The sequence below is a fragment of the Podarcis vaucheri genome, assembly GCF_965113315.1.
Source record: "Podarcis vaucheri genome assembly, chromosome: 3".
Classification (NCBI taxonomy): domain Eukaryota; kingdom Metazoa; phylum Chordata; class Lepidosauria; order Squamata; family Lacertidae; genus Podarcis; species Podarcis vaucheri.
Genome location: NC_138761.1, coordinates 108,614,694 through 108,686,782, shown reverse-complemented (window position 1 = coordinate 108,686,782; position 72,089 = coordinate 108,614,694).

Below are 72,089 nucleotides of genomic sequence, written 5' to 3'. Positions count from 1 at the left end.
ATTCTCCAATTGACTCAAAAAGGGTGCTAAACTGTTGTAAATTCTCCCCTGAAAGGTTTGGCGGTGGAAACAGAAGGCTTTTTATCATAGGCCAAGAAATCAACCCTCGACAATTTAACCTGTGGGGAAAAAAAATTCTAAGCCCCGGGGTCACAACTTCAGCAAAAATCTAAAATTCTCCAATTCACTCAAAGATTTGGCGGTGGAAACAGAGGGCTTTTTATCATAGGCCAAGAAATCAACCCTCGACAACTTAACCAGTGAAAAAAAAAATTTCTAAGCCCCGGGGTCACAATTTCAGCAAAAATCTGAAATTCTCCAATTCACTCAAAGATGGTGCCAACGTGTTGCAAATACTCCCCTGAAAGGTTTGGCGGTGGAAACAGAAGGCTTTTTATCATAGGACATGAAATCAGCCCTCGACAACTTAACCTGTGAAAAAAAAAATTTCTAAACCCCGGGGTCACAATTTCAGCAAAAATCTGAAATTCTCCAATTCACTCAAAAATGGTGCTAAACTATTGCAAATTCTCCCCTGAAAGGTTTGGCGGTGGAAACAGAAGGCTTTTTATCATAGGCCAAGAAATCAACCCTCGACAACTTAACCTGTGGAAAAAAAAAATTCTAAGCCCCGGGGTCACAACTTCAGCAAAAATCTGAAATTTTCCAATTCACTCAAAGATGGTGCCAAAGTTTTGCAAATTCTCCCCTGAAAGGTTTGGCGGTGGAAGCAGAAGGCTTTTTATCATAGACCAAGAAATCAACCCTCGACAACTTAACCTGTGAAAAAAAATATTTCTAAGCCCGGGGGTCACAACTTCAGCAAAAATCTGAAATTCTCCAATTCACTCAAAGATGGTGCCAAAGTTTTGCACATACTCCCCTGAAAGGTTTGGCGGTGGAAACAGAAGGCTTTTTATCATAGAACATGAAATCAGCCCTCAACAACTTAACCTGTGAAAAAAAAAATTTCTAAGCCCCGGGGTCACAATTTCAGCAAAAATCTGAAATTCTCCAATTCACTCAAAAATGGTGCTAAACTATTGCAAATTCTCCCCTGAAAGGTTTGGCGGTGGAAACAGAAGGCTTTTTATCATAGGCCAAGAAATCAACCCTCGACAACTTAACCTGTGGAAAAAAAAAATTCTAAGCCCCGGGGTCACAACTTCAGCAAAAATCTGAAATTTTCCAATTCACTCAAAGATGGTGCCAAAGTTTTGCAAATTCTCCCCTGAAAGGTTTGGCGGTGGAAGCAGAAGGCTTTTTATCATAGACCAAGAAATCAACCCTCGACAACTTAACCTGTGAAAAAAAATATTTCTAAGCCCGGGGGTCACAACTTCAGCAAAAATCTGAAATTCTCCAATTCACTCAAAGATGGTGCCAAAGTTTTGCACATACTCCCCTGAAAGGTTTGGCGGTGGAAACAGAAGGCTTTTTATCATAGAACATGAAATCAGCCCTCAACAACTTAACCTGTGAAAAAAAAAATTTCTAAGCCCCGGGGTCACAACTTCAGCAAAAATCTGAAATTCTCCATTTCACTCAAAGATGCTGCCAAATTTTGCACATACTCCCCTGAAAGGTTTGGCGGTGGAAACAGAAGGCTTTTTATCATAGAACATGAAATCAGCCCTTGACAACTTAACTTGTGAACAAAAAAATTTCTAAGCCCCGGGGTCACAACTTCAGCAAAAATCTGAAATGCTCCAATTCAGTCAAAGATGGTGCCAACGTGTTACAAATTCTTCCCGGAAAGGTTTGGCGGTGGAAACAGACGGCTTTTTATCACAGAACATGAAATCAGCCTTCGAAGACGTAACGTGTAAAAAAAAAAATTCTAAGCCTCGGGGTCACAAATTCAGCAAAAATCTGAAATTCTCCAATTCACTCAAAGATGGTGCCAAAGTTTTGCAAATACTCCCCTGAAAGGTTTGGCGGTGGAAACAGAAGGCTTTTTATCATAGGACATGAAATCAGCCCTCGACAACTTAACCTGTGAAAAAAAAAATTCTAAGACCCGGGTTCACAATTTCAGCAAAAATCTGAAATTCTCCAATTCACTCAAAAATGGTGCTAAACTGTTGTAAATTCTCCCCTGAAAGGTTTGGCGGTGGAAACAGAAGGCTTTTTATCACAGGCCGAGAAATCAACCCTCGAAAACTTAACCTGTGAAAAAAAAAATTCTAAGCCCTGGGGTCACAACTTCAGCAAAAATCTGAAATTCTCCAATTCACTCAAAGATGGTGCCAAAGTTTTGCAAATACTCCCCTGAAAGGTTTGACGGTGGAAATAGAAGGCTTTTTATCATAGGACATGAAATCAGCCCTCGACAACTTAACCTGTGAAAAAAAAAATTTCTAAGCCCCGGGGTCACAATTTCAGCAAAAATCTGAAATTCTCCAATTGACTCAAAAAGGGTGCTAAACTGTTGTAAATTCTCCCCTGAAAGGTTTGGTGGTGGAAACAGAAGGCTTTTTATCATAGGCCGAGAAATCAACCCTCGACAACTTCAGCAAAAATCTGAAATTCTCCAATTCACTCAAAGTTGGTGCCAAAGTTTTGCAAATACTCCCCTGAAAGGTTTGACGGTGGAAACAGAAGGCTTTTTATCATAGGACATGAAATCAGCCCTCGACAACTTAACCTGTGAAAAAAAAAAATTTCTAAGACCCGGGGTCACAATTTCAGCAAAAATCTGAAATTCTCCAATTCACTCAAAAATGGTGCTAAACTGTTGTAAATTCGCCCCTGAAAGGTTTGGCGGTGGAAACAGAAGGCTTTTTATCATAGGCCGAGAAATCAGCCCTCGACAACTTAACCTGTGAAAAAAAAAAAATTCTAAACCCCGGGGTCACAATTTCAGCAAAAATCTGAAATTCTCCAATTCACTCAAAAATGGTGCTAAACTGTTGCAAATTCTCCCCTGAAAGGTTAGGCGGTGGAAACAGAAGGCTTTTTATCATAGGACATGAAATCAGCCCTCGACAACTTAACCTGTGAAAAAAAAAATTCTAAGCCCCGGGGTCACAACTTCAGCAAAAATCTGAAATTCTCCAATTTTATCAAAGATGGTGCCAATGTTTTGCAAATACTCCCCTGAAAGGTTTGGCGGTGGAAACAGAAGGCTTTTTATCATAGGCCATGAAATCAGCCCTCGACAACTTAACCTGTGAAAAAAAAAAATTCTAAGCCCCGGGGTCACAACTTTAGCAAAAATCTGAAATTCTCCAATTCACTCAAAGATGGTGCCAAAGTTTTCCACATACTCCCCTGAAAGGTTTGGCGGTGGAAACAGAAGGCTTTTTATCATAGGACATGAAATCAGCCCTCGACAACTTAACCTGTGAAAAAAAAAAAATTTCTAAACCCCGGGGTCACAATTTCAGCAAAAATCTGAAATTCTCCAATTGACTCAAAAAGGGTGCTAAACTGTTGTAAATTCTCCCCTGAAAGGTTTGGCGGTGGAAACAGAAGGCTTTTTATCATAGGCCAAGAAATCAACCCTCGACAATTTAACCTGTGGGGAAAAAAAATTCTAAGCCCCGGGGTCACAACTTCAGCAAAAATCTAAAATTCTCCAATTCACTCAAAGATTTGGCGGTGGAAACAGAGGGCTTTTTATCATAGGCCAAGAAATCAACCCTCGACAACTTAACCAGTGAAAAAAAAAATTTCTAAGCCCCGGGGTCACAATTTCAGCAAAAATCTGAAATTCTCCAATTCACTCAAAGATGGTGCCAACGTGTTGCAAATTCTCCCCTGAAAGGTTTGGCGGTGGAAACAGAAGGCTTTTTATCATAGGACATGAAATCAGCCCTCGACAACTTAACCTGTGAAAAAAAAAAATTCTAAGCCCCGGGGTCACAACTTTAGCAAAAATCTGAAATTCTCCAATTCACTCAAAGATGGTGCCAAAGTTTTCCACATACTCCCCTGAAAGGTTTGGCGGTGGAAACAGAAGGCTTTTTATCATAGGACATGAAATCAGCCCTCGACAACTTAACCTGTGAAAAAAAAAAAATTTCTAAACCCCGGGGTCACAATTTCAGCAAAAATCTGAAATTCTCCAATTGACTCAAAAAGGGTGCTAAACTGTTGTAAATTCTCCCCTGAAAGGTTTGGCGGTGGAAACAGAAGGCTTTTTATCATAGGCCAAGAAATCAACCCTCGACAATTTAACCTGTGGGGAAAAAAAATTCTAAGCCCCGGGGTCACAACTTCAGCAAAAATCTAAAATTCTCCAATTCACTCAAAGATTTGGCGGTGGAAACAGAGGGCTTTTTATCATAGGCCAAGAAATCAACCCTCGACAACTTAACCAGTGAAAAAAAAAATTTCTAAGCCCCGGGGTCACAATTTCAGCAAAAATCTGAAATTCTCCAATTCACTCAAAGATGGTGCCAACGTGTTGCAAATTCTCCCCTGAAAGGTTTGGCGGTGGAAACAGAAGGCTTTTTATCATAGGACATGAAATCAGCCCTCGACAACTTAACCTGTGGAAAAAAAAATTTCTAAGCCCCGGGGTCACAATTTCAGCAAAAATCTGAAATTCTCCAATTCACTCAAAAATGGTGCTAAACTGTTGCAAATTCTCCCCTGAAAGGTTTGGCGGTGGAAACAGAAGGCTTTTTATCATAGGCCAAGAAATCAACCCTCGACAACTGAACCTGTGAAAAAAAAAATTCTAAGCCCCGGGGTCACAACTTCAGCAAAAATCTGAAATTCTCCAATTCACTCAAAGATGGTGCCAAAGTTTTCCACATAGATCAAGGGAAGTAATAGTGCCACTGTATTCTGCTCTGGTCAGACCACACCTGGAGTACTGTGTCCAGTTCTGGGCACCACAATTCAAGAAGGACACTGACAAACTGGAACGTGTCCAGAGGAGGGCAACCAAAATGGTCAAAGGCCTGGAAACGATGCCTTATGAGGAACGGCTAAGGGAGCTGGGCATGTTTAGCCTGGAGAAGAGGAGGTTAAGGGGTGATATGATAGCCATGTTGAAATATATAAAAGGATGTCACATAGAGGAGGGAGAAAGGTTGTTTTCTGCTGCTCCGGAGAAGCGGACACGGAGCAATGGATCCAAACTACAAGAAAGAAGATTCCACCTAAACATTAGGAAGAACTTCCTGACAGTAAGAGCTGTTCGACAGTGGAATTTGCTGCCAAGGAGTGTGGTGGAGTCTCCTACTTTGGAGGTCTTTAAGCAGAGGCTTGACAACCATATGTCAGGAGTGCTCTGATGGTGTTTCCTGCTTGGCAGGGGGTTGGACTCGATGGCCCTTGTGGTCTCTTCCAACTCTATGATTCTATGATTCTATGATTCTATGATTCTATGATTCTATGATTCTCCCCTGAAAGGTTTGGCGGTGGAAACAGGAGGCTTTTTATCATAGGACATGAAATCAGCCCTCGACAACTTAACCTGTGAAAAAAAAAAATTCTAAGCCCCGGGGTCACAACTTCAGCAAAAATCTGAAATTCTCCAATTCACTCAAAGATGGTGCCAACGTGTTGCAAATACTCCCCTGAAAGGTTTGGCGGTGGAAACAGAAGGCTTTTTATCATAGGACATGAAATCAGCCCTCGACAACTTAACCTGTGAAAAAAAAAAAATTCTAAGCCCCGGGGTCACAACTTCAGCAAAAATCTGAAATTCTTCAATTTACTCAAAAATAGTGCTAAACTGTTGTAAATTCTCCCCTGAAAGGTTTGGCTGTGGAAACAAAAGGCTTTTTATCATAGGCCAAGAAATCAACCCTCGACAACTTAACCTGTGGAAAAAAAAAAATTCTAAGCCCCGGGGTCACAACTTCAGCAAAAATCTGAAATTTTCCAATTCACTCAAAGATGGTGCCAAAGTTTTGCAAATTCTCCCCTGAAAGGTTTGGCGGTGGAAGCAGAAGGCTTTTTATCATAGACCAAGAAATCAACCCTCGACAACTTAACCTGTGAAAAAAAATATTTCTAAGCCCGGGGGTCACAACTTCAGCAAAAATCTGAAATTCTCCAATTCACTCAAAGATGGTGCCAAAGTTTTGCACATACTTCCCTGAAAGGTTTGGCGGTGGAAACAGAAGGCTTTTTATCATAGAACATGAAATCAGCCCTCGACAACTTAACCTGTGAAAAAAAAAATTTCTAAGCCCCGGGGTCACAACTTCAGCAAAAATCTGAAATTCTCCAATTCACTCAAAGATGCTGCCAAAGTTTTGCACATACTCCCCTGAAAGGTTTGGCGGTCGAAACAGAAGGCTTTTTATCATAGAACATGAAATCAGCCCTTGACAACTTAACCTGTGAACAAAAAAATTTCTAAGCCCCGGGGTCACAACTTCAGCAAAAATCTGAAATTCTCCAATTCAGTCAACGATGGTGCCAACGTGTTACAAATTCTTCCCGGAAAGGTTTGGCGGTGGAAACAGACGGCTTTTTATCAAAGAACATGAAATCAGCCTTCGAAGACGTAACGTGTGAAAAAAAAATTTTCTAAGCCTCGGGGTCACAACTTCAGCAAAAATCTGAAATTCTCCAATTCACTCAAAGATGGTGCCAAAGTTTTGCAAATACTCCCCTGAAAGGTTTGGCGGTGGAAACAGAAGGCTTTTTATCATAGGACATGAAATCAGCCCTCGACAACTTAACCTGTGAAAAAAAAAATTTCTAAGACCCGGGTTCACAATTTCAGCAAAAATCTGAAATTCTCCAATTCACTCAAAAATGGTGCTAAACTGTTGTAAATTCTCCCCTGAAAGGTTTGGCGGTGGAAACAGAAGGCTTTTTATCACAGGCCGAGAAATCAACCCTCGAAAACTTAACCTGTGAAAAAAAAAATTCTAAGCCCCGGGGTCACAACTTCAGCAAAAATCTGAAATTCTCCAATTCACTCAAAGATGGTGCCAAAGTTTTGCAAATTCTCCCCTGAAAGGTTTGGCGGTGGAAACAGAAGGCTTTTTATCACAGGCCGAGAAATCAACCCTCGAAAACTTAACCTGTGAAAAAAAAAATTCTAAGCCCCGGGGTCACAATTTCAGCAAAAATCTGAAATTCTCCAATTGACTCAAACAGGGTGCTAAACTGTTGTAAATTCTCCCCTGAAAGGTTTGGCGGTGGAAGCAGAAGGCTTTTTATCATAGACCAAGAAATCAACCCTCGACAACTTAACCTGTGAAAAAAAATATTTCTAAGCCCGGGGGTCACAACTTCAGCAAAAATCTGAAATTCTCCAATTCACTCAAAGATGGTGCCAAAGTTTTGCACATACTTCCCTGAAAGGTTTGGCGGTGGAAACAGAAGGCTTTTTATCATAGAACATGAAATCAGCCCTCGACAACTTAACCTGTGAAAAAAAAAATTTCTAAGCCCCGGGGTCACAACTTCAGCAAAAATCTGAAATTCTCCAATTCACTCAAAGATGCTGCCAAAGTTTTGCACATACTCCCCTGAAAGGTTTGGCGGTCGAAACAGAAGGCTTTTTATCATAGAACATGAAATCAGCCCTTGACAACTTAACCTGTGAACAAAAAAATTTCTAAGCCCCGGGGTCACAACTTCAGCAAAAATCTGAAATTCTCCAATTCAGTCAACGATGGTGCCAACGTGTTACAAATTCTTCCCGGAAAGGTTTGGCGGTGGAAACAGACGGCTTTTTATCAAAGAACATGAAATCAGCCTTCGAAGACGTAACGTGTGAAAAAAAAATTTTCTAAGCCTCGGGGTCACAACTTCAGCAAAAATCTGAAATTTTCCAATTCACTCAAAGATGGTGCCAAAGTTTTGCAAATACTCCCCTGAAAGGTTTGGCGGTGGAAACAGAAGGCTTTTTATCATAGGACATGAAATCAGCCCTCGACAACTTAACCTGTGAAAAAAAAAATTTCTAAGACCCGGGTTCACAATTTCAGCAAAAATCTGAAATTCTCCAATTCACTCAAAAATGGTGCTAAACTGTTGTAAATTCTCCCCTGAAAGGTTTGGCGGTGGAAACAGAAGGCTTTTTATCACAGGCCGAGAAATCAACCCTCGAAAACTTAACCTGTGAAAAAAAAAATTCTAAGCCCCGGGGTCACAACTTCAGCAAAAATCTGAAATTCTCCAATTCACTCAAAGATGGTGCCAAAGTTTTGCAAATTCTCCCCTGAAAGGTTTGGCGGTGGAAACAGAAGGCTTTTTATCACAGGCCGAGAAATCAACCCTCGAAAACTTAACCTGTGAAAAAAAAAATTCTAAGCCCCGGGGTCACAATTTCAGCAAAAATCTGAAATTCTCCAATTGACTCAAACAGGGTGCTAAACTGTTGTAAATTCTCCCCTGAAAGGTTTGGTGGTGGAAACAGAAGGCTTTTTATCATAGGCCGAGAAATCAACCCTCAACAACTTAACCTGTGAAAAAAAAAATTTCTAAGCCCCGGGGTCACAACTTCAGCAAAAATCTGAAATTCTCCAATTCACTCAAAGATGGTGCCAAAGTTTTGCAAATACTCCCCTGAAAGGTTTGACGGTGGAAACAGAAGGCTTTTTATCATAGGACATGAAATCAGCCCTCGACAACTTAACCTGTGAAAAAAAAAAATTCTAAGACCCGGGGTCACAATTTCAGCAAAAATCTGAAATTCTCCAATTCACTCAAAAATGGTGCTAAACTGTTGTAAATTCTCCCCTGAAAGGTTTGGCAGTGGAAACAGAAGGCTTTTTATCATAGGCCGAGAAATCAGCCCTCGACAACTTAACCTTTGAAAAAAAAAAATTCTAAGCCCCGGGGTCACAACTTCAGCAAAAATCTGAAATTCTCCAATTCACTCAAAGATGGTGCTAAACTGTTGCAAATTCTTCCCGGAAAGGTTTGGCGGTGGAAACAGAAGGCTTTTTATCATAGGACATGAAATCAGCCTTCGAAGACGTAACGTGTGAAAAAAAAAATTTCTAAGCCCCGGGGTCACAACTTCAGCAAAAATCTGAAATTCTCCAATTCACTCAAAGATGGTGCCAAAGTTTTCCACATACTCCCCTGAAAGGTTTGGCGGTGGAAACAGAAGGCTTTTTATCATAGGACATGAAATCAGCCCTCGACAACTTAACCTGTGGAAAAAAAAATTTCTAAACCCCGGGGTCACAATTTCAGCAAAAATCTGAAATTCTCCAATTCACTCAAAAATGGTGCTAAACTGTTGCAAATTCTCCCCTGAAAGGTTTGGCGGTGGAAACAGAAGGCTTTTTATCATAGGACATGAAATCAGCCCTCGACAACTTAACCTCTGAAAAAAAAAATTTCTAAGCCCCGGGGTCACAATTTCAGCAAAAATCTGAAATTCTCCAATTGACTCAAAAAGGGTGCTAAACTGTTGTAAATTCTCCCCTGAAAGGTTTGGCGGTGGAAACAGAAGGCTTTTTATCATAGGCCAAGAAATCAACCCTCGACAATTTAACCTGTGGGGAAAAAAAATTCTAAGCCCCGGGGTCACAACTTCAGCAAAAATCTAAAATTCTCCAATTCACTCAAAGATTTGGCGGTGGAAACAGAGGGCTTTTTATCATAGGCCAAGAAATCAACCCTCGACAACTTAACCAGTGAAAAAAAAAAATTTCTAAGCCCCGGGGTCACAATTTCAGCAAAAATCTGAAATTCTCCAATTCACTCAAAGATGGTGCCAACGTGTTGCAAATACGCCCATGAAAGGTTTGGCGGTGGAAACAGAAGGCTTTTTATCATAGGACATGAAATCAGGCCTCGACAACTTAACCTGTGAAAAAAAAAAATTCTAAGCCCCGGGGTCACAACTTCAGCAAAAATCTGAAATTCTCCAATTCACTCAAAGATGGTGCCAAAGTTTTGCAAATACTCCCCTGAAAGGTTTGGCAGTGGAAACAGAAGGCTTTTTATCATAGGACATGAAATCAGCCATCGACAACTTAACCTGTGAAAAAAAAAATTTCTAAGACCTGGGGTCAAAATTTCAGCAAAAATCTGAAATTCTCCAATTCACTCAAAGATGGTGCCAAAGTTTTGCAAATGCTCCCCTGAAAGGTTTGGCGGTGTAAACAGACGGCTTTTTATCATAGGACATGAAATCAGACTTCGAAGACATAACCTGTGGGGAAAAAAAATTCTAAGCCCCGGGGTCACAACTTCAGCAAAAATCTGAAATTCTTCAATTCACTCAAAGATGGTGCCAAAGTTTTGCAAATTCTCCCCTGAAAGGTTTGGCGGTGGAAGCAGAAGGCTTTTTATCATAGACCAATTAATCAACCCTCGACAACTTAACCTGTGAAAAAAAAAATTCTAAGCCCCGGGGTCACAACTTCAGCAAAAATCTGAAATTCTCCAATTCACTCAAAGATGGTGCCAAAGTTTTGCAAATACTCCCCTGAAAGGTTTGGCGGTGGAAACAGAAGGCTTTTTATCATAGGACATGAAATCAGCCCTCGACAACTTAACCTGTGGAAAAAAAAATTCTAAGCCCCGGGGTCACAATTTCAGCAAAAATCTGAAATTCTCCAATTCACTCAAAAATGGTGCTAAACTGTTGCAAATTCTCCCCGGAAAGGTTTGGCGGTGGAAACAGAAGGCTTTTTATCATAGGCCAAGAAATCAACCCTCGACAAACTTAACCTGTGGAAAAAAAGCTTTCTAAGCCCCGGGGTCACAACTTCAGCAAAAATCTGAAATTCTCCAATTCACTCAAAAATGGTGCTAAACTGTTGTAAATTCTCCCCTGAAAGGTTTGGCGATGGAAACAGAAGGCTTTTTATCATAGGCCAAGAAATCAACCCTCGACAATTTAACCTGTGGGGAAAAAAAATTCTAAGCCCCGGGGTCACAACTTCAGCAAAAATCTGAAATTCTCCAATTCACTCAAAGATTTGGCGGTGGAAACAGGGGGCTTTTTTTCATAGGCCAAGAAATCAACACTCGACAACTTAACCAGTGAAAAAAAAAATTTCTAAGCCCCGGGGTCACAACTTCAGCAAAAATCTGAAATTCTCCAATTCACTCAAAGATGGTGCCAAAGTTTTGCAAATACTCCCCTGATAGGTTTGGCGGTGGAAACAGAAGGCTTTTTATCATAGGACATGAAATCAGCCCTCGCCAACTTAACCTGTGATAAAAAAAATTTCTAAGCCCCGGGGTCACAATTTCAGCAATAATCTGAAACTCTCCAATTCACTCAAAAATGGTGCCAACGTATTGCAAATTCTCCCCTGAAAGGTTTGGCGGTGGAAGCAGAAGGCTTTTTATCATAGGCCAAGAAATCAACCCTCGACAACTTAACCTGTGAAAAAAAAAATTTCTAAGCCCCGGGGTCACAACTTCAGCAAAAATCTGAAATTCTCCAATTCACTCAAAGATGGTGCCAAAGTTTTGCAAATACTCCCCTGATAGGTTTGGCGGTGGAAACAGAAGGCTTTTTATCATAGGACATGAAATCAGCCCTCGCCAACTTAACCTGTGATAAAAAAAATTTCTAAGCCCCGGGGTCACAATTTCAGCAATAATCTGAAACTCTCCAATTCACTCAAAAATGGTGCCAACGTATTGCAAATTCTCCCCTGAAAGGTTTGGCGGTGGAAGCAGAAGGCTTTTTATCATAGGCCAAGAAATCAACCCTCGACAACTTAACCTGTGAAAAAAAAAATTTCTAAGCCCCGGGGTCACAACTTCAGCAAAAATCTGAAATTCTCCAATTCACTCAAAGATGGTGCCAAAGTTTTGCAAATACTCCCCTGAAAGGTTTGGCGGTGGAAACAGAAGGCTTTTTATCATAGGACATGAAATCAGCCCTCAACAACTTAACCTGTGAAAAAAAAAAATTTCTAAGCCCCGGGGTCACAATTTCAGCAAAATCTGAAATTCTCCAATTCATTCAAAAATGGTGCTAAACTGTTGTAAATTCTCCCCTGAAAGGTTTGGCGGTGGAAACAGAAGGCTTTTTATCATAGGCCAAGAAATCAACCCTCGACAACTTAACCTGTGGGGAAAAAAAATTCTAAGCCCCGGGGTCACAACTTCAGCAAAAATCTGAAATTCACCAATTCACTCAAAGATGGTGCCAAAGTTTTGCAAATACTCCCCTGAAAGGTTTGGCGGTGGAAACAGAAGGCTTTTTATCATAGGACATGAAATCAGCCATCGACAAATTAACCTGTGGAAAAAAAAATTTCTAATCCCCGGGGTCACAACTTTAGCAAAAATCTGAAATTCTCCAATTCACTCAAAGATGGTGCCAAAGTTTTGCAAATACTCCCCTGAATGGTTTGGCGGTATAAACAGAAGGCTTTTTATCATAGGACATGAAATCAGCCCTCGACAACTTAACCTGTGAAAAAAAAAAATTCTAAGCCCCGGGGTCACAATTTCAGCAAAAATCTGAAATTCTCCAATTCACTCAAAGTTGGTGCCAGCGTGTTGCAAATACTCCCCTGAAAGGTTTGGCGGTGGAAACAGAAGGCTTTTTATCATAGGACATGAAATCAGCCCTCGACAACTTAACCTGTGAAAAAAAAAAATTCTAAGCCCCGGGGTCACAATTTCAGCAAAATCTGAAATTCTCCAATTCATTCAAAAATGGTGCTAAACTGTTGTAAATTCTCCCCTGAAAGGTTTGGCGGTGGAAACAGAAGGCTTTTTATCATAGGCCAAGAAATCAACCCTCGACAACTTAACCTGTGGGAAAAAAAATTCTAAGCCCCGGGGTCACAACTTCAGCAAAAATCTGAAATTCTCCAATTCACTCAAAGATGGTGCCAAAGTTTTGCAAATACTCCCCTGAAAGGTTTGGCGGTGGAAACAGAAGGCTTTTTATCATAGGACATGAAATCAGCCCTCGACAAATTAACCTGTGAAAAAAAAAATTTCTAATCCCCGGGGTCACAATTTCAGCAAAAATGTGAAATTCTCCAATTCACTCAAAGATGGTGCCAACGTGTTGGAAATACTCCCCTGAAAGGTTTGGCGGTGGAAACAGAAGGCTTTTTATCATAGGCCAAGAAATCAACCCTCGACAACTTAACCTGTGGAAAACCAAATTTCTAAGCCCCGGGGTCACAACTTCAGCAAAAATATGAAATTCTCCAATTCACTCAAAAATGGTGCTAAACTGTTGCAAATTCTCCCCTGAAAGGTTTGGCGGTGGAAATAGAAGGCTTTTTATTATAGGACATGAAATCAGTCCTCGACAACTTAACCTGTGAAAAAAAAATTTCTAATCCCCGGGGTCACAACTTCAGCAAAAATCTGAAATTCTCTAATTCACTCAAAGATGGTGCCAAAGTTTTGCAAATACTCCCCCTGAAAGGTTTGGCGGTGGAAACAGAAGGCTTTTTATCATAGGACATGAAATCAGCCCTCGACAACTTAACCTGTGAAAAAAAAAATTTCTAAGCCCCGGGGTCACAATTTCAGCAAAAATATGAAATTCTCCAATTCACTCAAAAATGGTGCTAAACTGTTGCAAATTCTCCCCTGAAAGGTTTGGCGGTGGAAACAGAAGGCTTTTTATTATAGGACATGAAATCAGCCCTCGACAACTTAACCTGTGAAAAAAAAAAATTCTAATCCCCGGGGTCACAATTTCAGCAAAAATCTGAAACTCTCCAATTCACTCAAAGATGTTGCCAACGTGTTGCAAATACTCCCCTGAAAGGTTTGGCGGTGGAAATAGAAGGCTTTTTATCATAGGCCAAGAAATCAACCCTCGACAACTTAACCTGTGAAAAAAAATATTTCTAAGCCCCGGGGTCACAACTTCAGCAAAAATATGAAATTCTCCAATTCACTCAAAAATGGTGCTAAACTGTTGCAAATTCTCCCCTGAAAGGTTTGGCGGTGGAAACAGAAGGCTTTTTATCATAGGCCAAGTAATCAACCCTCGACAACTTAACCTGTGAAAAAAAAACTTCTAAGCCCCGGGGTCGCAACTTCAGCAAAAATGTGAAATTCTCCAATTCACTCAAAGATGGTGCCAAAGTTTTGCAAATACTCCCCTGAAAGGTTTGGCGGTGGAAACAGAAGGCATTTTATCATAGGACATGAAATCAGCCCTCAACAACTTAACCTGTGAAAAAAAAAAATTCTAAGCCCCGGGGTCACAATTTCAGCAAAAATCTGAAATTCTCCAATTCACTCAAAGATAGTGCCAACGTGTTGCAAATACTCCCCTGAAAGGTTTGGCGGTGGAAACAGAAGGCTTTTTATCATAGGCCAAGAAATCAACCCTCGACAACTTAACCTGTGGGGAAAAAAAATTCTAAGCCCCGGGGTCACAACTTCAGCAAAAATCTGAAATTCTCCAATTCACTCAAAGATGGTGCCAAAGTTTTGCAAATACTCCCCTGCAAGGTTTGGCGGTATAAACAGAAGGCTTTTTATCATAGGACATGAAATCAGCCCTCGACAACTTAACCTGTGAAAAAAAAACTTCTAAGCCCCGGGGTCACAATTTCAGCAAAAATCTGAAATTCTCCAATTCACTCAAAGATGGTGCCAGCGTGTTGCAAATACTCCCCTGAAAGGTTTGGCGGTGGAAACAGAAGGCTTTTTATCATAGGACATGAAATCAGCCCTCGACAACTTAACCTGTGAAAAAAAAAAATTCTAAGCCCCGGGGTCACAACTTCAGCAAAAATCTGAAATTCTCCAATTCACTCAAAAATGGTGCTAAACTGTTGCAAATTCTCTCCTGAAAGGTTTGGCGGTGGAAACAGAAGGCTTTTTATCATAGGCCAAGAAATCAACCCTCGACAACTTAACCTGTGAAAAAAAAATTTCTAAGCCCCGGGGTCACAACTTCAGCAAAAATCTGAAATTCTCCAATTCACTCAAAGATGGTGCCAAAGTTTTGCAAATACTCCCCTGAAAGGTTTGGCGGTGGAAACAGAAGGCTTTTTATCATAGGACATGAAATCAGCCCTCAACAACTTAACCTGTGAAAAAAAAATATTTCTAAGCCCCGGGGTCACAATTTCAGCAAAAATCTGAAATTCTCCAATTCACTCAAAAATGGTGCTAAACTGTTGTAAATTCTCCCCTGAAAGGTTTGGCGGTGGAAACAGAAGGCTTTTTATCATAGGCCAAGGAATCAACCCTCGACAACTTAACCGGCGGACAAGGATTTTATTGAAAAAATCCCTATGTCACTATTTCATGAAAAATCTGACTTTTGCTAATTCACTCAAAAATGTTACAAATGTTACAATTATTGAAAAAAACTGACTTTCAGCAATTCACTCAAAAATGGTGCCAAACGGTTGCAAATGCTCCCCTGAAAGGTTTGGCGGTTGAAACAGAAGGCTTTTTATCACAGGACAAGAAATCAACCCTCCACAACTTAAACAGCGGACAAAGATTTTTTTGAAACTGTCACCAATCCCTGGTGTCACTATTTCATAAAAAAATCCCTAAGCGGGTGTGTGTGTGTGTGTCACAATTTCATGAAAAATCTGACTTTTGGTAATTCGCTCAAAAACGGTTGCAAATGCTCCCCTGAAAGGTTTGGCGGTCAAAACAGAAGGCTTTTGATCACAGGACAGGAAATCAGCCCTCGACAACTGAACCGGCAAAGAAAGATTTTTTTTAAAAAAAATCCCTAAGCCCCGGTGTCACAATTTCATGAAAAATCTGACTTTTGGTAATTCATTCGAAAATGGTGCCAAATGGTTGCAAATGCTCCCCTGAAAGGTTTGGCAATCAAAAAGGAAGGCTTTTTATCACAGGACAAGAAATAGACAACTTAAACAGCGGACAAAGTTTTTTTTGAAAAAATCCCTAAGCTCCGGGGTCACAATTTGAGAAAAAATCTGACTTTCGGCAATTCACTCAAAAATGGTGCCAAACGGTTGCAAATGCTCCCCTGAAAGGTTTGGCGGTTGAAACAGAAGGCTTTTTATCACAGGACAAGAAATCAACCCTCCACAACTTAAACAGCGGACAAAGATTTTTTTGAAACTGTCACCAATCCCTGGTGTCACAATTTCATAAAAAAATCCCTAAGCGGGGGTGTGTGTGTGTGGGTGTGTGTCACAATTCCATGAAAAATCTGACTTTCGGTAATTCGCTCAAAAATGGTGCCAAACGGTTGCAAATGCTCCCCTGAAAGGTTTGGCGGTCAAAACAGAAGGCTTTTGATCACAGGACAGGAAATCAGCCCTCGACAACTGAACCGGCGAAGATTTTTTTAAAAAAAAAAAATCCCTAAGCCCCGGTGTCACAATTTCATGAAAAATCTGACTTTTGGTAATTCATTCGAAAATGGTGCCAAACGGTTGCAAATGCTCCCCTGAAAGGTTTGGCGGTCAAAAAGGAAGGCTTTTTATCACAGGACAAGAAATAGACAACTTAAACAGCGGACAAAGATTTTTTTGAAAAAATCCCTAAGCTCCGGGGTCACAATTTGAGAAAAAATCTGACTTTCGGCAATTCACTCAAAAATGGTGCCAAACGGTTGCAAATGCTGCCCTGAATGGTTTGGCGGTCGAAACAGTAGTCTTTTTACCGCAGGACAAGAAATCAGGCCACGACAACTTAACCGGGAGAAAAAGATTTTTTTAAAAATCCCGAAGCCCCGGGGTCACAATTTCGTCCAAAATCTTACGTTCTCCAATTCACTTAGAAATGGTGCCAAACGGATGCAAGTGCTCCACTTAAAGGTTTGGCGGTCGAAACAGAAGGCTTTTTATCACAGGACATGAAATCAGCCCTCGACAGTTTATCCGGCGGATAAATATTTTTTTGAAAAAGTCCCTATACCCCGGGGTCAGGATTTTAGCAAAAATCTAACGTTCTCCAATTCACTCAAAAATGTTGCCAAACGGTTGCAAATGCTCCCTGAAAGTTTTGGCAGTCGAAACAGTAGCCTTTTTATCACAGGACAAGAAATCAGCCCTCGACAACTATACCGGCAGAAAAAGATTTTTTTGAAAATATCCCTAAGCCCCTGGGTCACAATTTCATCAAAAATCTGACTTTCGGCAATTCACTCAAAAATGGTGCCAAATGCTCCCCTGAAAGGTTTGGCGGTCGAAACATTAATAGGAGGTTGAATGCTCGTGAGCTGTGCAGAAGCATGCTGGTAAGCATGCTCCAAGCAAGTTGCCTGCTAGCTCTCCTGAGGCTCCTTTTATTAGCAGAAGTCAACAATTGGAAACAGTAGTGAAACCACCTTGAACTTAACGTATTTCCATCTACGCACATTTCCAGCATTAGCAAATACACATGTCAGCAGGTGCTTCTCTCAAATGTTCCCCCCGATACTTGATTATGTCTGCGTCCTCTGTCATGCTCCAGCCAAGCGATATGTCTAACAAACAAATTGTGAAAGGACAAAAGGTCAGGGGGGAAACCCTGTTTTCTAGCCAAGAAGGCAAAAGGTCAGGGAAAGCAGGCATAAAGCTCCCTGACACACGGTTGCATGTCTGGTGCGAGGTTTACCTTCGCAAAGCGGAGCGTTACCTCCACAATCCGATTCACTCCACAGCTGTGCCAAACACTGCCAAAAGGCTCTTTGCAACGTTTGGTTGTGAAAACCCTGCGTTTCACGGCAGCCTAGAAAATTAGTATTCGGTGCCCTAACTCCAGGGTCATGGTTTTGCCCAAAACATGACGTCATCCGATCCACTCCAGAGCTGTGCCAAACTCTGGAAAAAGACCCCCTGCAACGTTCTAGAATTTGGCCAGAAAACTTTATGTTATGCAGTGGCATATAAATATCTAATCATAATTCCTATTAACAATAAAGCACCTGCACCAGCATCAACAGCAAGGTGTGGCTTGGTTTGCGGTTCTCCCACACTGCAAAACAAATGAAACCAGGGCAGAGGTATTGTAAAACACATATTAAGGATGTCAGAAAGAAAGTGAGCCATACTACAGATTACAGCTGAAGTCATTTTATGGAATATATAGTCAAAGAATTAAGGATTAAAAAAACAACCATATAAATATATATTACAAATAAGTAATAGAAGCAGACTGTGTGTGTAAAAACCAAGCAAACAATCCATATCAATTCCAGCTAGGGTTGAAGCAACCTAAATATGGCCCAAAGGACAGTATGTCCCAAGGAACCAAAGCAATATTCTGACAATAAGGAGGCATCTAGGCATATATTTCTTGTGTATGAAATGAAATTTAAAGCCTGTAGAGGGGACAAATTCTACCTTGAGTTACAATCGTGGAAATATTAGAATTCAAGGTGGAATCTACACACATAAAAAACGCTGTGAAAATGCTTTTAAAATGTTTTGAAAAATACATCAGATTTGGCATAGCGCACTGCTGCACTCTAGTGTCACACGTGCGCTTTACAACACATTTAAATTGTTTTATTTGCAGCTGTATAGCTGATTCCAGGGAGGTTTCCCCCCACTCTGGACAGAGGCAATAGAAACTAAAATATTGCTGTGCCTTCATTTCCCAGGCTGCCTTGAGGTCTGGAAAGGGTAAAGGCACTAACTTTTCTTAAAGCAGAAGCATTATTCCTTCTACCTAATACTAATACAGATTTCCTATCCCTAAATAACTGAGCCCTGTGGGGCAGAACAGATTTGGTGAGGGTTCTTTTTGGTATTACGGGGGGAAATATTCAGAGTCCTATAAAGTGATGGATTTGCAAGGGCGGGGAGAGGCTACCCCTGATGCCACAAGAAACCAAATTAACAGAAAAAGTAATTTCGTTGATATGCCTACATTAGAATGACAAATTTGAATGTTTCTTTGTTTTGCCACATGGAGGTGAGTGAGGGTTTGGGAAGAGGAGACATATAGAACGCAACAGTGACATTTCCAAAAGCAGAAACCTAAAATTAGAAAGGAACATAAAACACAGGCAGAAGATAGACAATGCCAGCTCTTAAAAGCTTCCATTCATCCTTTGTAATAGCCTATAAAGGAAAAAATACAAACCCATTTGGAAATGGAAGCAGTGGCACAGAACACCCAAATTACTGGAACATTCTCAGGCCGTGAAATTTCGCAGCACAGTCAAATATTTGAACTTCATTCCTCGCTGAAGTTTTGTTTTTGTTTTTTGCCCCTTAGTCTCCCGACGTTGTCTGGGAGGTTGCATCAGGGATCTGATGTGGAACTTGATGTCGTGTCAAAGCTTGCTGTTGTGGGTGCTAGTAAAGGTAAAGGGACCCCTGACCATTAGGTCCAGTCATGACTGACTCTGCGGTTGCGGCGCTCATCTCGCTTTATTGGCCGAGGGAGCCGGCGTAAGCTTCTGGGTCATGTGGCCAGCATGACTAAGCCACTTCTGGCGAACCAGAGCAGCGCATGGAAACACCATTTACCTTCCCACCGGAGTGGTACCTATTTATCTACTTGCACTTTTGACGTGCTTTCAAAAAGCTAGGTTGGCAGGAACAGGGACCGAGTCTCTTTGAAGGAACGCGGGTGGCGCTGTGGGTTAAACCACTGAGCCTAGGGCTTGCCGATCAGAAGGTCGGTGGTTCAAATCTCCATGGTGGGGTGAGCTCCTGTTGCTCGGTCCCTGCTCCTGCCAACCTAGCAGTTCGAAAGCACGTCAAAGTGCAAGTAGATAAATAGGTACCGCTGCGGCAGGAAGGTAAACGGCATTTCCGTGTGCTGCTCTGGTTCGCCAGAAGTGGCTTAGTCATGCTGGCCACATGACCCGGAAGCTGTAGGCTGGCTCCCTCGGCCAATAAAGCGAGATGAGCGCCGCAATCCCAGAGTCGGCCACGACTGGACCTAATGGTCAGGGGTCCCTTTACCTTTACCTTTACCTTTACCTAAGCCTCTTTGAGCATTATTTTGTAGTGGGCGGAGGAGCAACATAACGAATGAAAAATGAAATGAACTTATCAGTAACAAAATCCTTCAAGGATTTGGGATTGCAGTATAAGCTACAACAGCGGCAAGAGTCTTGATAGCACAAGGATGGAAGAATGAGGAAATCCCAATGAAAGAACAGTGGCAAGAAAAATGGATGAGCTACGCAGAGCTGGCTAAATTGACATACAAATTGCGGAACAAGGACAACTGTGACTTTAAGGAAGAATGGGAGCTTTTTTATAATTTATCTAAAAAGACAACAAAATGAATTGGACTCCTCGGCAGGTTTTGAAGAAACCTGGTTTCTTAACTGACCTGACACAATCCTATGAGTGTGTATCTAGAAATAAGTCCTACCTATGGAACTTAATCCTAAGTAAACGTGGAAACCTGTGTAGTCGCAGCTTGTTAGACTTTGGAGTAACAAAGTCTATTCCGCTATATTTTTCTCTGTGAAAGATGTCTTCCTTGTAGGTTTCTATTTACCTAGCACCGGAGAGCGACATTTAATTTCATTAATAAGATTTTTGCACTCCAGCAGGATACACGGCTATTTAAATCTAGATTAAGTTTAGCCAGGGAAAGAGAAACACAATCTCTGGGGTCGCCCATACTTATGTGCACTTTCAGAGGCGTTGCAGCGCAGGCACAAATATTGATTTTTCAGAGTTTCATTTTGAACAAATTACATACGGGTTGCCATGACTTTATCTCGCAAGAAAAGGTTAGCTCTGCGGGTGCAGAAAATCTGCAAGAGAAAGAAGTTCACCCCAAATATCTTTGTCTTTAATATGGAGGAATATTTCGACAGCAGGTGGCACTAGAGCCAAGATAGAAACTGGCACTGCCATGGCTTCACAATTGGGTTTTATTTTCTTGCCCGAGAGGACATTTTTCACATACGTAACATAGTCTAGTTTTGTTTTCAATCAGACTCCTAAACCGAATATAAGACTCATACCACCTCAGAGGTACTTTCAGATTATCTCTCGCCTTGGAATTTATTCATAAGGTCAACAAAAATTTCCAAAACCAACACTGCCGACATGGGTTGCCATATGTCAGGATTTTCCCAGACATTTTTTGGGATTTCTGCCTGGACACCACTTCCGACTGCAGTATTCCTGATAAGTCCATCATCATCATTTATTTATAACCTGCTCATCTAGCTGGGTTTCCCCAGCCACTCTGGACAGCTCCCAACAGAATATTAAAAGCACAAACATTAAAAACTTCCCTAAACAGGGCCACCTTCAGATGTCTTCTAAAAGTCAGATAGTTGCTTATTTCCTTGACATCGGATGGAAGGGTGTTCCACAGGGCGGGCGCCACTACCGAGAAGGCCCTCTGCCTGGTTCCCTGTAATATCAATTCTCACAGTGGGAGAACCACCAGTAGGCCCTCGGAGCTGGACTTCAGTGTCTGGGCTGAACGATGGGGGTGGAGACGCTCCCTCAGGAATACTGGGCTAAAGCTGTTCAGGGCTTTAAAGGTCAGCACCAACACATTGAATTGTGCTTGGAAACGTACTGGGAGCCAATGTAGCTCTTTCAGGACTGGTGTTACATAGTCTCGGCAGCCACTCCCAGTCACCAGTCTAGCCGCCTGGATTAGTTGTAGTTTCCGGGTCACCTTCAAAGGTAGCCCCACGTAGAGCACATTGCAGTAGTCCAAGCAGGAGATAACCAGAGCATGCACCACTCTGGTGAGACAGTCTGTGGGCAGGTAGTACCAGCCTGCGTACCAGGTGGAGCTGGTAGAGAGCTGCCCTGGGCACAGAATTGACCTGCGCCTCCATGGACAGCTATGGGTCCAAACTTATCTCAGATGTATGGCAACCTTACATGGAAACATTTAGAATGGAGGGTGGCACTAAACAGAGCAAAATGGATCTCTCGAGGCATTTCCGCACACCCTGGAGAGAAGAGATGACCCACAGCGAGGGCCATGATGGCTTCCAGTTCAGTTTCACAGGCTGGCAGTTATAACCTGAAGCGTATGTAACCTGAGGTACCACTGTACTTGCAATGTCTACATGCCCTCCAACATTTCTCCAATGAAAATAGGGATGTCCGAGCCGACATCAGAAAGCTTCTCCTGCGTTTGAGATCGCCACACACATAGACATCATAAGCACATCAACATGGGCCACCTCAAACCTCTCCACCTCACAGGAGCCAGTGTTCAGAAGAGCGGCGGTGTCCCATCTAAGATGCCGCAGAGAGCGCTACTGATAGGAAGAAAAAGAAAAAGAAAAGCCTAACACCTAGAAGCATGTATTTCTAGCAATAGCTTCTTGTTAGAATTCCTGCTCCATGATTGCAGTCATGGGATTTTTGTCTTTCACATGATGGTACATGTTTTGACTCCACAGAGTGGGAAGTGATGAAGACAGGATGTTTGTGTTACTGTGTTCCATTAAGTGGGACTATTGTCCTTTTTCTCTTTGCTTTCTGATGCTAGAGAGATAGGGAGCCATGTTGCAGTGCTCTGTGTATGTTTATATGTAAATAAAGTAGATTAGCCAAAATGCTGAGTTGCTGCGGTCTGTTACGCATGAAGCACAAACTCTGCAGATCCCTAAGTGTGCCAGTGTCGGTCGACATCGGTCGCTGTGATGTTTGGGCTGAAGAAAGCTTTTGACGCTCCTGAATGATCAACCAGGAGGGAGGGAACATGCCAGTTGGGCATGTATCTCTACCAGGGTTCTACTCGAGTGTAGGCTGAACTCCTGACACTTCTATCACTCTTTTGTTCTTTTAGAGCAGTGGTTCTCAACCTGTGGGTCCCCAGATGTTGTTGGATTACAACTCCCATCATCCATGAGCTCTGGCCTAGCTAGCTAGGGGTAATGGGAGTTGTAGTTCAACAACATCTGGGGACCCACAGGTTGTTTTAGAGGCTTGGGAGGCAATGCTAGCAATTGCATCTATTCCACTATCATTGGACTTTGTGGGGTTTTTGTCATGGGATTATCCAGGAACCTGCATTGAAAGACACACACACACACCCCGTATGCACGCATCACCCCACCGGTTCCCAATTCATATGACATCTGCACGATGTGCAGAAAAGCCTTGAGTTAAAGGGATATTAGAACTGACAGAGCTTACAAGTGATAAATTGAAATGGACACCAGTAATGAAGTCAGTGGAGGAAACTTATTAACTTCTCAAGCCCTGCAACAGGAAAGGGTCTAATTGGTTTGGAAATATTTAGGAACCCATGAATTGGGGTCAAAATTTGGACATTCATGGTTGACATCCTCTTGAGTAGTGGGATCTAGGCCGCCCCCTCTCCAAATACAACTCTTTGTGTAATTACAGCCAAAAAATTGACATCTTCGCCGATGAGTCAATTCAGAAATCACTCACAAAAGACCAGAAACAAGCCACCCAGTCTAGTTATGGTCAATGGCAGTAGATCAAAGTATGCTTTCTTATTTCAACCATTCCAGATTAACTTTTCTTTTCTTTTATGATAAGTTAGGGGCCACAAACCCTTGGGCTCCAACCTAAAGCTGATTCGCTTCATAGCAACCTTGCTTTACAGCTGTGGACTCCAGCCTTCCGTTTCAAATAAAATCCTTCCCCATTTTGAGTCAGCCCAGTGAAGCAGTTCTTATCACTTAGAGAAATTTGGCAAGGGCTATTTTATTTTTATAGCTCCAGTTGCTTTGCGGAAGCATTCACTGTTTTATGGTGTTCTTTCCTTTTTAAGATGTCACTGAGTTCGGAGCACCACAGGAATCTGAAAGCTGCTATGTTGCCTCAGGTTACACGCAGGGCAAACAGCCGAGAATCCAAATTTTGCCCTTTCTGTTAATGCTAATCCGAACCTTGAGCTGAAAGGACTCACTAGCTTTGATAGCGATGGTATATCCAGCACTACTTTTATGGAAACATAGTTATATTGATGTGAAGAGACTCATTTAATTGCTGAAAGCAGAGCACTATATAGTAGCATAAGAAACTTTTTCTTCCCTCAAGGATTCCTTATTTTCAAATGTTGTAAGATAGTTCAATGGAACAGATAAAATAGGGAAATGTAATCCCAACAGAAGTCCTGTGCTTTTGAAATGCAGGGGCAACTTGGCCCGTTTCAGCGCCCAAGGTGCCACCCTCGCTGCTCCTCCACAACGCCTCACTTGCCAGGATCATGTGGCTTCAGCTTTTGGGTTCCCGCAAAATCTCGTGAGGGATCTGCAAAATCTCACCGGAACCCAGAAACCACAGACATTTCTCCCTGCCTTTCTGGCAGGGGCGTTCCCCATTCCAGCCTGTGATTTTAGCATCCCAGTTCCGGCAACATTTCCTTCTGATGCTGCAGTCTTCAACAGCCTGGTGCCCGCAAGACATTTTGCACCACAATGCCAGTTTGCATTTCTTAGTGCAGAAAGTATTGATCTGATGTGTAGAGATCTTTCCTATTCTACTTAATTTGAGGGGGTTCTGGAAGCCTCTCTGTGTGAAAGAAACAAGCAGAAGGTTCATGATGTTTGGGTTATTCCTTCAGAGAAGCTGAGTACAGCTGGTTTAAACTGGTTCTCTTATCACTTTCTGTCAAGGTCGTGCTGACTATAAAAGTAGGGCCAGAAGGAGACTGGGTTTCACTTTTTCTTTCCATCTCTTTTCCTTCTAGTGTGGTGTTCTGTACATAAGTATGCTTCCTGTTAAGGTTTAGACTTATTGTAAGTTTAAGTTAAGTCTGTTGCAACCGGATTTCTTATAGACAGTGCCAATCCTGAATGTACAGTGGTACCTCTGGTTACAAACTTAATTCTTTCCGGAGGCCTGTTCTTAACCTGAAACCATTCTTAACCTGAGGTACCACTTTAGCTAATGGGGCCTCCTGCTGCTGCCACGCTGCCGGTGCACAATTTCTGTTCTCAACCTGAGGTAAAGTTCTTAACCCGAGGTACTACTTCCGGGTTAGCGGAGTCTGTAACCCAAAGTGCTTGTAACCTGAGGTACTACTGTATTGGTTTTGTGACCATTATGCTCATTTGCCTTCAGCAGCAGTAAAGCTCTGCTGGATGAGATACCATTGCCTCTGGTCTATTTTTGGGGTATCCTGCAATGTGTTTAAGTTTTCACTCTGCTAACTCTACATTGGAATCTACTCTGGGTCGATATTGAGTAGAATTCAATGACACACAACCCCGCCTCCCCAATCAGGAATCCAAAGGGCACCAGGTTGGCAAAGGCTGTCATAGCTCACCAACACATAGAGCACCAGAAGTAGGACATTGTGCAGGATTTGCACATGGCAGCGAAATTTGTAGGAGGAATGGCAGTCTGGAGGACAGGATAGGGAGAAGCAGAGGAGTCAGCTGAAGAAGCACAGGATGAGAATCAACATCCTATAGGACCATTTTTTGCTTTTATCATGTATTTTGTATTTTTGTGTTGTATTTTTATGTTGCGAAGTGCCCAGAAATCTGCAGATGAGTTTAATAAATAATAAGAATGTGAATAATGTGAATAATAAAAATAATCTTCTGTCTGGTTTATTTAGTCCATGCATGTATGCGCAAGACAATCTGCCTTGGGGCTCTCAGCATTTCCTTGTTTGCTGCTGTTTTGCAATCTTGTCCTTGCCTCATGTACATGACTTCTGAAGCTGGAGATACAGTTCAAGGCGACACGTTGTTTCTCAGCGCCTGAGAGCTCTTGCACTTCTCCATGCAAGGCTTTTGCTGCAGTGTTCGCATCGCTGCTCCTTCATCTGTATGCACTGCAGCCCGTTCCCTGTCTGCCTTCTCTGCAGAATAGCTCTGCCGCAGCGTTAGAGCAATTATTTAACTCCGAATGTGCCTGCAGCCTTCCTCCTGCACGGCCACCTTCCTCCCTGGTACTGGCCCAATGAGAAGGTTTGGGATTACATGCCTCCCATAGAAGCAACTGTCAATCAGATGCCTTAGGCAAACGCGCGGTCATTTGCTTTTTTGTTTTTTGAAAAGGCCTTGTCCGATCTGTTTAGCCAAGATAATTATACGTAGGGCTGCCTATGAAGAAGGTTCAGAAACGTCAGCTAGTGCAGAATTCAGCAGCAAGGTTGCTCATCGGAGCAAGACAGTTTGAGTATATTACACAGATCCTGCTCCAACTAAACTGGCTACCAATTAGTTTCCGGGTCCAATTCAAAGTGCTGGTTTTGACCTATAAAGCCTTAAATGGCTCAGGACCACAATACATCAAGGACTGCCTCTTTCCATATGAACCTACCCGGACCCTGAGATCACCTTCTGAGGCCCTCCTTCGTGTGCCTCCTTCTCAAGAAGTCCAGAGGGTGGCAACACGAGAACGGGCCTTTTCCGCAGGGATTTCCCATCTGTGGAATGCTCTCCCTAGGGAAGTTCGCCTGGCGCCTTCATTATACACCTTTATGCACCAGGCAAAAACGTTCTTTTTTAACCAGGCCTTTGGTTGATCCCTGTGCGTTAAACCACAGAGCCTAGGACTTGCCGATCAGCAGGTCGGCAGTTCGAATCCCCACGACTTGGTGAGCTCCCGTTGTTCGGTCCCTGCTCCTGCCAACCTAGCAGTTCGAAAGCACGTCAAAGTCGCAAGTAGATAAATAGGTACCGCTCCGGCAGGAAGATAAACGGCATTTCCGTGCGCTGCTCTGGTTCTCCAGAAGCGGCTTAGTCATGCTGGCCACATGACCTGGAAGCTGTACGCCAGCTCCCTTGGCCTATAGAGAGATATGAGTGCTGCAAACCCAGAATCAGTCACAACTAGGCCTAATGGTCAGGGATACCTTTACCTTGGTTGATGTGATTGACATCCTATACCCTTTTAAAATGCGGCCCTTTTCGCGGGGATGTTATTGGGTTATTGTTTTTATTCTGATTTTATATATTGTGATCTTTTCTGTGAACTACTCTGAGACCTCCGGGTATAGGGCGGTATATAAATTCAATAAATAAAATTATAAAATCTTCATCTGAGATCCCCAAAATGTTAATTAAAACAGCATCTATTATCGCAATCCATTGGAATCAATGCATGTTCCATCGTACATATTTAAAAGCACATTTGTACAGCCATTTTGCATCTGAATCACTTTAGGGAAATTGATTTTTAAAATCTAGCCGGTTTGTGCATGTCCCCCTTCAACATCTATGTAGAGTGGAATTCAACATCATGCTAAGATGATAAATCCATCAGCACAAGCATTTCGGCTTGCCTGATGGCTCTCGCCCCCAACTGCTGTTTTGGACACCCCACCAAGCCACTTTGGAGAGGCAAGGGGCAAAGAGGAAGGGAAAACACCATTTTTAAAAAAGAGACTCATTGTGCAGACTCCCGCTAGAGAAACGCTTTGTTGAATCTGAACCAAAGTTATTTTATTTCTCCTTTGGCCATTGCACGCCCTGTTGGAACATGGACTGTCATCACGCAAAGATGTTAAATTGGTTCAAGAGGCAGTCAGTGGGTCATTTGGCTTCCTTCCACCCCACTCAAACAATCCTTGGGCATAGCTCAAAGGATTTGGCACAGCTGAATGTCGCCAACTAGTGTCACATTTGTATATGGCACTTTACAACACATCTAAAACATTTTATTTGCAGCTGTATAGCTGAGTCCTAAATGGTGCCCTGTATTAGATAATGCACTGTTTACCCCCAAAAGGTCCATTATTTTATTTTCAAAAATGAAAATAACAAATAAATAATCTTAAAGATCATTGTAAACAGTTAAAATCGTTAGTAGGATTGGAATATCACTTGTAGTTTAAGGTTGAATTCTGGACACAGTGGAGATGTAAAAGATTTAGATTATCATAAAAGATGCAGGAGGAAATGATTAATAACAGGACTCACAAAGGGGAGGAGGAAAGTCCAGGAGATTCCTTGGAATTTTGTTTTTATTATTTATGTTTGATATATGTCTGTAAAATTTTAATTTGAAAAACCAAATAGAGAAATTATTTTTTTAAAAAAAAGAAAAGAAAAAATAAATAAATGCACAATGATCAATGAAATGAAAACCAGAGAGAAAGAAAGAACACTAAAGAGTTTAGTGGGGTTCTTTAGGCAGAGGGACAGGATATAAACTGAATAAAAAACAAATACACAAGCTGTTTCTGCAGATAAAAGTTGCCCGTAGACTTGCCATATCAGAATTCTGGTGATGAAAGGACAATTCGCAGCCATTCTATTTGAAATTAAGAAAATTCAGTACGACCCATAGGACTGACAGGGTGCTGGAATAAAGCACATTCTTTGACATAAGGAGCACCAAGTGCCTTTATTCAGATGACAGCATTCATAGCGCTCAGAACTGTTAACTTTTTACCACATTGCAGACATTTGTTCTGAATATTATGCAGTGAGACCATACTTCACCCATGACATTTTAGCAAAGGCAGCTAAATTTTTAGCACCAGTTTGTGGCCAGATAATAAATAAGAAAGAAGCTTTATTTTTTCATCTGTCATTCACAAGACTTGTGAGTACCCTGCTCCATTTATTTTCTTGGTTCCAAGCACACCACAAAGATCTGCTACCTGTTTCATTAGATCAATTGCATCTTAGGCAGTTTACAAGGAACAGTCCCATGGATGTAGCCAGGATTTTTGTTAGGGGGAGCAGAACCTCAGTTTGCTATGTATTTTTACTGAATTTTATTGAGGGGGACAGCTGCCCCTCCCTGCCCTCCCCCGGGACACTCCTCTATCTGAAAGTGTTCTCCATTGAAAGGGCTGTGTAGTCCAAATCTGTTTTGAAGCACCGGGGCAGCAGATTCATCAGGTTTCCATCATGCATAAGAAGGTTCCATGAGATCCCTGGATTCATTACACCAATGAATCCTGTCAACAAAAAACAAGAGCACAGAAACTCGGGTGCTGAGATTTGAATTAAAAGGTTAAGGTAAAGGGCCCCTGGACAGTTAAGTCCATTCAAAGGTGACTATGGGGTTGTGGCACTCATCTCGCTTTTCAGACCAAGAGAGTTGGCATTTTGTCCACAGACAGCTTTCCAGGTCATGTGGCCAGCATGACTAAACCACTTCTGGTGCAATGGGGACACTGTGACGGAAGCCAGAGCGCACGGAAACGCCATTTACCTTCCCACTGCAGTGGTACCTATTTATCTACTTGTGCTGCTGTGCTTTTGAACTGCTAGGTTGGCAGAAGCTGGACCAGAGCACAGAAATTCGGGTGTCAAGATAGTTTTAATATGCTGTAATGTGAAATCAGCTAAAGACTGCCCAAACCTTTCCCTATGCTATTTTAACTCCAACAAGAAATGCATACCTGCAATTTGGAATGTGGGGTTTAATTGTTACGCATTTTGTGGTCTAGGAGGTTTTCTTGATGCTTAATAGAAATCTTGCCATTCAATCAAATTCTAGTCTTTATGCCTCTAATAGCTATTCTACCAACACAATGTTCTGCTGATTGCAGGAACCTATATTTATTCCCCCCCCCCTTTGCTACATCTCAAATGATACCTTAAATGTCAGTAGCAAACCTATTTACTCAATCTGTCATTATTTCAGACCAATTTGGCTTTCCATTTAATTAGTCTTAGTTACAGTGCTCCAGAGACGCATCGAAAAGACTTGGATAAAGTATTGGACGGAGCCCTACAGAAATCACACAATGGAATTGAATGGGCAACATATGGCTACAAATGCACCCTCCATTTTGGATATATTACTGAGATAATTGACAACGCACTGAGTAAATGTATGTCTTTCTCAGAAGCTGACATTTAAAAATATAAAATACAATTTTACATGGCGGGAGATAAAAAGTTACAGACTTCGTAGATTACTTTCTCCTTAGCAGCAGCGCACTGACACTACTGTATAAAATGAGACAGGAATGATGAAAGTACGAGCCGCAGAACTGTGTCAGACCAGGAATCCCTGGGCTGGTTTATGCAAGCCAGCCTGGTTAGCTTAGCAAAGAGCAAATCTGTTAACATTACAAAAGGGGTTGTGGGCCATCTGAGAAGAATCTTTTGACCTGGGGAGACAGATGTTGCCAAGGTGATGAGGTGTATGCTTGAAGTGACAGGGAAAGAGATTTTTTTAGCAAGGTGTTCGCCGAAGAAGAAGGGGAAAGAAAAGACTGGGATCCATCTTGGGCAGGCTGGCTGAAGGCTGGCTGGGAGAGATGCCTTGGACTCTAGGGCTGCACTGCTATGGGGAAGAAGCCCCTCTTGAAATGACCATGGTGGACTCCCTCCATTCAGACGGAAGGTGTAAATAGGTGAATAAACTCTGTTTCTTAAAGCTTTTTCAGTCTCTGCCATGTCTCAGTTCTTGAAGGGAACACAGAAACAGGGTGAGTGCCTAGACCCCCCCCCCCAGATCTTAGTATTGCTTGGCAGAGAGAGGGGGAGCCATCCAACTTTTGTAACTGTCTTATTTGCAAGGTGCCAGATTTAGAGCTAGGCGTTGTTCTTTGTACAACTTGCTTGCCTGTGTTCAGTGTTTGACAATTAATGCTTCTAGACCAGCCTTTCTCAACCTGTAGGTCTCCAGGTGTTGCTGAACTACAACTCCCATCACCCCTAGCTAGCAAGGCCAGAGCTCAGGGATGATGGGAGTTGTAGTCCAACAACAAGGGGACCCACAAGTTGAGAACTGCTGATCTAGATCAAGCTGAGGATCTTTCTGTCATTTAATTCTACTCAATATTGATCCAGAGCAGATTCCAACATCTAGTTAGCAGAGTAAAAACTTAAGCACATTGCAGGATTCCCCAAAAAATAGACCAGAGGCAATGGTATTCCATCCAGCAGAACTTTACTGCTACTGAAGGCAAATGAGCATAATGGTCACAAATCCAATACATTCGGGATTGGCACTGTCCATAAGAAATCCAGTTCTAGCAGACTTAATTTAAACTTACAATAAAGTATAATAAGTCTAAACCCTTAACACTAAGTATACTATGTACAGAACACCACACCAGAAGGAAAAGAGATAGAAAGAGAATCCCAGGCTCCTTCTGGCCTTATTATTGTGGTTATCATGACCTTGAGAGAAAGAGATAAGAGAACCAGTTTAAGCCAGCTGTACTCAGCTTCTCTAAAGGAATAACCCAAACACCATGAACCTTCTGGTTGTTTCTTTCACACAGAGAAGCTTCCAGAAGCTTCTTGAATTAAGTAGAATAGGAAAGACTCTACAGATCAGCTCAATACTTTCTGCACCAAGAATTGCAAACTGACACTTTCCTCCATGGGCATTCAAGAATCTGGGTTTCACTAGCTATTTGAAAATTGGGCACACACTTGCAGACTCAGGCAGGACTAAAGAGACAAGTTGGAGACAGAAGTCTGGGGTTTGTTTGCCTCTGTCTCATAAGCAGGAAACCTGCAAGAGCGCACTGTTTGCTGTGAGGAACCGGTAGTGCTTTAAAGAATTAGCACTATATTTCTGGCTGCATGCCTGCTCCTCTGCACTCGGTTTTGTTGCCCAGGCAGATTTTATGGCTAATTTAAAATAGGCACGACAAGCACGTTATAACTCTTGCTGTAGTCAAAATGGAGGGCAGGTTGTTGCTGTTTGGGAGACAAGATTAAAGAGACGGGGGGTGGAAAGCAATCTTATTATGTTAGTGCTATTCAGATGTGGTTATGAACAGATGAAAACTTGACATCATCTTCCAACCTTCAAGTTGTCAATCATCTTGATGATCCAGAAGGGAGCTGTGGGTTGTTCCTAAGACAGGAGGCTGAATTTAGTTTTCTTGTTTTTTTAATATGAAAAAATATATATATGTTGACCTACTTTTAGCATTCTATATCAATAATGGGAACCCTATGCCCCCTCCCTGATTTTGTTGTATCACAATTCCCATCATCCCTTAGCTGTGCTGGCTGAGACTGATGGTTGCTGGAATGCAATAACATCCCTAGCGCCACAATTTACCCAGCCCTGATACATGATCCAATAACTGGGGCAAATGGGATGCCTTCAGTTGTTAGGGACTTGGAGCAGGGTGGCCATTTTCCAGGAGCAAAAACAGAACAGTATTCTGAAATAAATAGCTTTGGCCAGGCCAGCCGGAATTGTTCTTGATCTCTTAATCAGTTTGGAAATCTCTTAATCGGGCTGGTTAACGGTTAATTGCTATTTGCTAACTGCTTTACCTGCCAACTTTCCTGAATCGGCTGGGATTGTCATGGATTTCGTGCCGTAATCCTGGGCAATTAACTGTCCAAGGAGAATTGCAGTTAGGAGCCTGCCTGCCTGTACAACAGAATCCGCTTAATTTTTGAAATGTGCCGTGCCTTCCATCACCACTTGCAATTGAGGAAATTGGCAGCCTTGCATTGTCTCAGGACTGTCGGGATTGGGGCAGTGGTTTTCAACCAGTGTGCTGTGGCACCCTGGGGTGCCTTAAGGATGGTTAGGGGTGCTGCGGGCAACCTTGGCCCCTGTCCCTCTTTCCTTCCCTCCCTCCTCTGATATTATTATTATTATTATTATTATTATTATTATTATTATATTTATACCCCGCCCATCTGGCTGGGTTTCCCCAGCAACTCTGGGTGGCTCCCAATCCAGTGTTAAAAACAATACAGCATTAAATATTAAAAACTTTCCTAAGCAGGGCTGCCTTCAGATGTCTTTTAAAGATAAGATAGCTGCTTATTTCCTTAACATCCTTAACATCTGAAGGGAGGGCGTTCCACAGGGCGAGAGCCAGTGTGGTGTAGTGGTTAAGAGCAGTAGTCTCGTAATCTGGGAAACCGGGTTCGTGTCTCCGCTCCTCCACATGCAGCTGCTGGGTGACCTAGGGCTAGTCACACTTCTCTGAAGTCTCTCAGCCCCACTCACCTCACAGAGTGTTTGTTGTGGGGGAGGAAGAGAAAGGAGAATGTTAGTCACTTTGAGACTCCTGAAGGGGAGTGAAAGTCAGGATATCAAATCCAAACTCTTCTTCTTCTTCTACCAAGAACGCCCTCTGTCTGGTTCCTTGTAACCTCACTTCTCGCAATGAGGGAACCGCCAGAAGGCCCTTGGTGCTGGATCTCAGTGTCCGGGCTGAACGATGGGGGTGGAGACGCTCCTTCAGGTATACAGGACCGAGGCCATGATGTCCTCTCGTGTCTCTGCCTCCCAAAAGCTTGCACAGCTGTTTGTTGCAGCAGCCCTCACTACAAACTCCGCAGGAGAATGGTGCCTCTGGGGCTGGTCAGGGGGTATTGGTTGCCAGAAGCTGAGGTGGCCTCAGAGTAAGCAAGAAAGCAAGCAAGTAGGCAAGGTAGCCCAGCCACCAATCCGCCACCCCTTGCTGTTGGGAATGGACAGACAAGTCCCAGGCCTCTGTGGGGCAGTGTGAGGAGGCACCTCTCTTTGGGGCAGGGGGGCAGCTCAGAGACTAGGGGCGGCCACACCGGCTGCCCAGAGGACTCTGAAGGAGAGGACAGAGGTGAGGAGTCTGAGGGGACATTTCACAAGGGAGGGTGTTCAAAAGAGGGTGACAGGCTGCCAGCTCTGCAGGCAAGGGGTGACATAACTGGGCTCCTGAAAAAATGGAGTTGGTCAAGGGTGCCATGGACTTTAAAAAGTTGAAATCCTCTGGATTAGGGTATGTTCAAAGGTTTGGGAGGGGTTTTATAGAATTCCTGATCTATGATTGCAGTCATGGGATTTTTGTCTATCACATGATGGTATATGTTTTGACTCCACAGAGTGGAAAGTGACGGAGACAGGATGTTTGTGTTACTGTGTTCCGTGAAGTGGGACTATTGTCCTTTGTTTTTTCTCTTTGCTGTCTGATGCTAGAGAGAGAGGGAGCCATATTGCAGTGCTCCGTGTGTGTTTATATGTAAGAAAGTAGATTAGCCAAAATGCTGACTTGCTGAGGTCTGTTACGCAACTGCGCAAACTCTGCAGATCTCTAAGTGTGCCGGTGTCGGTTGGCATCAGTCGCTGTGACGTTCGGGCTGAAGAAAGCTTATGAAGCTCCTGAACGATCGACCAGGAGAGAGGGAACATGCCAGTCGTGCATGTGTCTCTGCCAGAGTCCTACTCAAGTGTAGGCTGAACTCCTGAGAGGGGTTGGGGGCATGAGAAAGAGAATGAAGAGGGGTTTTAAATTAAGAGAGGAAAAGAATAAATAATTCCTAACAATTGATCCTATCCAATCAGGGATCATGTAGCAAACATCTTGACAGTGCAATGTAGCTGATTGAATTTGACTACACGCTGACTCTCAGTTGGTAGCACATGAGAATCTTAATCTCAGGATCGGGGATTCGAGCCTCATATTGGGCAAAAAGATTCCTGCGCTGGAGGGAGTTGGATAAGATGATACTCCAACTCTATGATTCTATTATTACTGAGGGAAAAGGTCCGTCCAGAAGTGAAGCAATTGTCCCCTTTCAGATCAGTGAAAAATTGCCCAAATGGATGGGCACCTCTCAATATAGATGAAAATGTTTTGCAAAAAATCTCATTAGCTTTCAGACTTGGTCCTCATCAAGACTGATCGGCACCTCTGTCATAAATATGTGTTTTTAAAATAATAATAATAATAATAATAATAATAATAATAATAATAATAATAATAATAATAGATTTTATAAGTATAGAATTACAACAATACAAAATACATACCCATATTTAGAGATATCTCCAGCTCTCTGGTCTTCCCACCTTCCCCTCCATGGGTCCTATTGTCAACATTTTCACCTGCATATTATTTCATAATCCATATTTTATGTTTTTCCATTTTGTCCATAATATTTGCCACGTTACAAGTGTTATTGTAATGCTGTATTGTAATACAGTGGTCTCCAAAGTAAATTATAAATTTTCCGCATTCTCTATTAAAGTTTTGGTTTTCTTGGTTCCTGAGCTTTCTGGTCAATTTTGCCATTTCGGCATAATCCAACAGCTTAATCTGCCATTCTTCTCTGGCAAGGACTTTGTCTTATTTCCATCTCTGGGCTAGTAACATTGTGCGGCTGTCGCTGCGTACATGAAAAGTCTTTTCTGCTCCTTTGGTATCTCGGTGCCTACAAAGCTTCTGTTTTTTTTAAACAAAAGTTATTTTAAACATTTTTTTCAATTCATTAGATATCATTTCCCAGAATGCTTTTATTACCTTGCACGTCCACCACATATGGTAAAAGGTGCCTTCTTTTTCTTTACATTTCCAGCAGATATTTGTACTTGTCTTATACTTTTTGCTAACTCACTAGGAGTCAAATACCACTGATATATCATTTTCATATCATTTTCTTTCAATGTACATGCCGAGAATTTCAAGTCAGTTTTCCATAACCTTTCCCAATCTGAAAATTGAATATTATTCCCCAAATCCCCTGCCCAGTGTATCATTACAGATTTAACCTGCTCATCCTTTGTATGCCATTCCAAAAGCAATCTGTACATTTTCGACAGTAATTTTATACTATTTTCTAACAAGTCTTTTTCAGATCTTGAGGTCTCATAGCTGAAACCTTTCTTTTTATCTATTTTGTAAATATGGAAAGCCCCGGAGGAGAGGCTGAAACCTGAAGAATAACACCTAGTAACCCACATTAAAAACAGCACACCCAAAATCTCCCCAAAGGCCAAAATATGGACAAAGATATACTAGGTACAATAGACATGAGGAAAATGTGATCTCTGGTAATAAATAGGGATAACTAATTGGGATGTTAACAGCATCTTAAAAAGCAGAGCCATCACCTTGCCAACAAAGGTCCGTATAGTTAAAGCCATGGTTTTCCCAGTAGTGATGTATGGAAGTGAGAGCTGGACCATAAAGAAGGCTGATCGCCGAAGAATTGATGCTTTTGAATTGTGGTGCTGGAGGAGACTTGAGAAGATCAAACCTCTCCATTCTTAAGGAAATCAGCCCTGAGTGCTCACTGGAAGGACAGATCCTGAAGCTGAGGCTCCAATACTTTGGCCACCTCATGAGAAGAGATGACTCCCTGGAAAAGACCCTGATGCTGGGAAAGATGGAGGGCACAAGGAGAGGACAAGATGGTTGGACAGTGTTCTCTAAGCTACCAATATGAGTTTGACCAAACTGTGGGAGGCAGTGGAAAACAGGAGTGCCTGGCATTCTCTGGTCCATGGGGTCACGAAGAGTTGGACACGACTAAACGACTAAACAACAACAATTGAGATGTAGAGGATTCCTTGTGTCTCTCATGGGAACAAACCATCAATGGCACATGGGTGTTCAATGGCATGGGGATGTTAGGTGCACTGAATAAAAGGTAAGGGTACCCCTGCCCGTATGGGCCAGTCTTGACAGACTCTAGGGTTGTGCGCTCATCTCACTCTATAGGCCGGGAGCCAGCGCTGTCCACAGACACTTCCGGGTCACATGGCCAGCATGACGAAGCTGCTCTGGCGAGCCAGCGCAGCACACAGAAACGCCGTTTACCTTCCCGCTAATAAGCAGTCCCTATTTATCTGCTTGCACCCAGGGGTCCTTTCGAACTGCTAGGTTGGCAGGCGCTGGGACCGAGCAACGGGAGCGCACCCCGCCGCGGGGATTCGAACCGCCGACCATGCGATCGGCAAGTCCTAGGCACTGAGTTTTACCCACAGCGCCACCCGTGTCCCTCGGTGCACTGAATAGATGTGCTCAAAAAATCCAGATGTAACCACAGGGTGATGTGAAAGAAAGGAAGGTTTCCTAATGTTGAACACATGAGTAAATTAATGGGCTGATTCTTAAACATGAATGTTTCTCCTCAGAAGGCACATGTCGATCTGCATGGGGTATCAAGATAAAGAACAGAAAAGGTTCATCTAGCAAGCTACATACACACTGATAAAAGCCCATGCTCCAATTCTTTTTTTCTGTTAGAAGAAGATTAACAGCAATTATCTGAAATTGGTAGAGTCTTGTACTGATTAAAGCACTGCTTTGCAACAGCATTAGTGGAGAGCATGTTTCAGCAAATTGATTTAAGCTCTCTCCAGGTTTCTCTTGCTCTCATATAAAAAGTTACAAACAAATAGGGATCTCTCTCACTGGGGCCTTTCCCATTTGAAAGTTGTTTACCTGCGCAATACCTAACAGGCAAAAATGTGCGACATAGCCCCTGCTAAGTTTATTTCTGGATCTCCAAGTCAAATGCTGGGAAGAAGCTATAAAATCAAAGCCACATTCTAAAAACTGGTTCTATTTCCCCTACATTTCCCCCCAGATAAAGGTGGAAGATGTATGGAAGATGTATGGAAGTGAGAGCTGGACCATAAAGAAGGCTGATCACCAAAGAATTGATGCTTTTGAATTATGTTCTGGAGGAAACTCTTGAGAGTCCCATGGACTGCAAGAAGATCAAACCTCTCCATTCTTAAGGAAATGAGCCCTGAGTGCTCACTGGAAGGACAGATCCTGAAGCTGAGGCTCTAATACTTTGGCCACCTCATGAGAAGAGAAAAGACCCTGATGTTGGGAAAGATTGAGGGCACAAGGAGAAGGGGACGACAGAGGACGAGATGGTTGGACAGTGTTCTCAAAGCTATTAACATGAGTTTGACCAAACTGCGGGAGGCAGTGGAAGACAGGAGTGCCTGGTGTGCTCTAGTCCATGAGGTCACGAAGAGTCGGACACGATAAAACAACTAAACAACAACAAAGGTAGAAGATATACCTGAAGGAGCATCTCCACCACCCATCTTTCAGCCCGGACAGTGAGGTCCAGCTCTGAGGGCCTTCTGGCGGTTCCCCCACTGTGAGAAGTGAGGTTACAGGGAACCAGGCAGTGGACCTTCTTGGTAGTGGTGGGTGCCCTGTGGAACGTCCTCCCATCAAGGAAATAAAAAACTATCTGACTTTTAGAAGACATCTGAAGGCAACCCTGTTTAGGAAAGGTTTTATGTTTGATGTTTTATCATGTTTTTAATATTCTGTTGGGAGCTGCCCAGAATGGCTGGGGAAATCCAGCCACATGGGTGGGGTATAAATAAATTACTACTACTACTACTATATAAGATGTCTCTCAAGAGACTCATGCATTCATTTCATCTGGACAAGACTATTGCCATGTTCTCCATGTTTGGGGCTGCCCTTCAGGATGCTCTGGGAACTGCAACTGATATATCACTGGGCTACCAGGATGCTGACAGAACATGCTAGTCTGCACGTATTATACTGATCCCACACATTGGTCACCAGATATTGTGGACCGGTTGGAAGCAGAGAAATGGTGGGAGGAACCAGCGGGGGAACCCTGAAGAGGTAACAGGGTTTATCGAGACTGAGGCAACTCAGTGAGCTGTTTTTCTTTCTGCTTTTCCAGTTAGTAGCCCATCATTCAAATGCAATGTGGTGTGACAGGATCAGATATCTCCACTTGTTTCAACTAATTCAACTAATGTTAGCCGAACCTGTCAATGCACTTGGAGATGAATGAAAGCACTTAAAAGTGCAGGTTGGCTAATCCTCATAGCCTTTAGTCGCTTTGGGGCTCGCATTTTCTTGCACGTATGAAAACGTTCTCCAGGAAAACCACCTGCCCAAATGGCTATTCAATGTCAAATAATTATTTGTCACATAGTGGTAGATCACATGAATACTGCAGTTGTTTTACCAGCCTATAAACCATTAGTTGCTTTACCAACCTGTGAATGACTGAAGAAGAAAGAGGTTTCTACTAAGATGTTACACAAACTGTGAAATTGTTAAAGGACCCCTGGGTCAGACTAGATATAGATATAGATATTGCAGGTTCTTTTTATTTGGAAGCACGGCTATTTGGAAAAGATAAAAAGAACCCACAGTTATGCAAGAATTTAAACTGCTATGTAATCACATTATGAATGGTAGTGTGCTCCACTGACATAACATTTTCAGATGAAATATACTGAGAAATCATTCCTTATAGGGGCAAGAATTGCATATTTAGGGGAAATTGCTTGCAAAAAATATGCACAATAGTCAAAACTGTGGACACCAATGTATTAGGAGGCTTTCACATTAAAATGTTGATGAGCTTACATGAAGATTTTATAAAAAATAGATGAGAGAGAGAGATTCATAAATTGCTGCAGAGGTGTGGAGAACTGAATTTAAGACTGGAAATGCAGAGTACAGAAAATGGTAGAGTACAGAAAACCCTTTCCTTACTCACAAGTTTTTTCTTTTTATAAATGAGTGTCATTTCCCCCACCAAAATTATTTCTTAAAAGAAACTCCTCAGTCTGCCCACATGAAATTAATGGCAGAAAGGTTAATTAACACTGACCCGTTTATATCTTGCTTGGGAGGAGTTTCTAGAAATTTGGCTGTTTACTTCAGATCTATTGCTTTGTAAAAAGGGTACAGTCTGAATCCCTTGGAAAGTTTGGAACTGCAGTTTCTGGTCTGTCTCATCCATCTCTTTTAAGTGTTATATCAGCACTTCTGGAAGGAAACAAAATGAGCAGGGAAGGTGATAAAGAGGCTGGGACATTTGAATACAAAGTAACTTTTGCCGTGAATCATTTTGAAAGCATTCTACAAAGAACGCCAGACAGAGCCTCTATAACTTGTGAGATAAGGATGCACCGAAGAAAATAAGAATCACACCCTTTTTTGCATTTGTTTTATGTCAAAATTAATAATCTTGCTCTATGTCGAATGTTAACTAAAACAGAAAATTTAATAAAAAATATATATATATAAAGTACAGTGGTACCTCAGGTTACATATGCTTCAGGTTACATACGCTTCAGGTTACAGACACCGCTAACCCAGAAATAGTACCTCGGGTTAAGAACTTTGCTTCAGGATGAGAACAGAAATCGTGCTCCGGCGGCGCAGCAGCAGCAGGAGGCCCCATTAGCTAAAGTGGTGCTTCAGGTTAAGAACAGTTTCAGGTTAAGAATGGACCTCCGGAACGAATTAAGTACTTAACCCGAGGTACCACTGTATGGAGGTCCACAGCTGCCCTGTTGAAGTAATAGTAAGAAAAACACAGCATAGGATTACACCTGTTGTATATCTATCGTGGGGACGCGGGTGGCGCTGTGGGTTAAACCACAGAGCCTAGGACTTGCCGATCAGAAGGTCGGCGGTTCGAATCCCCACAACGGGGTGAGCTCTCATTGCTCGGTCCCTGCTCCTGCCAACCTAGCAGTTCGAAAGCATGTCAAAGTACAAGTAGATAAATAGGTTCCGCTCGGGGGGGGAGGTAAACGGTGTTTCCGTGCGCTGCTCTGGTTCACCATAAGCGGCTTAGTCATGCTGGCCACATGACCCGGAAGCTGTCTGTGGACAAACGCCGGCTCCCTCGGCCAGTAAAGCGAGATGAGCACCGCAACCCCAGAGTCGGTCACGACTGGACCTAATGGTCAGGGGTCCTTTTACCTTTACCTATATCTATCGTTACTATATATGTTATGTACTGAAGTTCTCACCCTGGGCCAGCAGGGGGATACTGTAGATAGTTCAGGTCCACATATGCAAATAAGGGATCGAAAGTGACGTTCAGTGATTGGATAGTTACAGAAAGTTGTTACAGTTACGTGGTACTGGAGCTCTATATAAGCAGGCTGGCTGAACCCTTCAGTTCAGTTCTGTTCTGGCCTCTGATTAACAAGAGCTGTTTGAAGAATCGCTGTGTCGTCTGATATGTTCACCCACAACTTAACAATATATATCAGTGCAATCTAGGAGAGTTGAAAAGATGGTTTGACTTACCTTCTGCTCCAGCTTCTGCAGGCTGGTTGCCTGGGTTAAAGGCTGATTTAGGGCACCATGACTGGTTCCACCACACTGGGCACCAAGCCTAGGGGGCTCCATAAGGTGTCACAAAATAGTTAGGGCTGCCATATTTCCAAAAGTGAAAATCTGGACAAAGTTGTTGAGCCTTCTTTGGGGGGGGCAGGGCGAAGTTGTTGAGCTTTCTCTGGCAAAAATCTGCCCGGACGCCCTTTAGCCTGGATGTGTGCGGGAAAACCTGGACATATGGCAGCCCTAGAAATAGTGAATTGAGCAGAATAGAGGGTGAGAGGTGCAAGGTCCCCCCAAATTATTATTATTATTATTATTATTATTATTATTATTATTATTATTATTATTATACCACCTTATACCCAGAGGTCTCAGGGTGGTTAACAGAAAAGATCACTATATATATATATATATACACACACACACACACACACACACACATACACACACACACACACACACACACATACAGTGGTACCTCTGGTTAAGTACTTAATTTGTTCCGGAGGTCTGTTCTTAACCTGAAACTGTTCTTAACCTGAAGCACCATTTTAGCTAATGGGGCCTCCTGCTGCCGCTGCACCGCCGGAGCACGATTTCTGTTCTTATCCTGAAGCAAAGTTCTTAACCTGAAGCACTATTTCTGGGTTAGCGGAGTGTGTAACATGAAGCGTATGTAACCTGAAGCGTATGTAACCCGAGGTACCACTGTACATTACACACAATAACCCAATAACACCCCATTCCCCCCGCAGAAGAGCCACATTTTTAAAGGGTACATAAGATGTCCCCAAATCTTGACTTTGCACAGGGCATAGCTGACATTCGAAAGACAAAATTCCGCCCCTACCAGAGTCATTCAGGATCCAAGATACCCTCCGGAGCCGTTATCATTTAATATTACAGATCCATCCTGCCAAACAATCAGAAGGACTTCCTACTTTGATATGTTGTGTAAACTTCTTCATTGCAAAGAAAGGCAGCATATTTTATACCTCTGAGATGTAGTAGGCATTAAGGATCATTTCTATTTTAAAACGAAAGACACTTTTGGAGCGATGAGTAATATCGAGATCAATTATGTATGCAACAAAAGCTATGGGTAATGATTTAGTCTTGCTCCAAAAGACCAGCGTTCAGTCACTCAGAGTAATCGTGCTAATAATAGCCTCAATTAATTGAAATCTATCAATTTTCAGAAGTCAGATTTTGACCCCGGGATTACAGAAGAATGAAATGCGAATATGTTACTTTAGAGTGCAGAATGTGTCCAGAGAAAGAGGCATGAATCGGCTCACTACTTCAGGTTAGACTGTTTTGGATTTAAACCTACACAAAAACCTGTTTCCCAGGCAACCAATTCTGGCATTCCATTTTAAATCTTGAATTAGAAATATGGAATATTGACTCTCAAACAGTTGTTTGGTGTCAGGGAAAGAAACGTCGCCTCCAGAGTCACTTGGAGACATTTGCACAGAAAGTGACTGGCTAATCTAACAAACAACATTAACAGCAACAACAATACGAAATAAAGACCTGTTTCCGGTGTCAGAGGAGAGAATTTATACAAGTGAAATAAAGTGATCCAAAGCCATCTAGCATATTTCTCTCATGTTCTAGGGACAACAGCAGGAAAAGACTGATTTTCCTTGAGATGGAGATTTAGATACAGTGGTACCTCGGGTTAAGTACTTAATTTGTTCCAGAGGTCTGTACTTAACCTGAAACTGTTCTTAACCTGAAGCACCACTTTAGCTAATGGGGCCTCCTGCTGCCGCCATGCCACTGGAGCACGATTTCTGTTCTCATCCTGAAGCAAAGTTCTTAACTTTGCACTATTAGCGGAGTCTGTAACCTGAAGCATATGTAACCCGAGGTACCACTGTATAGAGATTATAGAGCAGAGGTGGGGAATCTGGCCCATCAGATGGTTGCTCGACTACAACTCCCATCATTCTTGGCCATTGGCCATGCTGGCTAGAGCTGATGGTAGCTGAAGTCCAACAGCATCTTAGAGTGCCATAAGATACTCACCAATGGCATAAACTTTTGTCAATCAGAGTTCACTTCATCAGATGTCTAGGGTGTTTTCCCAAGTGTGCCGCGAGATTTTTATTTTTCTGCATACAGTGGTACCTTGGATCTCAAAAGCCTTGGTACTCAAATGACGAAAACTCGGAAGTAAATGTTCCGGTTTTCAAACGATTTCAGAAGCCAAACATCCAATGCGGCTGTCGGCTATTTTTTCCGGGGCGCCTGAACCAATCAGAAGCTGCACCTTGGTTTTCGAACATTTCAGAAGTCAAAAGGACTTCCAGAATGGTTTAAGTTTGGCGCCCTTTCTTTGCTATTTATTTTGCGTTTTTGTTTTTGAGGCTTTTTCGGTTAATTTGTTTTTGTGACTGTGTGGAACCCAGTTCAGCTACTGATTGATTGATTGATTGATTGATTGTGTAACTGCAGAAATGGAAAAAAGCCCCCCATCCAAACAATGACTATCATCAGTGCAGGTAAGAAAAAATAATAATTTTAATTTTTATCATCTACAATGATGTCTTATTTCTTTTATAGAACAGTACATTGATTATTGTTTTCATTTTATGGATCAATGGTCTCGTTAGATAACAAAATTCATGTTAAATTGCTATTTTAGGGGTTGTTTTTAAAAGTCTGGAATGGATTAATCCATTTTGTATTACATTTTTTAAAAAAATAATTTTTATTAACCGACCAATCAAATCAAATCAAATCACATCACATAAATTCCGAATTACAAAGCCGAATTTTAAATTTTTTGTTGGGGTGCCCATATTTCAAGTTTCGAAGGGGATTCCAATCATCTTCTTGCTGCTGCGTTAATATCCACAAATCTCTCCAAATAATGTTCATAAGTCTATCCAGTCCTATCTTGCTGTTCTCATATCTCATCTTGTTCGTATATTTTTCCTTTTTTCTTTATGATCTCTTCTGATAATCTCCTTAAGCAGGTAAACACCAGTTATAATCCTGTGTGAATTTTCCATTCATCCAATCATCATGTCAAGATGGTTTCCATATATCATCACTTTCATAAATAAAAGCACTCTTTCCATCATCAGTCTCGCAGATCTGTCGCCTTCTTTAGTCCCTCTGAGGAGGCTCGCCCATAATATGAAAACAGCTCTGTTCCTCCTCCCAGACATAAGTCTTTCGACAGAACTTGCCAAAATGGCGACACTATTTTTTGCTGCGTCATTACAAAGCTCTTATACTTTCCACAGTCTCCTTAAAACATGCTTTGGTTAGAAAATTATCTCCACACAGTCTTAAATCCTCAGCTTAAGTCATTTAAACGGCATTTCTGACTTGTGACTTGTGGGGGGGGGATTCTTGGTTAATCACATAGAGAAAAGAAAGGAAAGTCCCCCCCCCCATCCAGCCCCGTTGCTGAACATACCGAGCCTTGGTGTGTCTTCTCATGATTTATTCTTGTTCCTCCGACCCGTCTTGTTTATCAGAGATCTCTTCGGTTAGCAGTCTTTACTCCCCATTCTTCCTTGAAATGTGTGCATTAGCTTCCTCCTAATTGTTTCTTTTGAAGTTGCTGCAGCTAGAGGTGCGAATCAGAGACAGCGTCCAGGAGTGCCGAAGTCCGCACAAGGGCTTTCTGCCTAGGGCCCCCACCCCCTCAAATTCAGGGGTGGTTTAGGGCACAGCAGGCAAGGGCAGTCCCCCCCCCACCCACTTGGGGGGGCCGGGAGGCTGTTTACTCCCATCACAGCCTCTTAGTTACCTCGTGTGGGTCTGAGAGATGTTATTGTCAGCCATCTTCCAATGCGCCCCTAGTGGCCCCCCATTTTGTATTACTTGCTATGGGAAAGTGCTGACAGCATTAAGTTAAATTCAACAGTGTAAACAAGTTTTGTTGGATGTACGTAATAATGGAATACTGAATGGCTTAGTTTATGTAAAATATGCAGGAATTTATGATATGCAAAATGAACCATGGAAAGAGAAGGAGGGAAGTCACTGATATTTTAGGGATGTTTAAGTGAGCATTCTAAATTGTAAAACAGTATATATATATATATATATATATATATATATATATATATATATATATAAAATATCCCACTCTTTTGGCTGGGTTGCCCGACACAACACTTGTGGAGCTTAGGCAGGAATCCTTCCCAGCTCTCCAACCTGCAGTTGACTCTGTCTGCATAGAAAACATGGGCTGCACCACCAAGATATTTTCCTTTCCCAAGCTGGTTGTTTGGGTGACAGTTGTTAGACTGGAATCATAGAAACATAGAATTGTAGAGTTGGAAGGGGTCATGAGAACCATCTAGTCCAATCCCCTGTGATGCAGACATCTTTCTCCCAATGTGGGATTGAACCCCCTACTCTGGGGTTAAGAGTCTTATTCTCTACCAACTCAGTTGGTCTGAGCATCCTTCTTTGTGGTGCCTTTCTCCCACTGCAAAAGGAAGATTGACCTCTCCAAATACAGCACAGCTCAATGCTTCACAAACGGGAAATGAGAGGAGACTTGGCATTGTTCCGTTCAAAATTACGGTATATTTCCCTTTCCATAGCTCACTCTTCTGCATCTTTGAATGTTATCAAAAACATGGGGACAATCTGAGGGTACATGTTTTGCATTCTAGGGTTCTTATTTCTTTTCCCAAACCATGATGTGGAAGCATTCTTGCCTCCTTATGTTTATTATGTTCCATCTGTGACATTTAAAGTTCATTAAATGTAGAACTCTGGGCCATTCCCCCCTCCCTTTGATCATTAGAGCAGAAAATGCTTGGTAATTACAATGTTCAGTTAATCCTGTTAATATGCTATTTATTATCATGCAAGGCTAGGGCACGCTCCATGTCTTGATGCATCTTAAGAGTAATTTTAATTAATGCTAACCTCATTTTTGTGTTGTTCAAACCTCTCTCTTTTGCACAAACCCATTATCTTACTTACTGGTGTGCTGAGGCCTTCAAAAACCTTGAAGAGCCTGATTTAATGCTGCTATGTATAATATTGTTTTGCCTCCGTCGCTGGATTTTCAGCCTGGAAACAAGCTTTCCCAGCCAAGCAGTTAAAGGCAAAAGCAACTCTTCTTCTAACTAGTTTCATTTCCAGAATGTTAGACAAAGAAATCCTGAGTTCTAATGCATACTGTCATGAAGCTCAGGGAGTAGATCTTCGGTCAGTCAATATATATCAGCCTAAACACCCTCTTAGGATTGTTGTAAGGATACAACATAAAATGCTACCTTATATTGAGGATGGATCTACACACTGCGGGGGGGGGGGACGACAACACCAGTGGCGTAGCGTGGGGGGTGCAGGGGGGCCGGCCGCACCGGGCGCAACATCTGGGGGTTAGGGTTAGGGTGCGCAAATCCACAAGTTAGGGGGCGCAAATCCACAGGTTAGGGGGCGCAAATTACTTGCCTTGCCCCGGGTGCTGACAACCCACGCTACGCCACTGGACGACGCTGTAAATACATCAGAAATATTTTCATCAGAGAAATGTTGGAGGGTATGGATTTACAGAAGCCATTGCGCTTTCTAATTACTACTGGTAGAAGTAGTAGTAGTTATGGAATGAGACATCCCTATTTTTGTCTGAGAAATGTTGGAGGGCGTGCAGAGTCAGTAATGGCTTCCCCCAAAGAATTGTCGGAAGTATAGGTTGTTGGAGGTGCTGAGAGTTGTTAGGAGACCCCCATTCCCCTCACAGAACTACAATTCCCAGAGTTCCCTGGGAAGAGGGATTGGTTGTTGAACCACACTGTTAAGCCACAATACATAACCACAATCCTTTTGTGCTGCACAGCCGACTGCAACACTCAAGAATGCCTTCCTGATGCCTTGGTTTGTGAACCTGCGCCAGTAACCACATATTTGCTGGTATAACAAGTCAACAAACTGGCCATTAAATCCAATCATTCTGTAAAACGTCTAATTATATCTATTTGCTATGAGATTCTCCCCACAATATGATTCTTAGCAGTGATACACCCTCTAGTAACCTCTCCCATATCCATACTGAGAGTAACATCTGGATCTGACCCAGATACTTGTTACTGAAGTTTTTGCACTTGGTTGAAGCTCTCCTTGAATTCCTTTCTCTTGGGCAGTGGCGTAGCGTGGGTTGTCAGCACCCGGGGCAAGGCAAGTAATTTGCGCCCCCTAACCCGTGGATTTTGCGCCCCCTAACCCGTGGAGCGCAGCCCCCCAGATGTTGCGCCCGGTGTGGCCGGCCCAGCCTGCACCCCCCACGCTATGCCACTGTAGCACAGAACACCATACCTAATCCTGCAACTGCAAAAAGTTCTGCAACACAGCACAACAAACCGTGCAAAAGGATTGTTGTTGATGCTTTTATTAAAAAAATGTAAACAACAGCCATCATTATTTACACTATGAGCTAACTGTCTGAGATGGGTAAAACCAATCCCAAAGGGCCCTTACAAACAGTAGATTATGCTACATTTTCCTTGTTTAAATCCACAATGTTTTGGTTTTTTTAAATGCACTCTACCTCCCCACCCTTATACCCTTTCCACCCAAGACGTACACCTGATGCCTTTGTCACACATTACATGCACCCAACCCCTTCCCTGCAGTCAGCTAGATTTCCCTCGCAATAAACGTGGGTGGGTAGGTACCGGAGAAGGGAAACCTGAAAAGAGGAAGCGCTGCTTTCCTGCATTCTGCCTCAGGGTCTTACTGCCCACCCTGTTCTGTTTCGTTGCTGTGTTTGCTCAAACGGAACAAAGAGCAGGGAAAGCCCCTCCCCTCCAGGCAGAGAGAGAGAGAGAGAGAGAGAGAGAGGCGCCCTCCACGAGTTGTCGAGCTTGGGCAACGGCTGCGCGGCCGACGGCGAGGCGCTAAGGCGCCGGCTCCCCAAGCTGCAGCGCTTGGCCAGGCAGAGACGACGACCCCCCACCCCAACCAAGCCTCGATTGCTTGTCCCTTCCCTCTGGACTCGCCCCCCCCCCAGTGTTGCGCCTGGTGTGGCTGGCACCCCTGGCACCCCCCACGCTACGCCACTGCTCTTGGGGTAGTGCCTAAAGTATCCAGTTTAGTTAAAGGCAAGGTGGTTGCTAATTTAACTAAAATTGTGGTGGTAGCTAAAATTTTAGATTAGACACTCTCTGAATATCAGCAGCAGCAAAAGCAACAACGATGCAACATTGATATTTAAACTGGAAAACAATGGGTTATCAAATAGGCATGACAAGACTGGAAAGGAATTGGATAAATTTTAAAAGGACACTTTATCCCTAGAATTCAAGGTGGCATATATCAGATAGCCTTCTGTTGAGAAAGAAAGGACTTCATTTTCTCAATCCCCAAAAGGCATTTTTGTTCAGCCTTGGCCAAAGCACAGTTTTGTTTTGTTTTTTTGTGCACAGAAAGAGAGAAGATGCTTTGTCAATGAAGTAAGAATGTTCTCCTGAGGGCAGATCCTGTTATTACACTGTTAAAGATAAGCAGGGATTACCAGAAGCTCTGTGTAAGCTGCTCTGGGTTTTCCAGAGGAAAGCTGAGGTACAGTTTTAAGACACAAATATACAGGGTTCTCCTCTCTTGTACACTAATCAAGAGAGGGGTTTTTAACTCAATCGCCACGCAACCGCTGTGCCTTTTTTTCTTTCTTTCTTTCTCTCAAATTACAGAGTGAAATGCTTTCCATGGTACGGATAGATTTCATTGTCGCAGCGCCTGGAAAGATTAGAGCAGTATCTGATGAGGCATGAAAGCTCTGACATTCTGTGTCATTTAGTGCAAATGACAGGCGTCTCTGAACCATCTACTGAGGAATGATGCATCGCAAGGGAAACAGGGCCAATGTGAAATGCACATTTTCTTCGCAAATGGCACATGCAAAACTGAAGGAGAATTCTGTGATCCAAAGGAATGGGCAAGCCAAAGACCAAAACCTGCATCCAGAAAGTACAGTGGTACCTCGGGTTATAAACACCTCAGGTTACAGACTCTGCTAACCTGGAAGTAGTACCTCGGGTTAAGAACTTTACCTCAGGATGAGAACAGAAATCGCGTGCCAGCGGCAGCGGGAGGCCCCATTAGCTAAAGTGGTACTGCAGGTTAAGAACAGTTTCAGGTTAAGAACGGACCTCCAGAACGATTTAAGTTTGTAACGTGAGGTAAAAGTGTATTGGTATTTTTATTTTTATTTTTTTTTGCTACAAGAGTATCGAAACACTCTCTTTTGTAGGAGATCACAGATTATGCTGTGGGACAAAAGGGAATTCAAATGATTATCTATGTTCTTTTCCAAACACATGCCCCAAGGGAGATGAGAAGACTTATGCAGTGGTACCTTGGGTTAAGTACTTAATTCGTTCCGGAGGTCCGTACTTAACCTGAAACTGTTCTTAACCTGAAGCACCACTTTAGCTAATGGGGCCTCCCACTGCTGACGCGCCGCCGGAGCGCAATTTCTGTTCTCATCCTGAAGCAAAGTTCTTAACCTGAAGCACTATTTCTGGGTTAGCGGAGTCTGTAACCTGAAGCGTATGTAGCCTGAAGCGTATGTAACCTGAGGTACCACTGTATTCCCTTTGTGGGCTCTGACTCAACTCCAGTCCTCCTGAGACCTCGGAACAAAGAGGGGAAGGGTTTAGCAGCACCTTGCATGATCAGCGATCCAACAATCAAGCTGAGGAGAAGGAGGTGTTAGTGGAAGTAAATAGAAGAGGAAATGAGACCAGGAAACAGCTTCGCCTGCCGAACAACTGCCTGAAGGGGGAGAAGGTGGAGCAACTCCACCAGCAGCTGAGCAGCCTTCAAGGAAATAGAGGAGAAGGAATTGGTGAGAACCAGCTGGCTTCAGCCTTCTTAAGCAGAGCTTCCAACAGCAGTCAGATGCTGGAATCAACGCTTGTAATTCCTGGCTCTACCTTGCTGCTTCCTGCTCATCTTGGCCCTTGAACCCATGACCATCTGATTCCCTGAACCCTGGACTGTCTGACCATGTGGACTGCTGTTTGCCCAACCCTGGGGTTGGAAGCTGAGTCAGCCTGGACCCAAGTTGTTCAGGCCTTTGTCTATTAATATGAGAACCTTAAACCTGGTCTCCTAGCCAGTGGGCAGCCAGTGAAGATGTTTCAGCCCAGAGTTTACATGCTAAAAGCTGTCTGCCACCACCACCCCACCCATCAGCAGTTTAGCTGCTGCCTTCTGCACTAGCTGGGGCTTCCAGACCAGCCACAAGGACAAGCCCACATCAAACACATTGCCGTAATCTGGTCTCAAGGTTACCAGTGTATGGGCCACAGTTCTGATACAGTAGTAACTGGCATCCCAGACGCAAGCTGGCAAAAGGATTCCTAACCACAGAGCTCACATGACGAAGATGTGTCCCGGAGTGCCCTGAAGCTTTAAGATTGATTTAAAAATAAATACAGATGTCCAAGTGTGCGGACAAAGCACCATTTCTTGGATTCTTCATTCCAGCTGATAGCTGCAGGGGCACCCAGTATTAAACAAGCACATTTGTTTTCCTGACCGTTTTCCTTCTCGTTGCACTCGGGCTTCAAAGCCTTAAGAGCACACCCAATGACATCACATGGCTCAGAAACATGGCTTTTAAGAAAACAACATTCTTTTTCAGTCGGTACGTTCAATTTCAAAACGTAGAAGCACAGAATCACAGAGTTAGACGGGACCCTAAGGAACATTTTGCACATGCTCCTGCGATGCGAGAATTGGCAGCTGTTCCTTACAGGAATTGAACCTGCAACCTTGGCATCATCAGCACCATTCTCTAACGGAGCTATGCAGACGGTTTTCTTCAAAAACTGAAAAATCAATGCATCTAGGATAATTTATGTCTATATCTATATTAAACGGGCATGATACGAAAAGCAATTTATTTATTGGAACACTCTGCTAAAGGAGAGGAGCCGTTCAAAAAGGGAACAACTGTTCTGCTTGATCTGATGTCAACAAAGAAAAGGAATGGCTCGTAAAGCGTGTTCTTCATAATAGAGAGCACGTGTTGCGGTGGGGGCCAAAAAGGCCACCCCACTGTTGTTGGGCGAATTGGCCACATGCTGTGATTGGGCAAGGAGTGTTGCTGGGGAGAATGTTATGTTGCTAAAGTGTGGGAGGGGTCAGAGGTCTTAAATACAGGATGCCCGGCACTGGGCGTCCTCTTGGCCGTTTTGCACCGGATCACCCGCCCACCCTCCCTGAAAAGGGGTGGGTTCATTGTCCTCTGACCTTGCTATGCCTGTCATAGGGTCGTCTGCCTTGGGGCAGGGGCCTGGTAGGAATTTTGTCCATTTGGCTGATTGGCTGTTGCCATTTGGTTTTTGCCTACTGCGTAGGAAATAGTCACAACTTGTAAGGTTGGCGGTTAGGCATTGGTTAAAATTGGTTGGTGGAGGGGTAAGTGTCTACCCCTCCAATGGTGTGCGAAAAAGGGAATTCCGTTAAAGGAATCCAGGGGCTTGCCATTCTTTTCGTCCTTGTCCCCGGAGTCGGACTTGGGCCGTGCAAGCCCCACAGGAACATGAGGGTGAGAGATGGGGGGGGGGCTGATGTCCAGCTTCATTTCTCTCCAATATGGTTCTTCCTGACTGGCTTCCGCTGGAATCCGGAAGTCAGTTCTGTCCCTGGGGCAAGGACAGATAGTCGTAACCAATGCCTAAGCAGCCACTCACGTGTGTGTATTTAAATAAAGTTGTGGCCAAATTCATGCCAAAAACCTTAAACAAAAATTGATGTGTGAAGTGTGAGTTATTGGGGTGGCCTGGGGGACCTCGACGCGCAAAGGGATGAGTCTGCTGAATGCAGCCTCCGTTTTGTATATCTCTCTCCTGAGTAGCACCATTTGCTTTTACTGACCCAAATGCCTATTAGAAATTCAGGCAGGCTCATTCTTTTCCTTGATCTGAAACAAAATGTACCCTATTTTTTGCTCTATAAGACGCACCAGACCATAAGACGCACCTAGTTTTTGGAGGAAGAAAACAAGAAAAAAAATATTCTGAATCTCAGAAGCCAGAACAACAAGAGGGATCGCTGCACAGTGAAAGCAGCGATCCCTCTTGCTGTTCTGGCTTCTGGGATAGCTGCGCAGCCTGCATTCGCTCCATAAGACGCACATACATTTCCCCTTACTTTTTAGGAGGGAAAAAGTGAGTCTTATAGAGCAAAAAATACGGTAAATTGACTGTGATTTTCAATGTAAGGGTCCTTTTGATGGCAAGGTTGATCCCCCTATTTTACATGATAAATAAAGGAAAACCTTTCTCATGAATTCTAACGAAACTTTTCTATTTCAGTCCATTTCCAAGCACAATTTCAAAGTGTCGGTGCTGACCTTGAAAGTCCTAAACCATCTCGGCCCAGTATACCTGAAGGAGCGTCTCCACCCCCATTGTTCAGCCCGGACACTGAGATCTGGCTCTGAGGGCCTTCTGGCAGTTCCCTCACTGCAACAAGTGAGGTTACAGGGAACCAGGCAGAGGGCCTTCTCGGCAGTGGCACCCACCCTGTGGAACGTCAAGGAGATAAGTAACTATACAATCTTTTGAAGACATCTGAAGGCAGCCCCATATAGGGAAGCTTTTACTGTGTAATGTTTTAGTATGTTTTTATATGTGTTGGAAGCTGCGCAGAGTGGCTAGGGCAACCCAGTCAGATGGGCAGGGTACAAATAAAATATGATAATAACATCATGATGATGATGATGATAATTTATTATTTATACCCCACCCATCTGACTGGGCTTCCCCAGCCACTCTGCGCAGCTTCCAAAAAAATATTAAAATACCGTAATACATCAAACATTAAAAGCTTCCCTAAACAGGGCTGTCTTCAGACGTCTTCTAAAAGTCTGGTACAGTGGTACCTTGGGTTACATACGCTTCTGGTTACATACGCTTCAGGTTACAGACTCTGCTAACCCAGAAATAGTACCTCGGGTTAAGAACTTTGCTTCAAGATGAGAACAGAAATCGTGCTCCGGCGGCGTGGCAGCAGCAGGAGGCCCCATTAACTAAAGTGGTGCTTCAGGTTAAGTACAGTTTCAGGTTAAGAATGGACTTCTGGAACGAATTAAGTACTTAACCTGAGGTACCACTGTAGTTGTTCTCTTTGACACCTGTAGGAGGGTGTCCCACAGGGAGGGCGCCACTACCGAAAAGGCCCTCTGCCTGGTTCCCTGTAGCTTTGCTTCTCGCAATGAGGGAACTGCCAGAAGGCCCTCGGCGCTGGACCTCAGCGTCTGGGCAGAATGATGGGGGTGGAGACGCTCCTTCAGATATACTGGACCAAGGCCGTTTAGGGCTTTAAAGGTCAGCACCAACACTTTGAATTGTGCTTGGAGAAAGGGGGAGACACAACCCTAGTGCCCAGTACCCACTAGCAACTAAGAAGCTGACTTCTTGAATGACACCTGGGATGTTGAAGAAAGCAGGGCAGCAGGTATGTCCTACCATGCTGTTCATAGGACTTCCCTACGATCTCATCTCGGTTCCACTGTTCAGTTGGCTCCAACATGCGTATTAATTGCCCACATTTTCTCCACGGGAAAATCCGGATACAAAAGTCATTGAGAGCTTCTTCTTTTTTTTAGCAAAGTTGTTTTTCTGCTCTGTGCTGAGAGTGAACTAAGGTATTGAGTTGCAAATTCTCCATTTTGATTGGCGTTGCCTGTTTTAGTCTCTCTGAACACCCTTTGGGTTTTTGGAATTATCTTTTATGTCTAAGATGCTGAGCCTGTGCTGGACAACACAATACACTGTATGGATATTTTTGATGTATCTTTGATGCATTTGTTCCCTTTTTTAAGAGAAATTAGTGGTAAAATGTGAAGAGAAATTAGTGGTAAAATTTGAATCACATCTCTTCTTACGTCCGCCTCTGCTTGTGTCCATTTCGCCCAATGTCCATGGCAAATCCGGAAGTAACCGGCGGGTTTGTCGCCATTTGTGCATGCGCAAGAGTGGCGATCACCATTCGTGCATGCGCAGAAGTGGGTAATCGCCACCCGCGCCTGTGCACAACGGCAACTCTCCCAGCCACCCATTTCGACCTCTGGACGGACCTCCAGAATGGATTATGGTCGCAGGTAGAGGTTCCACTGTAATATTTTTATGGGTCTGGACAATGGGAATGGCCGTGACGGCTTCCCTTTTTCTGGAATATTCAGCTGCAAGGGAACTGGAGATTAAATATTCGATACAATTCATGTCCAATCCTAAAACAGAAATAGCTTCCTGGTTCCTATACAGAAAGAGCCAGCTGTAGTCCCAGTGAATGGATCAGAAGTAATTTTCCTCTCAGGAGCTGTTCATGATGCACATGTATAATTTAATTAGGATAGTGATTATTGGCAGCTTTGCATAGGTTGGGGAGCTTATGTCCTCTCTTTGTGGTGAGCATCGCTATGCAGGGAGACACAAAAGTGAAGGGGAGACCACGTATTTTCTTAGCATTTTGCCTGCCAAACGGCCTGCCACATCTAGCCACAGTTTCCACCCCACTCCCAATAACGTTTGGATTTAATGAAGTCTTTTGTGGTTAATTTAGCTTCTTTAAAATAACACATCTAAATTATGTCTTGTAAATTATTCAGATCAGCAGCAGGAGACCTGAACAAATGAGTAAGCTTTTATCATCACGGAAAGACTCCTAAACTCCACTGAACATTGCTCATATCTTATGTAAAGTGCCCGTTTTCCGCCAGACGTCAAATTTGACAGTGATTTAGAAGACAGACACGCAACCAGAAGCAAGTCTGCACAGACACATTTCTTTATGCACACAGGATTAACGGAGGTATCGATATGAGAATGACAGCGAGCAGATCCGAATAAAAGCACGGAGGCAACTAATGAGACTTGTAAATGCAAAGTTTCAATAGTTCTGTCAGTCCTTAGCAATAACATAAATACGAATGTCATTTGGGATCTTTCGTGAGTCGCTTGGAGGTCAAGCCAGGAACCTGCAGGGTCTGTTCTCTTCTGCTCTTATGGTGCAGTTTGAGCGTGATTTAGGGACATCTGAGGATTTTTTTCTGGAAATTTTTTTGTTTATTTGTTTTACAAATATAAAGTTAAAACAATCCAATGACGCACACCAACAGTTAAAAGATTCCCTTGAATCTCTGGACTTCCCACCTTCCCTTCCATGGATCCTTGTGTTGAGCCTTTTCTACTGCATATTTTACAATAATCCACATTTTATATAACTCCAGTATCTCCCTAGTGCTTGCTACACTGCAAGTGTTATTGCCGTCCTGCTAGTGTTTTCATCTGCTTACAGTGGTCTCCAAGATAACTTATAATTTTTTTCCATTCTTTATTGAAGTTTTGGTTCCTGAGCTTTCCAGTCAATTTTGCCATTTCCGCATAGTCCAACAGTTTAATTTGCTATTCTTCTCTGGTAGGGATTTCTTCTTTTGTCTTTCCATCTCTGGGCTAATAGCATCTGTGCTGCTGTCGTCGCATACATAAAAAGTCTTTTCTGCTCTCTTGGAATATCGGCGCCTGCAATTCCTAACAGAAAAACTCTGGGTTTTTTAAAATATAAGTCAATTTAAACATTTTTTTCAATTCATTGTATATCATTTCCCGGAATGCTTTTATTACCTTGCAAGACCACCATATATGATAAAAGGTGTCTTCTTTTTCTTTACATTTCCAGCAGATATTTGCACCTGTCTTACATATTTTTGCTAACTTACTGGGAGTCATATACCATCAGTACATCATTTTCATATAATTTTCTTTCAATGTACAGCCCACCAAGATTTTCAAATCAGTTTTCCATAACATTTCCCAAGCAGAAAGTTGGATGTTATGCCCCAAATCCCTCGCCCTGTATATCATGGTTAGCATTTTTAAGCCAACCATCCTTACCATATTTCCCAGGCTATTACAAACCTTATGCCTCAGTTTTCACACTTCTCCAAACTTTAAATACGGGTCTCAGCACAAAGAAGTACCAAAATTATTGGTATATCATATTTCAAAAAGTAAAAAGCAGGACACCCCAAAAATTACCGAGCTTTTTCTCAGACAAACCCCAAAGTTGTTGAGCTTTGTTTATGCCAAAAACACTTGATTTTTTGATTTGCCTAAGATCCAGGACCAAGAGCCACATTTCGGAAGTTCTGCCTTTGAAATCCCGATAATTTCTGGACATATGGCAACCCTACCAAAATGCTTACAAAAACATGTATTTTAGGGCTGAAATAAAGATATTGTTGAATGGTGTTGAAGCAGGGCAGAATGGATTTATGAATGAACTCGTGCAAAACTGGCATAGGCCGGAAAGACTAACCCATCCATCTCTAGTATTATTTCCTCCCAGGTTCCACAGTGAACCTGTTTTCAGATGACCTGATGATGGAGAATTCTTCCTGATTTGTTTTCAGGGAGATTAGACAAAGGATGGCTATTTAATGAGCAATCATTCTGCTTTGCTTGCTGGGAGGTTAGACAATGTTGCATCAAGGCAAGTGTTGTCTCACACCTTTCAGTGCAGTTCCCCCACCATTCTGCCTATCACAAAAAGTCTGATCTTTGGGGGGGGGACTGGTTTGTTGCCCAAGAACTCCCAATCAATTATAATTGTAGAACCTTAATCCCACCCTAAAACAGTGGCACTCTGGAAGCACCCTTGAGGAAGTTGCAAGAACCATTTTCTTGGCAAGAGTTTGCCAATCTTGCCTGCCTGCCTGCTTGCTGAATTCACCTTCATCCGAAGTCCTGGAGCTCCCCACCTCTTGTTTCCCACTCCTTTTTTCTCTTTTTTTCTATATTTTTTATTAATTTTTTGTTTTACATTTTAGAATATACATTTAAGCAGCCTTAAAATATCAAAGACTTTGTTTCTTCTCTTTCCATGGTTCATTTTGCACAACTTAAATCCCTGCATATTTTACATACACTAAACCACTCAGTATTCCATCATTACATCCGTCAAAACTTATTTACACTGTTGAATTTCTCTTAATGCTGCCCTCGTTTTCAAGTGTACACAGTTTCCCCCATATATTCAATAAACATTTTCCAATCTTCTTTAAACATATGCTCTTCTTGTTCTCTCATTCTATGTGTTAGATCCGCAAGCTGTGCATATTCCATCAGCGTAAGTTGGCATTCTTCTTTAGTTAAAGATAAAGGGACCTCTGACCATTAGGTCCAGTCGTGACCGATTCTGGGGTTGTGGCGCTCATCTCGCTTTATTGGCCGAGGGAGCCGGGGTACAGCTTCCGGGTCATGTGGCCAGCATGACTAAGCCACTTCTGATGAACCAGAGCAGCACACGGAAACGCCGTTTGCGTGTTGAGTCACAGTAGCCCCCCAATAATTCACACTTCACACATCAATTTTTGTTTAAGGTTTTTGGCATAATTTTGGCCACAACTTTATTCAAATACAAAAATGTGAGTGGTTGCTTAGGCACTGGTTCCGACTATCTGTCCTTGCCCTCAGGGACAGAGCTGGCCTTCCGGATACCAGCGGAAGCCAGTGTGGGAAACAAGTATTGGGTGAGAAATAAAGCTGGGCACCAGACCATTACTTCTCACCCTCATGTTCCTGTGGGGCTTGCACGGCCCAAGTCCGACTCCGGGGACAAGGACGAAAGAATGGCAAGCCCCTGGATTTCCTTTAACGGAATTCCCATTCGCATCATTTGGAGGGGTAGGCACTTACCCCTCCAAGCACCAATTTAACCAGTGCCTAACCGCCAACCTTACAAGTTGTGACGATTTGCTACGCAGTAGGCAAAAACCAAATGGCACCAGCCAATCAGCCAGATGGCAAAATTCCTACCAGGCCCTCGCACCAAGGCGAACGACCCCATGACAGGCATAGCAAGGTCAAGCAATCCTTCAATACCCCCCTTAAACAAGGGAGGGAGGGCGGGTGATCCGATGCAAAACGGCCAAGAGGCCGTGCCAACGTCTGGCCCCTGTATATATAGACTCTGACCCCTCCTCTGAATTGGCAACAATCAAAACACCCCAGCAACCCAGTTTAACCATTTAAATGGTCGGGATTCAACTAAATTTGCCTAGTCACTGGAGGGTGGCCTGTTCCCAACCGCAACACGTGCTCTCTGCTAGGGAGAACACGCTTTGCGTGTTGAGTCACAGTAGCCCCCCAATAATTCACACTTCACACATCAATTTTTGTTTAAGGTTTTTGGCATAATTTTGGCCACAACTTTATTCAAATACAAAAATGTGAGTGGTTGCTTAGGCACTGGTTCCGACTATCTGTCCTTGCCCTCAGGGACAGAGCTGGCCTTCCGGATACCAGCGGAAGCCAGTGTGGGAAACAAGTATTGGGTGAGAAATAAAGCTGGGCACCAGACCATTACTTCTCACCCTCATGTTCCTGTGGGGCTTGCACGGCCCAAGTCCGACTCCGGGGACAAGGACGAAAGAATGGCAAGCCCCTGGATTTCCTTTAACGGAATTCCCATTCGCATCATTTGGAGGGGTAGGCACTTACCCCTCCAAGCACCAATTTAACCAGTGCCTAACCGCCATGGAGCCCTCAGCTCACCGCCAAACCACTCACAGCCCCAACCAAGACCTCAGCTTGGTCACCACCGCACCAATCCAATCCTCATTCCCTGAAGCGGAAAGGTGCATGCCATCAGCTTGGAAAAAGGATGGCCTCTCAAAAAGAATCTCGGGGTGGGAAATTGCATCGCCACCAGCTCCAAAACTTTTTTGACCACAGCAGAATTGATGCGTTTTCTGGCCCTTTCAGTGGCAGCCGGGCAACGACTGCCCTTCCAAACGCAGCGTTGCAAAAGCTTTGACCAAAAAATTTTCGCTGTCGGCACCATTGCACGCAGCGTCTCCAGGTCACCCAAAATTGCAGCACGTAGTGACAAACAGTCCATGGGCACCAGGTCGTTCTCACCAAGCTGCACCACAATAGCAGCTGGCGGCCCCTCCAGGGGCAACTGCCTCCGGATACTTGGCAGGAACTCCGACCAGCGCATCCCACGTCTGGACAGCCAAGACAAGCGAATATGTGGAGGAAAGCCGAAATCTGTACCCAATCCAGATTGCCGTGCTGCGATGCCAGCCCAATGGACGATACTGTGCCCCACAATCCAAACACGGGTCACCACTAAACCTGATAAATAAGATGAAACAAGCAAAAATTGTAAGACACCAATAATGTTAACGAACATAATCTTTGAATGCATTCGATTTCCAACGACCTGTATTTTATTTCCACTGCCTTATTAACATGCTTTCCGGCCTTCTTGGTGGTACGTTTGTCTAGGCATTGGTTCCCGACTAGCTGCACCTGACCTCAGCAGGGCAGCACTGACGACTGGGCCCCACCATATCGTCAGTACCAGCAAACATTGTGGGGGAGCAATGAATCCCAAGGCAATCGCATCCCGCCAGGTGTCGTTCCCCATAGGGGAAAGATGCACCCCATCTGCCCTAAAGAGGGCAATAGCCTTGAAGAAAATTAGGAGGGTGCAATATTACAGAACCACCTAAAGCAAGGACCTATTTTATTTTATTTGTTATTTTATTTACTTTATTTATTTTATTCTATTATCCACTGCCTTATTAACATGCTTTCTGGCCTGCTCGGTGGTAGTTTGTCTAGGCATTGGTTCCCGACTAGCTGCACCTGACCTCAGCAGGGCAGCACTGACGACTGGGCCCCACCATATCGTCAGTTCCAGTAAACAGCATGGGGGAGGAATGAACCAGGATCAGACTCAAGCTCACCCCAAATGCTCCCAGGGACTCTTGCATGGCCCTACCCCTCAAAAGGGGTCGACAAAAGCATGGCGAATCCTTGGATTCCCTTAATGGAACATCTTTGCGCATTGGAGGGGACAGGTGCTCCAACCCCCCCTCCAGACCACCTTGAACCAATGCCTTAAATTATTTTGAGTCCAGGGAGAGCTGCCATCAACTCAATCCAAGCCCTCTTGCATGCAGGAATGCAAACTTATGCTGGAGGAAGACAGCAAACATTCTCGCCCAGCTGTACCACCAGCACTGCGGGAAGACCTGCACAGGTCACACTCGACCGCACCAAAGGAAGGATCTCCTCCCAAAGCATTCCCCATCTGGACATCCAGTATATGTTCACATGGGCAGGAAGACTGAGATGACGCCCCAGTCCAAACCCGTCAACATGCTTGCCAGCCTAGTGTACAATGCTGTGGCCCAAATGTGCACAGCTGCTCCTATGAAAAAAGGAAACAACAGACAAGCATCAGCACAGACATCATTGTGACACTTCCTGATATAACCCTTGTCAGCGTCAGACTTCCAATGACCCGTATTCACAATCCTGTCTACTGACAGGCCCCCAGTGTGCAGCCTTTGCAGCAGCACCTAATCGTAAGGAATGAGGAGCGTTCAGCGGTAAGCAAGCCGCAGGCTGTAATAACTGGTGCACGACGTAAGCACATTGATGCCGGGCTAACGGGAACCCATTTTCATGCACTAGGAGCGGGCCAGCCCCCAGGGGAATGAAAAGCCAAATATTCTGTTATCCATAACCGGGCAAGGGCCCTCCTCACCTGTGGCGGGAAGCCTGATTGTGGCACTCCTGCCCACTAAGTCTGTTTTAGAGTTACCAGCTCTAATGACAAGCTCCAAAGGATAAGGAAAAGTCCTGAAGCAATAAGCCTCCAGACTCTCAGCCCCGTGCTGGCTCCAACAACCATTTCCCCAACCCTCAGTGCGAAAATGCAATGGACTACTGAAAGGAGTCTCACCTTGATCTTTAACCCGCAGACAAGTTTTAACTTGTTGCAGATACTGCATAGGTAAAATTGACCGACTCCCTGCCCACTGTCCTATGAGGTTGGAGCCTATTCCAACCTTCCAAGGCCCTGCGCGCTGCAAACTTTATACAAGGGTCTCTGAAAAAATAAAGCTTCAATGTAACAGACATTGCAGCGGACTGAATTCGGATAGTTATAACCGCATGCCCAATCTGCAGCAGGTGGACCAAATACTGCAGGATCTGCTCAGAGGATGGGGGCAAATTCTTCCGAATGGCCAAGAACTGCCAGCTTAAGGCTAAGAAATCCATCCAGGCCTTCCCATAAGAGGTAAAAGCAGAAGGGGAAATGGAAGCTGCCGCTCTCTGAAATTACTAAATGTTGTCAAAATGCCACAAGACTGGAAAAGTCTGGCAATAGCTGAGTCTGGAGCCCAGGATCTGAAGCGCTTCATCTGAAAATCGGATAGTGTCAGCATAATTTGGAGAGTAGAAAGCACAATATTAAACCTTAAGTGGCGCAGCTCAAAAGCATGAGCGGAGGGGCAGAGACTGTGTTACAGCATGAGGACTGTTTTGCCAAGACGCTCACCACCACCTGGTTATCAGACCAAAAGCAGATCCGATGGTCACTGAACTCCTCGGGCCATGTGAACTGCTACTACAATGGGGAAAACTCAAGAAAAGTTATGTCACATGATTGCCTCACCACACCAGGCTTGAGGCCATAGCTTTGCACACCAGCAGCCCTTGAAATAAAAACCAAAGGGCAAAGATCCAGCAGCACCAGCATGAACCTGAAAATCCCTGAGCGGGTTCAAGGTATCCTGCCATGGCGAACTACTATTGCATACATTCAGGAATTGCTACCATCGCCTGATATCTGCCTTCACCACACTTGGTAGGCATACACAAAGGTAAGGGGACCTCTGTCAGCATCACCCTTGAGCCAGTGCCACCAACTGGACTCATCCACTTCAGCCCCAACTGGGCTAGGCGAGCTGGGTAGCACTTCCAGAGACCACCTTCTGCACAGGGACAGGTCAAAGTGCTGTGGACTCACAGCTTAAGAGTTGTGAGCACCGGATTCACTCCAACAAAAAGACAGTCGTCGCACCGCAGAGTACAGCAGAGTATATAAACAACTCAGAGAGCAGCTCTGTAGAATATCTTCTTTATTCTATCTACAACTATACAAACTATATACAGAGCTTAATAGGTCTAAGTATAAATAAATGCTGCACTGCACTGAGTGTCTGCAGCTGCCCTTAGCAGCAACCTTATCTCTACACATGATCTCTAACACTCAGTCTCTCTCCCTCTCCGACACTGACTGACTGACTGACTTGGTGCTGGAGCAGAATAAGTAGAGACCAGAACACGCCTCCTCCTTTCTGGAGAATCAGCAGACTCCTCAGGAGATTCTTGGATATGGGAGGGGTGAAATCTAGGCAGCCTGGCCTAGTGGGAAGATTAGTTATGTGACCCAGCAAGATCGGATCTGGTGAAGCATCACTTGCTACAGAGGAAGTATTACAAATTAACTTCCTTCAAGGCAGACAGCTTCTCCATAGCCAAGTGGTATGTTTTAGCAACGATATCCAACTGGATCCCTAAATAAAATGGGAATATGGGCAAAAGGTATTGAGCTATTGCTTGCCAGCTTCCAGCCCCCGCTTGGGCAGGGGGCATCTTGTGCTGCCATCATGATAAGTAAATTTACAGGGCCGATGCTGGCCTGAACCCCTAAAGAAGTCCCAACCAAGCTGCCGCCAAGCCAGCTTCCTTTTCAGACACACACTCTGTGCAATGCAAAAACACACTCCGTGCAGTGCACACACTCTCCATGCAATGCAACTACACACTCCGTGCAATGCAAAAAAAAAAAAAAGCAAGCTCTGTGCAATGCAACTACACACTACATGCAATGCACACACAAACCCTCCGTGCAATGCAACTACACACCCCGTGCAATGCAAAACACACTCCCTGCAATGCACACACCCTTCATGCAATGCGACTATACTCCATGCAATGCAACTACACACTCCGTGCACTGCACACCCTCTGTTCAATGCAACTACATATTCCGTGCCATGCACACACACTCCGTGCAATGCAAAAACAAAACAAAACAACACACTCTGTGCAATACAACTACACACCCCGTGCAATGCAAAACACACTCCCTGCAATGCACACACCCTTCATGCAATGCGACTACACTCCATGCAATGCAACTACACACTCCGTGCACTGCACACCCTCTGTTCAATGCAACTACATATTCCATGCCATGCACACACTCTCCATGCAATGCAACTACACACTCCGTGCAATGCAAAAAAAAAAAGCACGCTCTGTGCAATGCAACTACACACTACATGCAATGCACACACAAACCCTCCGTGCAATGCAACTACACACCCCGTGCAATGCAAAACACACTCCCTGCAATGCACACACCCTCCATGCAATGCAACTACACTCCATGCAATGCAACTACACACTCCGTGCACTGCACACCCTCTGTTCAATGCGACAACAAACTCCGTGCAATGCAACTACACACTCCGTGCAATGCACACACCCTCCGTGCAATGCAACTGCAAATCTCCTAGCAATGCAATGCAATTGCAGCCCGTGCTCTGCAACGCACGCAAAGGTGCTTTCTCCCAGTTGCATATTGCAAACATGGCGCCCGTTACATCCCTCGCAGTGAGGTAACCACCAAAAGGACTTAAGTGTCCAGGTAGAGCAATAGGGGAGCATGCAGCTGTCCCATACAGGGACCAATCCTGCAACCTAGGCATTACCGGCACTATCCGCTGACCCAGTGAAACCAATTCTTCATGGACCACATGGGGACACTATTGAGGCCGGAAACACTTCCAGGTCATCGAATTCTAGGGCAAAGCCCTAGGGTCACCTGCTAGGCCAGGCATAAATGTTTCCAGCGAAATAGCAGAGTTGAGGTAGCCCACAGCTTGTCCAGGTGCCCCTGCTTGCCCTTTTAGAGGGAAGCACCCCTTCAAGAAACCCAAAGTTCTTTTATCACAAATGGGCCGAACTACCCAGCAACAGAATAGCCCATAAGGAGCAGTTTGTTTTGTTTTGTTATAACAATGGCTAAGAGGGGTATATGAACCCTGTCTCCCAGGTCCTAGTCCTACACTTTAGCCACTAAGCCACAATGGCTCATCTCTAAAACGGCAGTTGCCACTATCAGGGCAAAACAAACTTAAAGAAAATAAACTTGTTCAGAAACAGCATAGTTCAAGAGCATATACAGAGTGCTCATAGTCCTTGGAGGCACAGGGAGCCATAAAGCCAACCTTTGGGGATACTATAAACGAAAGTGATACCAGCTAAGCTGGGAACAGCCCTGACTAGCCCCACAATTTCAACAAGAGAAATGGGGGAAACCTTTTTGCGAAAGAAAGCCCCTAACGGGGGCTCTCTCACTATTGGGAAAGGCAAGCCACAGATACAGGGAGAATCTTCCTACAGGGCAGGGTAAGGGGTGGGGTGGGAAATTGAACAGGAAAGGGGGGTAATTAAATTATTTAAGGGACTAGAGAGGATTAAAAAGAAGGGGAAAATAAAGAAATAAAGAAATGTAACCAGACAATGAGAAGATTGTCCAAGTGCTCCATGTGATCCGATGCAAAACGGCCAAGAGGCCGTGCCAACGTCTGGCCCCTGTATATATAGACTCTGACCCCTCCTCTGAATTGGCAACAATCAAAACACCCCAGCAACCCAGTTTAACCATTTAAATGGTCGGGATTCAACTAAATTTGCCTAGTCACTGGAGGGTGGCCTGTTCCCAACCGCAACACGTGCTCTCTGCTAGGGAGAACACGCTTTACCTTCCTACCACAGCGGTACCTATTTATCTACTTGTACTTTGACGTGCTTTCGAACTGCTAGGTTGGCAGGAGCAGGGACCGAGCAGCAGGAGCTCACCCCATCGCGGGGATTCAAACCGTCAACCTTCTGATTGGCAAGTCCTAGGCTCTGTGGTTTAACCCACAGCGCCACCCGCGTCGGGACTAACAAAACACGGGCCGCAGTAGTGGCATACATAAATAACCTTTTTTGACCCCTGGGAATTTCCATCTGAATTATCCCCAACAAAAAGGACTCTGTTTTTTGTGTTGTTGTTTTTTGGAAAAGTACTTTTAAACATTTTTTTCTATTCATGTCAAATTATTTCCCAATACTCATTTACCTTTTTACAGGTCCACCACATATGAGAGAACATACCCTCAGCCTCATTGCATCTCCAGCAATTATCTGATTCAGGCTTATACGTCTTAGCAAGTTTACTCAGAGTTAAATACCATCTATAAATCATTTTCAGGTAGTTCTCCTTCAAGGAATAGCATGCTGTAAACTTCAGATCTCTCTTCCAAAATTTCCCCCAGAGATTAAAATCTATATTATATCCTATATCTATTGTCCATTGTGTCAACTTGTTTCCCACTTCTGACAGCTCTCTAAGCTGCTTAGAGCCCTATATATCGCCTTAGATTCCTGTATCACGATAGGATCAACATCTGTACTCGCTCAGTGACAGAAATTTGAAGGATTTCTAGAGGATGGTCAGCCTAATATGATGAACTCCATATTTCTTAAGTCCAAAACATCCAGTTTCAAACAGCCTGTTGTTCATCAGTTGTTGTTTAACACAAATTAAGTGCATCTGACGATGCAATTCAGGTCTGCGCTGCCAAGTGGAAAGAAAAAGAAGACGTTAGGAACGGGGGGTGAATGCAAAATCAAGTCACATTTGAATGCATGGTGAAGAAAATGTGCTTTTTTGCTCAGAGATTTGGAAAGAAACCAATTCTGAAGATGTCTCTGCAGCTCCAGCAGAGGTGTCAAAGGAGAAATTGAATAAACAGAACATAAAGTACTACCATTTTGTGTTATTTTGTGGAGGACAGGGGGTATTCTTCCATCTTATTGTTGCTTTGCATTCTTTGTGGTTGCTGTACAGTTATTTAAGTACCTGCTGAGGAAAGATGAAGGGCCAGAACTGTTATGTACTGAGTTGAATAGGATCCAAAATGCAGCAGTCTGATTGGTCCTAGAACAATAGGATCCAAAATGCAGCAGTCTGATTGGTCTTAGAACAATGCAGCAGTATGATTGGTCTGCAGAAGCCACCCAATCCGGCTCCAGATGGAAGTGAATCCACAACCTGATTGGCCTACAGGAGAATTCCGGAATTAGCCAATCACGTGCAGCCCATTGTGTAAATAATGTATATAAAGCAGATACTTTGAGGGGACATTCATTCCTCCTCACCACTATGAGCTGAATAAGAGCATGAAATCCACTCTCGACTCTGAGTATATTTCAAGAACCTTTCAAATTTGGCAATAGGGTCATGAGCTCACCCATTCTGTGTTGCGCTGTTGCACAAACAGGGGCCATTTGATGGATGTCCCAGAGCAGAAAATCCCCCTGATTCAGAGTTTATCCCCAAAGCAGGGACTTGTGTGGTCTGGATGGCATAAAACGGCACCAGCATTTCTGTAGGATCAGGGCAACTCTGTTTGAGATAGTTGAAAAAGTATCTCAAACCCCTGAGAGAAACACTACAATGATGAAACCCATACCTGTTGAAAAATGGGGAATTATAATTTGGAGGCTTGCAAACATTGCATACTATAAAACTGTCCCATAGCATTTTGGGATTGGAAGATCCACAACTGCCCAAATTCATACCGTTCAACATTTCTCCAAATGCAAATAGGCACGTCTCCTTCCATAATGATAATTTTACTATTTATACCCCACCCATCTTACTGGTTTGCCCCAGCCACTCTGGCCAGCTTCCAACATATAAAAACATAGTAAAACATTAAACATTCTTTTTTTAAAAAAACTTCCCTATACAGGACTGCCTTCAGACGGCTCGGGGGTCAGAGAACTCCATACCCTCCAACTTTTCTCGAGTGAAATTAGGGACATCCTAAGGAAAAAAGGGACATTCTGGGATCAAATCCAAAACCGGGACAGCTTCTCAAAATCAGGGACATCCCTGGAGAATAGGGACACTTGGAGGGTCTTATATATATAATTTTAGCATATCATTTCCAACAGTCATTTAACATAACTTCTTATCTTATACAATATTTTAGACTTCCGTCAACAACCTCTGAAGATTTTCCGTTCTTCATTACTTGTTCTCCATTTCTTAGTTTCTCTATTACTTTTAATTATCATTAACTAATAATTCTTTTCATAGTCTTCCTTGCAATATTTCACATAATCCTCCTTACAGAACTTCTTGTAGTCCTACTAGCATAATCTGTTTATTACAATTGCTTTTAAATTGTTCAGATATTTACTCCAGTCTTCTAAGAATCTCGGGTCCCGCAGGTTTCAAATCCTTCCTGTTAATTTATCTAATTCTGCATAGTCCGGAGGGTCTGCAAATTGTTACTGAGGTTTGCCTCCCCACAGAATGTATGCTCTTGAGATGAATGATCAATATAGGTGATGTTATAAAAGGTCAGTTTCTTTATCTTTCTTCCTTGTGTTTGCAGTGTGCATCTACCCCCTTGCAAATCTAAACACTACCATCCATTTCATCAGATGCAAAGTGCATTACTCTTTACAGTGCCACAAAACTGTTTTGTTTTGGGAGTGGGTGTTGCTGTGGGTTAAATCACAGAGCCTAGGGGCTGCCAATCAGAAGGTCGGTGGTTCGAATCCCTGTGACGGGGTGAGCTCCCGTTGCTCGGTCCCTGCTCCTGCCAACCTAGCAGTTCGAAAGCACGGCGGGAAGGTAAACGGCGTTTCCATGCACTGCTCTGGTTTGCCAGAAGCAGCTTAATCATGCTGGCCACATGACACGGAAGCTGTACGCCGGCTCCCTTGGCCAATGATGTTAGATAAGCGCCGCAACTCCAGAGTTGGTCATGACTGGACCTAATGGTCAGGGGTCCCTTTACCTTTACCTTTAACAGGACTGCTACCCTAGAAAGAAATGCCTAAGGAGAATGTGCAGGCCTAGCTCAATAAACAGGCTCCACCCATCCTATACATTTAAAACAGTTTAATACCCTCTAAGGGTTCCTTATTTTTCAGGGCAGCAGTTCTCCTCCTGATGCAAAAAGAGCTTCATGCGCCTGTAAGAGAAGGAAAAGCTCACTTCAGGCTTTCCACATGTCCCTATTTTCCAGGGACATCACAAATTTACAGAAGCTGCCTTGGTTTCTGATTTGATCCCGGAATGTCCCGCTTTTCTTTAGGATGTCCCTATTTTTATTGGAGAAATGTTGGCGGGTATGGAGTTATGTGACCCCCGAGCCAAGGAGATAAATAACTATATAGCCTTCAGAAGACATCTGAAGGCAGCCCTGTATAGGGAAGTTTTTTAATGTTTGATATCATGTTTTTCTTTATGTTGGAAGCTGCCCAGAATGGCTGGGGCAACCCACTCTGATGGGTGGGGTATAAAAAATATAATAATAATAATAATAATAATAATAATAATAATAATAATAATAGAATAGGCTGTCCCTAATTTCATCAGAGAAATGTTGGAGGGTACGTCACTTCTGTATAATGGGTTCTGTACTTAGATCATAGTGGAAAATCGGTAGGAAACTACTGAATTATCTGACGTAAATGACTCTTGAGCTTTACCATGTAATATTTAATAATGAAATAGTAAAGCATCTTTAAAAAGGTAAAGGGACCCCTGACCATTAGGTTCAGTCGCATACAACTCTGGGGTTGCGGCGCTCATCTCGCTTTATTGGCCAAGGGAGCCGGTGTACAGCTTCCGGATCATGTGGCCAGCATGACTAAACAGCTTCTGGTGAAGCAGAGCAGTGCACGGAAACACCGTTTACCTTCCCATCAGAGCGGTACCTATTTATCTACTTGCACTTTGATGTGCTTCTGAGCTGCTAGGTTGGCAGGAGGAAAGACCAAGCAACGGGAGCTCACGCCACTGCGGGGATTCGAACTGCCGACCTTCTGGTCGGCAAGCCCTAAGCTCTGTGGTTTAACCCACAGTGCCAACCACATCCCTTCTAAAAGCATCTTTACACAAGGCCAAATTGGACAGCTTGAGGGGGGTGGTTTGTACTAACAAAATAACAATAATCAGAAAAGGAATAGCCTTTTGTGGGAACAGGCATCCTTTGCCATGGCTGATATATAGCAGTGACTCCCAAGCAACTTTCATTTGATTTGCCTGTTCTAATCTGCTGCTTCTGGAGATTAATTTTTGATGGATCGTTCTGTAACACAGCAATGTAAGTTACCATCAGGCAATGTCTGCAGAACCAGTAAAGAATGTTGCATGGGGATCCTTAATTAAAACTAAACAATTAAATCCACTGTAGCAGCCGTAGAATGAGCACTTTTATTATGATTTTAAGATAGGGTTGGCCATATTTCCAAAAGTAAAAACCAGGACCCCCCAAAAAAAGTTGTTCAGCTTTCTTTTTCTTTAGGGAGACCCCCCAATTTTCTTTCTCCCTTTTCTCCCTTTTCATTTTTTCCTCAGTTTGTTTCTAACCTCTCTTCTTTAGATTAGTTCAGTTTTTACTGCATCTTACGCTGAAAAATCCCAATAAAAAGTAATTATATAAAAAAGACTTTGCCTCAGCTGTGCACTCACAAGGCAGCGCTGGGCAGGCCATATATGTGTATATAATGAATAAAATTGTATAATAGTGACCTGATTTTCAGGATTATTCTGAGAACAAACAAGATCCACTGCAACCCATGAGATGAAGAACTTGCTCATTTGTTTCGATGTCAGGGACAGCTCTTACCACATCATACAGACATGTTGTTTTTACAAGATTCTGACAGATTTTCTTTTTTCTTTTTAACTTTTTTATTCAGTTTTACAATTTACATTTAAATTCAAACAGTAATCATAATCATGAACATTCAGAATTCCCTGAACCCTTAGACTTCCTTCACCCCTACATGGGTTCTATTGTCAATCTTTTTCTAATGCATCATATAGTTTCTCAATTTTTTCTTAAAAATCCATTTTTTACCTCAGTTCTTGTTACATTACAAATGTTGTTAGAATCTGGCCAAAGTTTTTAGTTGTTTGCAGTGTTCTCTTAGGTAACTTGTAATTCCCCCCCATTCCTTGTTAAAGCTTCTATATTCTTGGTTTCTAATCTTTCTGGTCATTTTTGCCATTTCGGTGTAATCCATCATCCTTATCAGCCATTCTTCTGTGGTCAGAACTTTGTCTTCTTTCCATCTCTGGGCCAGATGGAGATTTTCTGGCAATTTTTCTGGCATATATTTAATGTAAAAAATCCAGTGTTATGTACTGAGTTGAATAGGATCCAAATTGCAGCAGTCTGATTGGTCGTAGAACAATAGGATTCAGAATGCAGCAGTCTGATTGGTCCGCAGGAGCCACCCAATCCAACTCCAGGTGGAAGTGAATCCACAACCTGATTGGCCTACAGGAGAATCCCGGAACTGGCCAATCACATGGGGCCCATTGTGTAAATAATGTATATAAAGCAGACATTTCGGGGGGACTTTCATTCCTCCTCACCACTATGAGCTGAATAAAGAGCATGAAATCCACACTCAACTCCGAGTATATTTCATCCAGCAAATCCTCAGCTTACTGGCTTTTAAAACAGTACAGAAACCCTATTGCAGAATAAATTCAATAGATGTGTGTGTGCGTGTGTGTGTGTGAGAGAGAGAGAGAGAGAGAGAGCGCAATCCTTAGTAGAGAATAGCAGTGTTAACAACTTCAAACATGTCCCTGTTTTTACCTGTCAAATGTTGAAAGGTACGTAACCAGAGACGGTAAAAAACCTGACCTGAGTTGCCACACAGGGAAGCCCAGACCTAGCCAATGATTATTGCCACAAGCCTTTCCTCGTCTACAGAGGCCGCAGTATTTCAAATTATAGCTTGCCCCTAACTCCCTGAATCACTGAGATGCTGGATGTAATTATGCAGCGACTGTCCGAAAGACTAGTGCTTACACATATTAAATTCCTCTTGTTTTTGCGAATGCTGGAAAAAACATTAAGAGTTCTCTGTCTGCAGGCACATTGCACCACTGATAAAATTCCACAGTTCTGCTTTGCTTGCCAAATACATTAAATTCCTGAAATATTTATTGAGTGGTTTGTCAAGAAAGCGCAGCACTTTCAGTTCTTATTAACTGCATACAAATCCATCTCAGATTTTTCCTCAAGCTTCAGAAAAAGTATTTGGGCATAGACACACGTCAGATGAAATAGCAGTCAGAATGCTGGATAGGCTCCTAATATATGGCTCAATCTTATTCCCACGCCTTTATCAATAACAGTCGCCCATGTCTATTCTCTAGCATTTATTAATTTGGTAGCCCCCAAATCAACGTGACATCATGTTATTAGCATAAGCCACTCTTTTTGTTACTCATTCATGTAACTCGAATTGTAAGAAACTACTATTGATTTTGGAAAATTCTGTTCTCAGTGTGTTCTCGAAGGAATTGTCACCCAGTTTGGCACGATGGACAAACCAGTTTTGGTCCATTTCTGGATTCTGTTAGACTCCATTTGAATCAAGACGGAAAAACATGCCAAATCACGACAATGCAGAAGCCATTGCCCAATTTGGCATAATAGTTACCAAGAGTGAATATTTGTGTGTGTGTGTGTGTGTGTGTGTGTGTGTGTGTGTGTGTGTATATATATATGCAGGTTTTGGTGTCTTCGGGTGTCTTCCCGTGTAAGAGTCGGGGTGTCTGTGCGACGTTTCGACGAGGTCTCACTCGTCATCTTCAGGCTGGTGCTTTCGGCTTCTTGTTACTGGAACAGCTCTGTTCCAGTAACAAGAAGCCGAAAGCACCAGCCTGAAGATGACGAGTGAGACCTCGTCGAAACGTCGCACAGACACCCCGACTCTTACACGGGAAGACACCCGAAGACACCAAAACCTGCATTCCTGTACCCGTGAAAATCTACGAAAGCATATATATATATATATATATAATTTTAATTAAATTTTCTAATATTTAAATCCCCTTCATTGATCACTGCCTTGCCGTGGTGAAGGGGCTTGAATAGCTCAGAGAAGCTATGAGCTATGCCGTGCAGGGCCACCCAAGATGGACAGGTCATAGTGGAGAGTTTTGACTCTCCACCTGGGCTCCATGATCACTGCAGATGGTGACAGCAGTCACGAAAATAAAAGACGCCTGCTCCTTGGGAGAAAGGTGATGGCAAACCTAGACAGTATCTTAAAAAGCAGAGACATCACCTTGCCAACAAAGGTTCGTATAGTTAAAGCCATGGTTTTCCCAGTAGTGATGTATGGAAGTGAGAGCTGGACCATAAAGAAGGCTGATCGCCGAAGAATTGATGCTTTTGAATTATGGCGCTGGAGGAGACTCTTTAGAGTCCCATGGACGGCAAGAAGATCAAACCTCTCCATTCTGAAGGAAATCAGCCCTGAGTGCTCACTGGAAGGACAGATCATGAAGCTGAGGCTCCAATACTTTGGCCACCTCATGAGAAGAGAAGACTCCCTGGAAAAGACCCTGATGTTGGGAAAGATTGAGGGCACAAGGAGAAGGGGATGACAAAGATGGTTGGACAGTGTTCTCGAAGCTACAAACATGAGTCTGACCAAACTGCGGGAGGCAGTGGAAGACAGGAGTGCCTGGCATGCTCTGGTCCATGGGGTCACGAAGAGTCAGAAACGACTAAACAACAACAACAATTTAATTTTTTTCTAAAATATTCATTTAAACAACCTTAAATCACTGACTTCCCTTCTTCTCATTCCTTGGTTCATTTTGCACACCATACACTCCTGCATATTTCACATGAAAACTTTTTATCA